Source organism: Vipera ursinii (assembly GCF_947247035.1).
Source record: "Vipera ursinii genome assembly, chromosome: 2".
Classification (NCBI taxonomy): domain Eukaryota; kingdom Metazoa; phylum Chordata; class Lepidosauria; order Squamata; family Viperidae; genus Vipera; species Vipera ursinii.
In genome coordinates, this window is record NC_139513.1 from 193,165,738 (window position 1) to 193,237,826 (window position 72,089).

The window sequence follows — 72,089 nt, forward strand, 5'->3', positions numbered from 1 at the left end:
GAAAAATGGTCAAAATTCATTTTATTCTGTGATGCTGTAACTTTGAATGGTAACTAAATGAATTGTTGTGAGTCAAGGACTACCTGCATGATATTTCTGTGCTTATTAATTAAAATCAAGGAAGACAAAGATCCTAAGAAAGAACTAATGAAGAATTTCAGAGAAGAAACAGAGAAGAACAAGAGGCAGTATTATGAGACTGGAAATGAGAATAGCAATGGGGGGAAAAAAGAAAGGTTTCAAAAAAAACAAATCTGGGAAGAGGATTTTTAACTTTGAATCGATGTGCTATTTAATTAGCACTCGTCATTATTACATGGTGCAGGAATTAATGGAGTATCTATAGAAACATGGCTAGCAAAAGAAGAATCAGAGAGACTTTAATCAAAGTATGCCAGAAAGTGTGGGAAACGAAACAGTGGCTGTCAAAATCTAATATATCAACCAAAGAAAGAAGACTTAAGAGCATTCAAAATATTGCACAATGGCCTTAATATTACATGCTGGCAAAATATTGATTAGAATCATCCAATGGAGGTTAGAATCTTCAAAGAAAGTGGGGATGTGAGATGTTTAAGGTAATTTTTTTTTTAAAAAAAAGCAGAGGAACAAGATATATTAGTGCTGATGGACACTAGATAATTGAGAAACCAAAGAAGTCATTACGTGCTTCATTGACTGTAGAAAGGGCTTTGAATGTGCTTAGGAAAATGGAACCTCCTGAACATCTCATTGATCACTTGTGAAGCCGATACACAGGACAGGATACCACAGGCTGGGTGGAACATGGCCATGGAGTGAGACAAGGTTGTCTGCTCTCTCATTCATTCAACTGTATGTTGAATTATTCTTATATTGAAGGAAACTGATTGGAAGAAGATAGATGTATTTTAAAATGGAGGAAGAAGCATAAAAACCCATGCTATGCCGTTGACATTGTTTTGATATCTGTAAACAATTTGTAAAGTCTAGTAATCAACGTCAATGAACAACTACAAGTAAATATAAAGGACCAAACTAATGACAGTGAATCTAATAACCAGCCTTTGAATTGACAATAAGGTAGTGGATAACTTTTGCTTTTATGATTATCAGTACTAACTGAGAGTCAGTTTGGTGTAGTAGTTAAGGCATCAGGCTAGAAACTGGGATACCTGTGGTTTCTAGTCCTGTCTTAGACACAAAGCCAACTAGGTGATCTTGGGCCAGACCCACTCTCTCACCCCTAGGAAGGAGGGAATGGCAAATCAGTTCTGAAAAACCTTGCACAGAAAGCTGCAGGTTCTTATCTGTTGCTCTGAGAATCATACAGGATTGAACGGAGGAAAAGAAAAGGGCTAGGAACTGGCAGTTAAGAAATACACTGCAGACTAGCATCTGAAAAAGTAGTAATAAAAGCCTTTGGAAAATACATTCATAAATGATTATATGTCTATACCTGCAAAATCAGAATTATATAGGTAATTATTTTCCTGACATACTGTGGATGCAGAAGCTGAACTTTGAAAAAGCAGGATAGGAAGAATATTAGTATCTTCAAACTATAGTGTTGGAGAAGATTCTTCTGTATATTATGTATAGCTATCAAAACAAGTAAATGGATCAAAAAACAAAATAATCTTGTGTTCTTACTTGAGGCATGCATGACTAAGCCCAAAGTATCATATTTTGGAGACATGTTATGTGAAGATCCAGCTTTCTTGAGGCCAGTAATGCTGAGAAAGGTGGAAAGAAAGAGAAGAAGAGGATCCACGATGTGATAGATGGACTTGGTTACAGTGTTCATGAGAAGAACTAAATGGCCAGGTTGATGTCAGATCATCTTACAGAAAGTCTATCTATGTGGCTGGAATCAACATATCCCTCCATCCTATTATTGTATAATCAAGGTCTGAGTCAACATAGCCCAATCTGTTCGCTTCATCCCTTACTACTGTGAGATGATTGTTCCAGTGTGGATTGGAGATCATAAAAATGTAGTCCATGATATCAGCATCAAACTATGGGAGTTTATTGTATAATGCCCAAATTGAAACTGGAAGTTTTTATTTATTTATTTTATTTATTTTAGAAAATTTATATAGCCATCTACTCATTCACAGCAACTCTAGGCAGCTTACAAACAGTAAAAATAGAAAATAAATAAAAATAAAAAAATAAAAAACAATCCCCCCCCCATTTTTAAAAAGAGATTGGGCAGCCATTTGTCCAGAATAGTATAGGGTCTTCCTGCTTGTGCAGGGGGTTGTATTAGACTCCCAGTGTTCTTGTTCTGAAGTTTAGTGAACAAATTATACTCTGGTAGTTGTGCGTTGTTGTTTTTCAAAAGCATGAAGAAATTCACTTATAAATCAGCCTCCCTCAAGCTGGTGTCCTTCAGCTATTGGGAGGTGCCCTCCAGATGTCCCAATTTGATAGCCATCTGGTGAGGAACATAGTTCTAACATTTTTGGAAGGCAACAAAAAACTACTTCCTTCGCAAAGTCATTTTAAATTTAAACAGCTGACACAATGTGTTCCTTGATTCCATCTCCTCTTTCAGAGGTAGTTGAGTTTTTGCTGGTGGACAAATAACCCCAGTGGACCCATCTAGTGCACCAATTGGTCTTTTCAAGATAACACATTTTTGAAGGGAAGACAGATAATAGCATGTTGTGTGACATTCCTGGGATGTCAGTTCAGTATATTTGGATGCCCCAGGCTCTGGCTTCAATTTTGCATGCTCCATTTCTATAACTATTATGGTCTTTGCAGGAAATTACTTCTTTGGTGCTTTATAACCTAAACCTCATGCTGTTATTTTTGCATTTTGAAATGGACATATCAATTACTTTAAATTATCTACTGCTGGAATAATTTTGTTGTTTATAGGAATTTTGGGAAAATGTAGGATAGGTATTTGTACATTGCTAAAAAAAATAGGATGAGGATATAATGCAATTAAATGTGTACAAATATAATCAGCAGAAAGATGAACTGGAAATAGAGTATCTCAACATTGTAATTATGTCAGTCTGTCTTTTAGAAGTAATTCTAAAGAATGTCAGACATTTGCTGAAATAATTTTTTGGACAATGGAAATATAGATTATTCCTTACCTGTAAATATCTAGAGATAGTTTTCATTTGCTATCAAAAACCACACCATAAGCTATTTAAGAAAGTGATGCATAAGAATACTCATATATTTTTTTTATATATATTTATTATGGTTAAGGTGTGTTTTATCCTATATAAGCTAGAGAGTGATGGATTTTAGAATCTATAGTCTTTAGTATATGGTTGTTCATGATTGCTTTTTTATACACATATACCTTGTATTTAGCTCTGGGAAGTTGGGGGGGGGAGGGGGGGTGGAGGGAGGAGGGGAGGGAGGGAGGTTGGGGGGAGGTAGGGGGGGTAGAGGGAGGGGGAAGGGGGTTTTTTTTAATGGAAAACTGTACTTTAAAACTTTTCAATAAAAAAAAAAAGAATACTCATATATTTCACTAATCTCCTACTATAGATCTATTTCATACAAAATGCCATAAGAAATTTACTCATTCATGTATCTTCCATTCAACAGCTTAAAAACCTGTTACTTTAAATTTCTCATTAATGTTTTGCTTTGCTCTTTGGAAAGTAATTTTGAATTCTCCCTGCATGCATTTGTTCCTATATGAGCTCAGTGAAATTATTAGACTCAGGAGAACAAAGAAAGACTGGAAGGAGTGAATGCTAAGCCTTGGTATCATATCTGAGCATAATATCAAAACATTTAAGAGAAAAGGACCTTGTTCGCTGGCTTTACACCTAGCATTCCTAATTTTCTCAGTTTAAATTATCAGATTATACTTTTGTTTTCTTAAATGACATAGAATCCTGTACATGACCAGGAACACTGATGGACTGAATGTAATAATATGTAGTAAAAAAGCTGTACTGTATATAGCTTACTTACCCTGTCAACATTCAGTCTTGCTTTGCTGACTTAATGGATGGTTCTTGGTGTTATCATTTTCTTTTATAATCTCTTGATTCTAGAGATCTCTTAATAAATGAACAATGGGTAGTAGGGTCTACTTGCCTTTGTGGAAAGTTCATAAATGGTCCTAAATGGGTGTTAGAGGGCAAGGTTTGGCTGCAGGAAGCCCTAGTTTGAATTTCTAGCATCTCTAATACAATTATGTGCTCTCTGAATTGTAGATTTGCTGCCAACATATATTGACTTGGCATACTGTTGTTAGATGGACTTATCCAAGTATTTTCTAGGCGAGGGAAGAACTGAATATAAAGTTTGTTTAAAGCACGAATCTAAGAGACACATGGTTTGTTAGCTTATCCATGTTTTGTTAGCTGATCCATCCCCTGCCTTATACCATCCCAGACAAATGATTGTCTAAGCTTGAAAACCTCCAACAATTGAGCAACCACAACTCTGAAAGTTTCCACTGATTAATTATTCTTACTGTCAGGAAATTCCTCCTTAGTTCCTCTAACAAGCTTCCACCCATTGCTTCTTGTCCTCTTCCCTCTGATTGCCCTTCAAGTACTGGAAGACTGTTACCATGTCTCCCCTGAGCCTTCTCTTCATTAGGCTAAACATACCTAGTCCAGCCTAATAAAGAGAAGGCTCAGGGGAGACACGATAGCAGTCTTCCAGTACTTCTTGTGATTTGCCTTCATAGCTATACTGCACAAATACAGACAGTCCTTGACTTACGGCCATAATTGAGCCCAAAAAATCAGTTACTATGCTAGACAGTTGTTAAGTGACTTTTGCCCCATTCGTGCCACAAGTGTGAAGTGAATCACTGCAGTTAACTTAGTAACACAGTTATTAAGTGAATCTGGCTTCCCCATTGACTTTGCTTGTCAGAAGGTTGCAAAAGGTGATCATATGAACCCAGAACGCTGCAACTGTAATAAATTTGACTCAATTGCCAAGCATCCAAATTTAGATCACATGACCATGGGCGTGCTGCAATGGTCATAAGTGTGAAATATAGTCGTCAGTCACTTTTTCAGTGCCATTGTAACTTCAAATGGTCACGAAATGAACTGTTGTAATTCGAGGACTGCCTGTATCACCTTAGAATACATAGCATCTGTCAGAGATTTTTGATAGAAAAATGTAATAGCACTGCAAATTTTAGACTTGAATGCAGCTGTTTTTGCTTTGCAATAATACTGAGATTATTTAATGCATTATTTAATTTTAAATAGGTTTTGTTAAATATAGCTTAACCCTCAGGTTTTGAGATTCACTGTTTTTCAACTATTTTTCCTTACTGAACTGTTTATAAATAGTGCAAGAATTGATAGATGCAATCATTTTAATTTCAAGGTTAAATATTGTAATCATTTCTAAAAGAATATTTTTGGTACAAGCACATCATCAAAGGAGACAGAGGAGATGGAAAATGCACCACCGTCTCTTGACAGCCTTTGTAATAAAGGACTATCCTTTGTTATGTAACGTATCTGGCCACGTTAAAAATTATCTCATCTGTCTTCATTCTTCTGGAATGATAAAGTAGTCATCTTTTTAAAAAAGGGGCCCATTCTTAGTTATAGAATATGTCTTTTACTGTCTGAGATTTTAAAACCTAACTCTAAAAATTGCTGGGAAAGATGCAAGGAAGGATAGGTAGATGACCCAGAACAAAGTGGATAGGCTCAATTGTAGTGGTGATGGGTGCATTGGAAGGACCCTTGAAAATTGGGAAGGATCCTTCTGGAGAAAATGTATCCAGGTGGTCACTACAAATAAACGCTATCTTGATGTCACATAAGGAGCCCTGGTGGTGCAGTGGTTAGAATCAGTATTACAGGCAAATTTTGCCCATAGCCTGGACTTCAATCCTGCCGGGGCTCAAGGTTGACTCAGCCTTATATCTTTCTGAAATTGGCAAAATAAGGACCCAAATTGTTGGAAGCAATAAGCAAATAATGCTGATCTTATAAACCATCCAGAGAGTGCTGTACTAAGGGACAGATATGAGTCTAAATGCTATTGCTATAATTTATCAACCCTATAAAATTTTTTTCATCAAAACTCAATTACAAGGATTGATGGAAGGATCAAAGATAAAAATATTTAGCAGCACTGATTCTCCTCTGTAGTTTCTTACCACAAAATGCTTATGGAATACAGTATTTGTCTTCATTTTGAAGAAATACGAAATCGTCCCTAAGGCCAATTTTGGACCAAAAGTGTGATCTAATAAGTCTTTTCTTTCTATCTGCCCTTCTCAGACAAATGACTTAACAGAATTACAGAATACCAAAGATCAGATAAACAGGAGAAATGTCAGAACAAATAATAATTAAAGAATATGACAAATGGATTGTCAATTTTGATCATTGAAATGGCTAATGCAGTTTCTCATAATATTTCCCCAAAATAAAACAAAACCAAAACATATTTCAGAAACACAGCAAAAACTTCGTTAAACTGAATTCATAGTTTATAAAGGGCATAGTATTTATTAATCCATCCAAAATAGGAAACACGAAAGACTTCTGTGAAACATATACTTATGGCTCTTGCTATCCATTAGAGCAGGGGTGTCAAACTGCCAGCCCGCCAGCCAGATGCGTCATGCCAAAACCATGTCCACCTCATTGCTGGCAATGGAGAAAAAGTTGCAATACATCGCAACACATCACGAGATGTTGCGAGTTTGACACCCCTGCATCAGAGGAATTCATGATGTTTGAAGTACAAATGACAAAAGAATTCTAAAATCTACCTTAGAATGGATGAAGACAGGATGAGACAGTATAAACAAAGTTTATACAAAGTTTAAACAAAGTCTCATAATAATGCAGAGTCACATACTGGCAATGATTAAATTACACATAACATATAATAATGTTAATAGCTGCATATTAGGAATGGCTGAACCATCTCTGCTGTACTATTATAGCAAGAAAGTGCAATAGAGCAAGGCTTACCCATAATCTATAAGTCCTCAGGCAAAGAATTTTCAGCATAATATTGTACTTCAAATGTACATGACCTATCATTATATAGGAATTTTCCTTCAGTCTCCCCTAAATGAAACACATGTACTTGAAGCATATGCTTATAGTTCAATTTTTGCTGAGTGGGTCTTTAACAGAATAACAGAGTTGAAAGGGACCTTGGAGGATTTCTAGTCCAACCCCCTACTTGATTCTGATTGTCTTATCATCTCCTTGCAATTTAAAACTATTAAAAGAAGGCCTGCAAGGCATCTTACATTCTCTTATTTATTTCAAAAAAAAGTGTAATCTCAAATTTAACCAATCTACAATAAAAAGAAGAAGAAAATTAGGGAAAATCACAAAATACAAAACATGCAAATAGAAATAGAACAACTGTGACAAAAGAAAGCAAATATAGTGCCAAATATAGCAACAGGTGCCTTGGGTGCAATCACTTGAACACCACTGGCATTGAGAAAATCATCATCAGTCAATTGCAAAAGGCAACAGTGCTTGGAACAGTTTACACCCTGCGACAAGACCTTTAACACTATCAAATAACATGTGCCTATCCTAGGTCCTTGGAAAGGACTTGATAGGTGGATAAAAATGCCAAATCCAGTCTAAACATCTGGCTGACTGTGCAACAAATCATAATAATAGTAAGCATTACATGATCAATTTCTACAAAAGATCCAGGGGAAAATGGAAATTATAGATCTTATACTCAGTTTATACAAGAAGATTGCACAAACTGATTATAAACAACAGTATAACATATTGACCAAAATGATTCACTGGAACATCCATAAAAACGATGTGTCAGTAGTAAAAAATCGGTAGGAACATACAGTATAGTTGAAAAAGTATATGAGAATAAGCATGTTAAAATATTGTGGGATTTCTAAATACAAACTGCTAAAATCCTGGCTTGTAATACATCAAATTTAACCATGGTTGAAAAGAAGAAAGTGTGTATAATTGATGTGGCAGGAGATAGTAGACTAGATGACATAGAATTGGTGAAGATCACAAAGCATCAAGATCTGAACACGGAAGCTATAAGGTTATGGCATGAACCAGCTGTAGGTGGTTCCATCAGCACACTGGATGCCACACCAAAAAATGTCACTTAGAAAATCTGTGCACTGACAAACTTTATATCTGTCAGTTACAAAAGGCCACCGGGCTAGGATCTGCACATATACTGTGCTGATATATTATGGCATCCTAGGTTCTTGAGAATAACACAATGGAAATGAAGCCAACATCAATTAAAGAACTGGTGTTTTCACATCATTGTGTATAGAATAATAATTTTGTACATAGGCAAAGATTTTCTGCACTTTGACTACCCAGAATTTCCAGTTTTAGGTGAAACCACTCTAACTGGCTGTAAAATAAGGTTCAGTCAATAATTATTTGATCCTCCAGCCACATAATACTAACGATTCTTATTCTTATACAGAAGTACAGTAAGGTACTCTTGTACATTTTTGTCCTCTGTTCCAACAAAAGCAGCAGAAAAGAAAACGCTGAAGATGAGACAGGGAAATGGAATGTTGACTGGAAAAGAAAAAAATAAAGGGAAAAAATGAGGCACGAGCAGACCTAAGTAGAAAGCAAAGAAAAGGAGAGAGAGAGAGAGAGAGAGAGAGAGAGAGAGAGAGAGAGAGAGAGAGAGAGAGAGAGAGAGAGAGAGAGAGAGAGAGAGAGAGAATACTTAGGTCCTTCAAAACGGGTTAAATTCACCTGGCAAGTTGACCATTATTAGCAACAACTTAGCTCAGGGGTCTTCAAACTCGGCCCTTTTATGACTCATGGACTTCAACTCCCAGAATTCCTCAGCCAGCATGCCTGGCTGAGAAATTCTGGGAGTTGAAGTCCATGAGTCATAAAAGGGCTGAGTTTGAAGACCCATGACTTAGCTTCTAATTTTCCAAGTGACCCAAACTTTGCAGCTGCCAAACCAAGAACTATTTCTATCTCTTGCTCATTCTTTATTTATCAACAGCATCTTCTGCTCTTATCAGGGAATATAAAATGATCCTCTTGATTCATAGGAAATTATGTGAGAAAAACAAAATCTGTTCTCCGGTAAATGCAATAAACACTGTTCTGCATTGGCCTGTTCCCTCAAGTTGCTTAACTGAGTACTTGAGTGGAGGATATGAAAATACTGGTTTATATCAATGGAAGGCAATTGATCCAGTGAATTAATCTCCAGAGGGCTGAGTAGAATCCCAAAGTAATCCCATCACATACTTGATTAAACTAACCCCACCAACAGCAACATTATTGTAGAGTAGAGCAAATTCACTCTAGTGGTTAAGGCACCAGGCTAGAAAGTTGGAGATTGTGAATTCAAGTCCCAACTTAACCATGAAAGCCAGTTGGGATACGTTTACCATCTTGGGTTATTTCTAAAAATAGTAAAGGTGGAATATAAATAAATAGTTAGAAAAACAATGAATACCCACAGTAGAAGATTGGGTTAAAAAATTAACTGAACATGCAGAAATCCAGTCTAGTCAGGGAGAGAGGAAGAGGTTGGCAATGCCAAGAACCTTTGTCAATGGACTTCTGTATAAAAGGTTATGAGATATGAAGCATTTCCTAAAGAAAGAGGGTGGGGAATCTGTGTTCAAAATAAGATTATTTTCTGAAATGCCTGAATCTCCTAGTTAGTACAATCTTAGTGGAAATTCCCTCTCTACATGGCATCTCTTTCTTCCATATTCCTCAAAATATTTTGACCAGCATTCATTGTTTTAAATCAATTAATGGTCAATAAAGGTCTCTCACCCTATAGTTTCACTATTTAAATTGTAGGTGTAGCATTTACACATTGGATAACTTGTGATTGTTCAGATCAAAGATCTGACAATGCCCCCCAAAGACAGCAAGAATATACAGCTTATGTTCTTGGAGCCAGAAAGCCCAACTGGGAGGGTGAGGACTGCAAGCTTACAGTGCAGGAATTTATCTACTCACCTATCTGCCTCAGGTATTTATAAGGCAGATTTAACAATGAATGTTTCATGAACTTATCTACCTGTAAACCAGTGTTGTCTTAAGATTCTTTCTCTCCTCTATGATCAATAGGTACAGGGATTTTTTTTGTCAGAATCAGCACCCACATTCTTCTTTGCTGGCCCTACAGCACAGCTATATCAATGATGTTTAATGCTGTGCTTGGAATCAAAAAGTTAAAAAGACCACTAACATTAAAATATAATGTCTGTCTGTCTGTCTGTATGCATATATGTATTTAATATCCAGCCTTTATTATTTTTACAAATAACTCAAGCCAGTGAACATATCCAACACACCCTCTTTCATGGCTAAGATGGGATTTGAACTTATGTTTTCCCACTTTCTAGTCTGAACCAGTAGACCAAACTAGACCAAACTGGCTCTTTTAATTTATATTTATATTTCATTTGGTATTTTGCTCTAGTGATTCTTCTGAAACCAAAATCTTTTCATAGCCTATCTTTCCATCTTGTAGAAAGACCACCACCCTGTCACTTTTTGTGTCCACTTATTGACAGGTAAACATAACGCGCCCTGGCAATTTATATTTCTGTTTTAACCCTATTTTTATGACATCTTTGAAGTTAGACTGTTGTTAAATTTCTGGTTTGATAGCTGAGCGAGATCTTTAGTGTTCGTTTTCCCACTGCATGCTGCATGACACAAAGATTTTCTGCACCGATTTCTGTAAGTGACATGCTTCACATCCATAGATCACAGCTGGAATGACCATGGTGTTCTCTGCAGAAATTCAGGTCAAAACATCCCAACACACAACTGTCTAATGTTTGCTTCTACATATCCAATAAATGGAGCCTCTCTAAGTCTTGTGGTAATCACACTTTCTCTTACTTTGAGGATGTTTGATCATAATATTCATTCAGAATTTGGCTTCATATAACTTTATTATTTTGTGTTCTGCCATCTGAGAAAGAAGTCTTTTCCATCTGTGTGAATTCTTCTAAATATGTAACATCCAGTCTTCTCATCTCAAGACCAAATGTATTCAGATCCTTCAATATACTTTGTCTCCTTGAAGTCCCCTTCATGGCTTCTCCCAGACAAAATAGAATAGAATAGAATAGAATAGAATAGAATAGAATAGAATAGAATAGAATAGAATAGAATAGAATAGAATAGAATAGAATAGAATACTTTATTGTCTCTTTGAATGTACACTAATTGGCATACATTAAAATGGAATTTTGTTGCATTCAACTCTCAAAGGGTCATCACCTCCGATATATACTACATAAATATGAGAAAAACAAACAAACAAATAAATACAGAATACTGTATATGTTGCCTGAATACAGCTAAAGTGGGGTGCCTAAAACTGGAAGTGATATTGGGTGCAAAAATTGGTTGATGCAACCCAAAACTAAATTTGCCTTTTTTTTGTAGTGGTCTCATACAGGGAACTCACATTTAGTTTATAATGAACTATAATTCCAAGGTCTGTCTCACAAGAACTGTTGTTAAGTCAGATATTCCTCAGTTTACACCAGCACGTTGGCATTTCCTAAGTGAAAAACTCAGCCTTTTTATACATTCATTGTATTACCTTCAGCCCTTTTGTAATATAGAAATCTATTTCCAACCTACCTAAATCAGTTTGGGAATGAATAGAGGTGCCTTTCAAAGCAATCGTTCCAAGAATGATAACCTACAATTCCCAGTATTGCCAGTTTCTGGCTGATTGGATGAAGGGGATGATAGTTTAACTTTTTAGAATATACCAGGCAAATGAGAGTTCCTCTCAGTTTTATACAAATGCCTTTAGAATGTTTTTCCATATATCCATAGCCTTGTCTTATAGCATAGGAATAACTCTCAAAAGCCATCACTTGTGGAGGTGGTATAGGTTAAGAATGAGTGCATGAACGAACAAATGAAATCCCCATTCCTGTGATCAAAGATGTTTTGTGTTCTGCCAACAGCTTAATCCAGCACCTTAAATATCCTACCTCTGAATAGGTATACACGTGAATTGAGCTGTAAGATAATGAATGTGTTTAGACAGATCATAAGAGGATTTACAAAACAGAGTAGGTCCCAACTATGAGGATAAAAGGTAAAGGTTCCCCCGCACATGCGTGCTAGTCGTTTCCGACACTAGGGGCCAGTGCTCATCTCCGTTTCAAAGCCAAAGAGCCAGCGCTTGTCCGAGGACGTCTCCGTGGTCATGTGGCCGGCATGACTAGATGCCAAAGGCGCACGGAACGCTGTTACCTTCCCACCGTAGTGGTCCCTATTTTTCTACTTGCATTTTTTATGTGCTTTCGAACTGCTAGGTTGGCAGAAGCTGGGACGAGTAACAGGCGCTCAACTCTGTTACGTGGCACTCGGGATTCAAACCGCCAAACTGCCGACCTTCTGATCGACAAGCTCAGCGTCCTAACCCACTGAGCCACCACGTCCCTTTACTATGAGGATATTCCACTCTAAATTTCAGGAGCAAAACTGAGCGATTGGAGAAAATACAGGTGTAATAGCCTCAGAAAAAGCTGTTCTGCATACCTGGGCTGGGTTGCAAGAGTACATGAGATGACAGACAATCAGGCAAATTCATAGCATAGTTTAGGTATATTTATTCAGAAGCAAATTCAATAGTCCCAGTGTCATTTTAATTCCATTGAACCATGGCTGTAGCATCCATATAATAAAGCTGCCTATTATAAAGAATTGTTCTATCAGGCTGGAAGGAGATCAGGAGTCCAGCCACACATGCAGTTCTAAGAAATGGCAGGTCTTAGAAGTGTTAGACAAGCCTAGGCTGTATGACTTCAAACTTTGCAGTTGGGAAATAGCAATCTTGAATTCTTTTCAACATGTAAAATAAAACAAAAACGAACTATTTCTAAAAGCAAAACCCCTAACAATTCAGAGAGAAAAAATGTTGCAGCCTAACCCACTAATTTCTGCATTTCTTTTTCTAAGAGATTTTCAATATAGGGTAGCATTCAACATGTGGATAGTGCTGTATGATGCCAAAAGTCTTCATTCCAAGAATTTTTGCAGGCAAGGACTTACTACATCAGAAATAAATAATATTTCCTATGATTCAGGTGTTGTTTAATATGATTTTAGATAGAATGTGAAAACAAGTACAAACCAAAGAAAATGATTCAGCCTTGGAGTAAAGTAAGTAATAAAAAGTTATACTAAACATCTGTGTGTGCATGTGTGCATGTATCCATCATGCTATTCCCCTTTTGGCATATTGTATGAACATTGTGCAAAACAGAGAAAAGAAATAAGAAAGACTAAAGTTGTTTATGTGTGAAAGAGAGAAAGAGAGAGAGAGAGAGAGAGAGAGAGAGAGAGAGAGAGAGAGAGAGAGAGAGAGAGAGAGAGAGAGAGAGAGAGATACAGACCTAGTTTATATCAGCCATATTCACCAAATTGATACTCAACAGAGTATCTGCCCATAATACTTGAAGTATTATTGTAACACTGATAAAATGACTCTCACCTGTAAAAATATGAGCCATTAAATTTTACACTATCTGAACTTCCTGAATAGTTTTCAGGAACAGCCCAAAGAACTGTGCCTCGAATAGTTCAGTTTTAAAGGCCCTTCCATTATGGAATGTCTCTCCTGTAAATCAGATTTGCCCCAACCTTGTTAGCATTCCAGATTAAGATAAAATTTTCTTGGGGGCTTAACGTTGAAAAATCCCATTATTGTTTTGTATTAACTTCTTTTAAATGTTTTGCTGATTTTTAATTGATTATATTACTGATTATTCTTTCATTATATTGTCAACAATCATATGATGGTAGTGATGTAAAAATCTAATTAAAAAATTCCATTTTATGCATCCAGACCAATTTTCTTCCATTCTTTTACATTCTTCCCTTTCCTCTTCAACCTATCTCTTTTCCCTTTTTTTTCTTCAGTTTAATTTAATTTGTGCTTGTCATCATTTATGCTTCTTATACTTCAGGTCACAGTCTTCACTATACTATGGTCATCATCAGATAGACCCATATACCAACTTCTGCTACTCATTGGGGCTTTGATTATCAAATCTTGCACGTTTTCTAAAGTGACAGGGACAGTGTAGCCTATATTAAAAGGTAAAGGTTCCCTTGCACATGCGTGCTAGTCGTTTCCGACTCTAGGGGCTGGTGCTCATCTCCGTTTCAAAGCCGAAGAGCCAGCGCTTGTCCAAGGACGTCTCCGTGGTCATGTGGCTGACATGACTAGATGCCAAAGGCGCATGGAACGCTGTTACCTTCCCACCGTAGTGGTCCCTATTTTTCTACTTGCATTTTTACATTCTTTCGAACTGCTAGGTTGGCAGAAGCTGGGACGAGTAACAGGAGCTCACTCTGCTACGTGCCACTCGGGATTCGACCCGCCAAACTGCCGACCTTCTGATCGACAAGCTCAGTGTCCTAACCCACTGAGCCTATATTACCACTCTTGATAATACAGGTCAAATCCTGACTATTACGCCACAAACTCAAAGTTCTTGTTTATCCCAAGCAGTATTCTATGCAAGCTAAGATTACCAATCTAGAGCTCACCTTTCAAGCCATTATAAATTGCACACAACTTACCAACTAAGAGTGTACACAGGAGATGGGCATAGCCTGAAGACACACAAGCATGTACAATGTACTTTATTTATTTACAAGTTTCTAAATTTCTAACCATAGACATTATAAATTAAAATTTCTAAGGAAGCCTAGAGCCAGCCAGGTTCAACAAGTTAACTGCAAGAAAGCAAACAGTTTATTACTATTCATAGATTACAGAGATAGGAAACTGTGTTATGATGGAGGCTCAGAGCTGTTCTTTGTTGCTTCAGCTACCTGGAGAAAATAAGATTGTACAATGCAAACTTGAAAAAGAGGAATAGTTAGTGAAGAAGCAATTAATTAGGCAAAAGCGGGAAAACTACAAAGAACAGCCAGTGTTGCCTCCGACTCCTTCACCTTTGAGAAGGGATTGAAGGATGTTATGTAATTCAGGAGGGCAGAAACAGTATTAATTGTGTTAACTGCTGCAAAGAAGATTGGAACTTACTTCTTTAAGTATTTCTTTTTCTGAATCTATGTTGTTCATTTGTGCTTTCCTATTTTATTTTTTGCTGAAACTTCCAACTTTGTAAAAACGTGTAAATTCAGTCCATACAGCGGATGATATTTTTTTTGGGGGGGGGTCTAATGGTCTGGAGAAGGGTGTAAGCATATTATTGGCCCAAAGTAGTAGTTGCTCTTAGAAGGAGCCATGGGGATTGCTGTTGCATATGAAATTTGGCTCCCGTTTCTCAAGATAGATTCTTCCTGCAAGTTGTCTTTCTCTTTCCTGCAAGAAGTTGTCCTTCTCTCTTCCTTGCTACCCTTGTTCCCCTATTTCTCTTCCAGAAAGATTTGGACCCATGGAGGAGTCAGATGCCATAGCTGAAAATCACCCAAGCAGGGATCTATAGCTGGACTGCAAAAACCTCGACAGCCCAAAGATATGCAGACAATTTTGATAATCCTTGGGGTTTTAACAGCTCAGTTCAGCCTAATCTCTCCCCCCCCCCAAAAATCTGGAACCCAGCTGGAGAAAGTCCACCAGGCTGACCTGGACTGACAGGCATTTTAATTAATTATATTTAGAATTTTTAATTTATTTTTTAGTTTTTAATTTTAATTTATTGCACAGATGTTTTTAATTTTATTTTTATCTTGATTTCTGTACTTATTATATGTTTTGTTGTTAGCCGCCCTGAGTCCTGCGGGAGATAGGGCGGGATATAAATCCCATAAATAAATAAATAAATAAATAAATAAATAAATAAATAAATAAATAAATAAATAAATAAATAAATAGATAGATAGATAGATAGATAGATAGATAGATAAATAAATAAATAAATAAGTGAGAAAGTTCTTGAGATAGGGCGGGATATAAATCCCATAAATAAATAAATAAATAAATAAATAAATAAATAAATAAATAAATAAATAAATAAATAAATAAATAAATAAATAAATAAGTGAGAAAATTCTTCATGGCTACGGTTACTAGATGTCCTCCAGGGCCTGCGAGGGGGCAGCCGGGTCACCTCTGCCATCTGCGATCCCCGGGAGCCAACGGGCCAGGGCCACTCTGGGGAAGGAGGAGGAGGGGAACTGGGCGTCACGATTTGCCCCGCCTTCTCCGGCACCTGTCCCTATATTTCCCTCGGCCAGGATCGCTGCTAGGAGCGTGGCTCGGGCCAAGAGGGAAAAAGGAGCGAAGGGCTGGCGAGGGGGACCCGGCGCACGGGAGAAAACCGCTCTTTGGCGCGCACGCCGCTCCTTTCTATTTCTCCCCGGGGAAGTCGCCCTCGCAGCTCGGGACAGCGCCATTCGTCTGAGCGAGTGGGCAAGGCGAGACGCTTTGGCGCCAGCTGGCTGTCTGGGGGGCGGCTTCTTCTTCTGCTGCTGCTGCTGCAGGCGCGCTGCCAACCGGGAGGTCGGGAGGAGAGCCATGGGGGTGCCCGTGCCAGGCGCGAACGGCCGCTTGGGCGCGGTGTGGAAGAGGCTGAGCCGCAGCTTGCGACCCCTTGTGCCAACCAAGGGCGGGCGGCAGTGCTGGGACGAGATACACCTGCTGCATCTGAAAAGGTAAACGCGGGTTTCGGATTGGGCTGTTGCTGGTGGCCCTGTGCGTCTCGGCAAACTAGGGTTTTTATTTTATCTTTTTTACATTTGTTTTAACGTTTGTATTGACTTTCTTTTAAATGCCCGGTAAACCGCCCTGAGTCCTTCGGGAAAGAGCTGTATATAAATCTAAATAAATAAAATAAAATAAAATAAAATAAAATAAAATAAAATAAAATAAATAAATAAATAAATAAATAAATAAATAAATAAATAAATAAATAAATAAATAAATAAATAAATAAATAAATCAGTCCTTTGCCGGCAAATGAACAGCTGGGCGGGATAGCTTACTTCAGGCTGCGGGATCCGATGCCTGCAGGCGCGCACGCGCCTCTTCTACTACTGATGAAGATTCAATCGCGCTATCGTCCTGCAGATGGAAAGCTAGCTTAGGGCAGGAGATAAGCGGTAAAACAAAAACAAACCAAAAAAACCCCCCTCCTTCCCCCCCCCCTTGTAGGCTGGTTTGTTTCTTTGTTGCTCCAGAGTCTAGACAACCAAAGGGGGAGCGCTCAGAAACCGCATCCCTTCTCTTTGCAAACTGTAAGAGCCAGGATTCGATCTGGATAAGTCCTTCTCAGGCCCCGGTTGCTCTAGCACAAGAGGGCATAGTTGCATCCCCGAAGCTAGGTCATTTTTGCACCAGGGAAAACGATGGAGAGTCTTGTTGAATTGTTTGCAACAGCATGGATTTCTGCCACCTGGAAGAAGTTTTCTCCAAGTCTGGATTTTGCAGGATGTCTTCCTTCTCCTTGTGATGTGCTGGGGCTTCATCAGAAATCTTTTCATGGTATAAATACTTTAGGAGCAGTCTGATACACATCTATCTGGGAATAAGCCCCATTGACCTTAATAATGCTTATTTTGGGGTTGCCTTGGATGACAGTCACAGTATCAAAGAATCTGAACTGAATAACTGCTTAATGTTGCCCCGGATCAGTTGCCTTAGATGACTTTCTTACTGTTGCTTATAAAAAATGAGCTCTGGACTGGTTTATCAACATTTTTATAAAACAAGTTTGTAATCACCAGAGTGACCCCTTTCTTCGTGGTCAAAGCTTTATAGTGATGCCAGTGGTTGTCCATACAGAATTGGTAGACGGTTTTGGATTTCAAAGTATTTATTGCATGTAATGTTTTTAAGGGTATCATAGGCACTTCATGAATGTTATTTACACTTTAAAAAGCAGCCCTAACCCAGGTACAGATCTCTTGTAGGGCTTGTCTTGCATAGTTCACAAACTTCAGTAAACTAATTTATGCAAAATAATTTTGCGTGATTATGGTTTTTCACTTCCTTCCCAACTGATTACTGCGAATGCAAGGCAAGACCAGAGGATGGAGGAAACCCTATTTTGAATTAAATATGAATGAAATTGTTTGTACTTGATGGAATCGCCTCAGAAAGTAGATAAAATGCAGGTTTAAACTTCTTGTGAAAGTATCTTTAAAGTCATATCAGAAATTTCAATATGAATAAAACCAATTAAAAATCTACCTCAGCCATTCCAAACTTAGTGGTCCTTCATGGCCAACATCAGTTGAGAATTAGAAAAGAATGTTCTCACACAATTCAAAAACACAGTTTGGGGAATGCTGCTTCAAACGCTTAGAAAAGCAATATATGACACAATGTATCTGTTTAGAGATATGGTGGCCATTGCACCAGAGTGGTCATCTATGAGTACATAGACTGCTGGGCTTTTTCATACAAAGTATTACTGAAGTGTTAGTATTTTACAGAAAGCATCCAAAGTAGGGATCCTCAGGCTTGGCCACTTTAAGACTTGTGGACTTCAACTCCTAGAATTCTGAGAGTTGAGGTCCACAAATCTTAAAGTGGCCAAGCTTGAAGACCCCTGATCTAAAGCATTTATTTCACTGAAAATTTCCATTTATCCTGTAGCTGGGATAGAATGATGTTGATTAGATTTTAAATATTGCCATGCTGAAAAAATTGTCATAAATCCAATATATAGGCAAGGGGACAACTGGTGGGAAAGTCAGGGAAGCTTACAACTATTTGAAATTCTAGAGTTAGCACAGTGTAATGTTTTAGCTACAGTTTGGCTTTTGAAATAATTCCCATGGATTATAAAATCATTATTTTGGAATTGACTATTTTGTAATTAGTGAAAATTTAAATTTGCATTTCTTTTCAGGTGTAAAAATGTCTAGGCATAATAATCAGTTACGTAATAAATAAGGAGTTCATTACTTCATAGGAACTGCAAAGTTTATATTCCTGACTTTAATGCAGTTAGGATTAACTGGCTGCCTAAGGCAGATTCAGAATTTAATTACTGAATTAGGGAAGTGCAAGCAAGGATATTCTTAATACCCTGATTCATAAGTTGCAGTATCAAGGGCCATGAATCCAATGCTGAAGGTCTTCTTTGCTTACAGGTTAATCTCTCTGAAATACTATATCATATTCAAAGACATATTGCATTTATTGTGTGTGTGTCTCAGTGTGTTTCTGCCAAATCCTATTCATATTACTCCTGGCCATTATTTTTGGTTGCTGTTCTACACAAGTATACTTCAAAACAATTTCATGTTTAGAATCTGGATACCATTGTATAATAAAATTCTTGGAGTTCTTTAAAACTGGTCTACTGCATACAAAGTAGAATGGATTTGCAAAATGCTAGACTTTAGACAACTATTAATTTGGCACTTCCACTCCTGCACTCCAAATTGTATTTCTTTATATAGAGAATAATAATAATAATAATAATAATAATAATAATAATAATAATAATAATAATAATAATAATAATAATAATAATAATGATGTTGGAAGGGACCTTGGAGGTCATCTAGTCCAACCCCCTGCTCAGGCAGGAAACCTTATACCATTTCGGGCAAATGGCTGTCCAGTCTCTTCTTAAAAACCTCCAGTGTTAGAGCATTCACCACCTCTGGAGGCAGGTTGTTCCACTGGTTAATTGTTCTAACTGTCAGGAAGTTTCTCCTTAGTTCTAGGTTGCTTCTCTCCTTGACTAGTTTCCATCCATTGCTTCTTGTCCTGCTTTCAGGTGCTTTGGAGAATAGCTTGACTCCCTCTTCTTTGTGGTAGACCCTGAGATATTGGAACACTGCTATCATGTCACCCCTCACCCTTCTCTTCATTAAACTACACATACCCAATTCCAGCAACTGTTCCCTATATGTTTTAGCCTCCAGCCCCCTAATCATCTTTGTTGCTCTTCTCTGTACCCTTTCTAGAGTCTCAACATCTTTTTTACATTGTGGTGACCAAAACTGGATGCAGTATTCCAGGTGTGACCTTACCAAAGCATTGTAAAGTGGTAGGACCACACGCTGAGTACGGCCTGTCAGCCAGCTACGAATCCATCTGGTAGTAATGCTATCTAACCCACATTTTTCTATCTTATCAAATAGTAGGTTGTGATCTACTTTATCAAATGCCTTACTGAAGTCCAAGTAAATTATATCTACAGCATTCCTCTGCTCCACTAGTTTTTTCACTTGGTCAAAGAATGTAATAAGATTTGTCTGGCATGATCTGTTTTTGACAAACCCATGTTGACTTTTAGTGATGACTTTGTTTGCATCAAGGTGTTCGCTGATTTGTTGTTTGATTATCTTTCCCAGAATCTTCCCAGGTATTGAGGTCAGGCTGATAGGTCTGTAGTTTCCTGGATCTGTTTTTTTCCCTTTTTTGAAGATGGGAACACATCAGCTCTCTTCCAGTTCTCTGGTAGTTCCCCAGTGCTCCAGGATCTTTGAAAAATATAGTTCAGTGGTTCTGAGATCACGTCTGCCAGTTCCTTGAGAACCTTGGGCTGTAATCCATCTGGTCCTGGTGATTTGAACTCGTCTAGGCTGGACAGGTGCTCACTTACCATTTTCTTGCCTATCTTAACTTGCGTTTCTATTCTGTTTTTTATGGCACTGGTTCTGGTAGGTTGGACTGTTTTTTCCCTTTGTGTAAAGACAGTTGCAAAAAATGAATTAAATAGTTCTGCTTTCTCCCTATTGCTTGTCACCTTCTTGCCACTTTCCCCCACTAATGGACCAATCATTTCCTTAACTTTTTTCTTGTTTTTTATATGTTGAAAGAAGCATTTTTTGTTATTTTTGACTTTGGTCGCAAGCCTTAGTTCATTTTGAGCCTTAGCTTTCCTCACTTCATCTTTGCAGGCATGGGCTATTTGCTGATATTCTGACTTAGTTATGTGCCCCTCTTTCCAATTTTTATACTTGTCCTTTTTATCTTTCAATTTATCAGAGAGTTCTTTATGCAGCCATGCTGGTTTCTTTTGAGAGCTGTTATTTTTCTTCTTTGTTGGTATTGTACTAGACTGGGCCTTTATTATCTCACTTTTCAAAATTTCCCAAGCTTCTTGAGTTGTTTTCCACTTTAGGATTCTCATCCATGGAATTCTTCCCATGGTCTCTCTAAGTTTATTGAAATTACCGTAGCTCTTTTAAATGAACTAATGCACTTCACCTGACCAAAGATATACAACTTGAATCAGTGTTCAGTATATACAGTACAACTATATATACTGTAGTGTGCTGTGTGAATTGCATTATTTGAGTTTGGGATTAGCTGACTAATACAAGCCAAAGCCAAGAGTTATGCAGTTAACTGCACACTTGGGGCAATAAAATCATTACTTTCCTATAGAGGTAGACTACCTGGCCATACCCTGTATTTGAATTAGTTTACAGGATTTTGATATAGGAGGGTCCTTCATTTTAGATTTGACTGTGCCTTTTGTTTCCATTTGAATTGTTTACAAGGTTAATTGCAAGCATAGTCAACTGCTTTAATCTTTAAAGCTAGATTAGGCTGGAATTTGCTTAGAGAAAAAGAGAGGCTTTTATTTGTAATTCAGTAAATTCAGTCTGGCCTCCAGAGATAATTATTACAAGGAGATAAAAACTGATGGCTCTTGAGGGAATAAGATTTAAACTTGTGAGTCTTAGTATATATTTACATTGTGTTTATATGGTAAAGCTGTTGAAAGTAATTATATTGCCCAATAAAAACATTGTAGATTTGGAAATGATTATAATCCCATGTCTCTTTGAACTACCGTACTAATTCTGCTTTCCTTCTGAAAGATGTGGTGAGATCTGTGTAAAGCATATGGCTGCTGAAGTGCTACTTATGCTGTTATAATTATCATGAACATTTAGCCTAATTGATAAGACAAAGGCACGGGTTGGGATATTCCAAACAGGTGTCAAATATAAAAAGACTATAAGGTAGTACTCTTAGGACATCCCAATTAAATAATTCAATTTGTGGAGTCCTTGGTGAGGATTCTATAGTTCAAGCTTGAGCTACAGATATTCTGTTCTAATATAATGTGTGTTTCTCCCTAGGGCGTCTTTGATCTAGGTCTTCTCAGCTTTTTAATTAGGAATAATTTCAGTCAAAATTATTATTAAATATTAACTATTCTATTTGTGATGAGATTCCAAAATTAGATTATTTTTACTCGAAATCTTATTTAAGGTGCAAATTCAGGCTTAACACCAGTTAGCCATGTCCTGATAATTAAATTAAAGGAGCCTTGGTGGAGCAGTGGGATAATACCTTCTTAAGTAACACCAGCTGCCTGCAATTAGTGCAGGTTCACATCCCACCAGGCTCAAGGTTGACTCAGCCTTCCATCCTTCCGAGGTAGGTAAAGTGAGGACCCAGATTGTTGGGGGCAATAAGCTGACTTTGTAATAATGCCGCTGGGGGGGGGGGGCAAAAGCCCTAATAAGCAGGCATATACATAGAATGAAGGCTACTGCTAAGCACATTGTGCTTTAGATTGTAAGCCGCCCTGAGTCTTCGGAGAAGGGCGGGATATAAATGGGATTAAAAATAAAAAAAATAAAAAATAAAAAAAATGACCTGAGTACATCCTATGCCTTGTAGGATCAGATCAAAGTCCATTTAAACTAATGTTATTTGCAAGCACTATATCAAAATAGCAAAAACTACATGACCTATACACTGTGCTGAGCTATATCTAAAACCAGGTTACATATACTGTATATCCCATTTACTCCCCATTCTGTGTATATCATTTTATGTTTTTCCCCCTCTTTTGATTTGAAGAGTGTGATCAATTATACTTGCTTAGACCTTACTAAGCTGTTGCCTTGTTTAGCAATCATTTCCAATCCTTGCATTTATGACCTTCTCAGGTCTGTAAAGCAAAGGAAAGCTGAAGTAAGATCGTAAGCACAGTTGCAGTTTCATTTAGCAACTGCTTCATTTAACAACCAAGTTGCCGGTCCCAACTGTGATTGCTAAGCAAGCACTACCTGTACAGAATAATTCTCTCAAATGTGACACTTCCAAATGTGTAGAGATAATAAACATTGGGAAATGCATCTCCAAATCATGAAAGGTGCCGGGTCAGGGAATTCAGATATAAAGTTCTAAAAAGTTCTTCTCGTGACTATGTCTGTGTCCAGAATGGAAGCAACTATAAGTTACTCAATTTTATATGCTGACATCCAAAATTATTTCTTTTCCTTTTCCCATCAACTAAGGCTATAAAAAAGAACATATATAATGATGTCATATTACTTAGGAGATGCTGCTACTGCAAGTTCATAGGAATTAACAGTGTTCTGTATAGGCCAGGGGTGTCAAACTGCCGGCCCGCAGGCCAGATGCATCACGCCAAAACCGCGCAAACCCCATTACCAGCAATGGGAAAAAAGTCATGATATGTTGCGACATGTCATGTGACATCATGAGTTTGACACCCGTGGTATAGGCATTTCAGTACAAGCCATATCACCACTAATGAATGCATAGTTTCAAATACTTGCATTTATATGATGTTGATATGATGATATTGGATTTCAGTTATCTCATTTTTAAACAGATGTTTGTTACTTTAATACACAAAAATAGAAAAAAACCAAACTGGTATAAAAATAAAAAAACAAGCCGAAAACAACAAATGCATGATATAATACATATAAAACAGCTCAAATTTTAAACATAGCAATAAACCACATAGAATAATGTTGATCAGTCTTTCCATTATGTCAGTACAGAGATCATTTATAATTGAAGAGCAATCGCATATCTGTCCAAAAGAATAAATCTGGAACTGCACTACCTATCCATAATAACAAAACAAACCCCCAATTTTCAGATTATAATTTAATAATACCTTGACCTCTTTCCAAAATAAATTAAGTTTGAACTTGTATTTCAAACCTTTTTTCCTCTAAGGATTGAAGAAAATTCATGAGGTGTTTTTAGACTTGTCGATTGAAAGGCTCATAATAGCTAAAAAACAGTTAACACCCAATTTCCGAAAGTGATTAGAAAAGGAAGTATGTGAACCCAGTGTCCTTTCAAAGGGCACTAACCATAGTTTGAGCAAGATGGCTATTCTTTTGACTCCTGGAGTTCTAGACCCTGTGGACAGAGGGCAACAGTCTCTTCACAAGGGGCAACTCTCTGGAGCTCTTGTGGGTGATCTCAAGTCCTCTCCTTGCCCAGAGAGGAATTACAAAGAGCTGGTTTACTTGCTGGTTGTTCATTCTATCTTGGTTGTCAAGTCCACTCTATGTGGAAGTATCTTCAGTTCACTATTTCTTTCCTGGAAGTCTACCTTTCTAAGCTTTATCTGATGTACTCTGTAAACATGGAGGCAGGGGGGGAGGGGATTTTTTCCCCCTAAATTAATTCTATTTTGAGAGCTTAAAACATACTTAAGATTCTTTTAGATTCTTAGCCTTTGAATATGAGTATACACTATTCCAATTATTTATTTGAAAGATCTTGCAAATGACCAATCTTATTTTTTCCCCAGACAAGGTAATTAAAGTAGTAGAAGAGTTTCAGATGCAATCACATGTCTGGTTATGGATTGTCTCTGGGGAAGGGAAGAAGAATTCCAGCATCAAACAAGAACTATCCATAGTTTCTGTAATTAGTAACTCATCAGTGCAATTACTTTTATTTATTTGAGGTTTTATGGCTATTCTAACTAGCTACCAATTCACTTTCACAGATGCTTTTGAAATACTACAAGATAAGAATCTGTGGGGCCACCTTAGATATTTAGGGTTATTTCTAAGTGGCAAATTATGGCTAATAGGAATCTTGATAGTTTAATTTAAGAAGTCCTGTGACCTACCAAATTGCTAGCAGGAGTAGACAATGTGATACAAGGAGCTTGATGTTCCTTCCTGGCTTGCAATTTACATGTACTGAAAAGACATAATTGTTGACGAGTTCCTTAATTTTAGAACTATACAGCATAGTTTAGTATAGAATTCCAAATTGTACTATTTTTACATTCTGATCATCTCTGCATATGTTGTTAGAAAGACAGTTCTCAGAACTCCCAACTAGCATAATGACCTTGACAACTAGGGAATCACGGTTGTTGTATCTAGGCAACGTGTCTGGAAAGTACCTAGTTGGAAACATTTCAAAATTGGGTTTTGTTTTTTTTAATGATAGGTTGGCAAAGAAATATTCAAATATCCTCTTAAGTTGTACAATCTAGGAATAGCTGCTCCCAGAATATAATATTCCCAATTACGTAGTTCTGCTCTTAATAATATCTGGGAAGAAGACTTGTGGTGTACTATGACCATGTGGCGAATAATGCACTCCACTTGACTGGCATCACTGGATGCTGTTCAGCAGGATGCTGTTCAGCAGGGTGCATACAAAATTTCCCTTCAAGTTACTGCTGAAAGCATGGTCTGCAAATCAAGGAATGTAGACGCCTTTCCCAGTGCGGTGTTGGTAATATTAACCAGGTACTAGAAGTAGCTTCTTTTTTTCATAATGACAAAATTTTGATGACTGTACTGCAGTAACATCTTTACTGGCTTCAAAAAGCTGGTCTCTAACATTTCCCCCTGTTCTAAGAGCTACGTACGTTCCCTCAAAGGGGGTAGGAAATTTATATGTAGGGCAATTTGGTCCATTGTAACTAGGTGTGCAATGGAAAAAATAAAGTTTGGCAAGGTGTGATTTTTAAAGGCTTTCTAGTCTTTTAATTGCCCCACCAATGCAAACAGTGATGATAACAAAACAAGTAGTTGATGTGTTTTAAGATCAAGTCCTTTTTTTCCACCTTCTCAATTCAGTTACCTCCTTCCCAGAGCTGAGAAGTCAACTAGCTGGCCTCTTGCCTAAGGCAGAACTAAAACACAGCTCCCAGTTTCTAGCCAGTGTCTTAACCCCTAAATTAAAATGATTGTACTTGCATACTACTGTTTTATAAATCCATTTCTGATCTGTAAGCTTTTGAAATTTTCCCTCAAATTTTACAAGGTATTACTTGTTAAGAGTTTGAATATGTTATTGTTTCCATTTTTAATGAAAAAGAACAGAAAAACAGAAAAAGGGAATCTCACTCTTTCTCTGTTACCTCTTTATATACATATAAAGCTACACTGGTTGTTCATAAATCTTTTGTAACATTCATTCTTCATTAATTGGGACTACGGTATCAATTTATCTTTTCAGTGTTAGAGTCAAGTCTCTTAGTGACAGGTAGAGGAAGGTGAAAGTTTTTATTTCTACTATTTTATTCAATTCAGATTTCTCCACTTTTCATAACTATTCCAGCAACCTAGAGATTATTATTGCCTTGAATACAAATTGTAAACTTTGATAGGATGTCTAGAAATGAACACCAGAGTGGGATCTATAGCCAAATCTGCCACAAAGGATAACGGGTCTAATATCTCTTTCAGTCCTCAAAAAGTTGATTGTTTGTCAGAGAGCCTCTATCCTATTCTAATACTTAAATTACTTTTCCCCAACATACTCTCTATCCATCAATATTTTAGGAAATGAGATTTTACAGAGGAAAAAGTTTATGGAGTCCTATATAAAGCATTCCTCTGAATGCATCTTTAGTGGGTCAATGACTGTCAATTCTTGTGAGTGCAGTTGATGTTTCTTTTGTTTTCTTAAACTTGTTCACTTGACTTCTGACATGTGGAAATGTGTTTTTAATTGCTCCAGGAAGAATGTCACATTATATACTAAACACCTGATTTATATGTGATGCTATACAGTTTGTCTGGCCATATGCCAGAAAGTTAAACAGGAGAAGGCTCTTACTTGGGAGTGTGCAGAATAAATCTTTCTCTAAGAACATACTAAGGTGGAATATTCCAGCAATTAATGCCAAGTATATTGTATATACTCTTTACTCTTCTTTTAATTTGCCCAGCTCTAGATAGCAATTCTAGTTTATTGTGGCTGAACTCAAAAAGCGAAACAAGTTTGGATTTTGACAGATGGGAAAGCAGGAAATGCCACTTCTGTAGGCCAGTTTGTACTAGATGGTTGTAGTGTTTAAGATGTTGGACCAGATTCAGTTCTATTCTGAACATCTCTAAACAATTTTATGTCAATCACTCTCTTGTATTCTAACCTACCTCAAAACGTGCAGTTGTAGGAATAAAATGAAAGGATATTCTTTATAAACTGCCTCCTGGGGAAAGGGCAGGATATGAATGTAGCAAATAAATGCATAAATTAAAAAGAAAGCATTCCAGAAGAAGACAGTGGCAAAATACTTCTGCACTGGTTGTATTCAAGAAATCACCAGGAGTAAAAAAAGAAGTTACATGTTTTGATTCAGAGCCCCAGTTTCAAAAATGCTACTGTTGAAAGAAAAATCTTTATCAGGGTCCAGTCCAAGCTGGGAATAAACAAAATGGAGACTGCTTTAGAAAGAAGGTTATAGTTTATTGAAGAGCAGAGCCAGACAGAAATATGGCTCTGGGAAAGCTGACCACATGTTGCTGGGAGTGTTGGGTTTTTTATATCTTCTTGGGCTTTTGTGTTTGGAGTTGTTCTTCCTGTTCCTGTGGCATGAACTTTGACCTGAGGTTCCGTGTGCCTTTCTGGTATTCTAATGGTGGTGGGTTAATCCTGTTATGTCCCAAAGGTCATATCTTGCTTCTGTGGGGCTGTGGCTGATGACTATGTCCTGTGTTGGATTTTTTGGGTGAGCGGTTGTTGGTTCTAGGGATCTTTTGTCTTTCTAATCCTATCAGCTCTCAGCTTCCTGGCTCCAATCTTTCTGAAAGGATTATCACATCTGCATTTTTACAGACCTGGCCTCTGCTTGGGGCAGAGAGACTTGGGGTGGTGGTGGTTTCTGCCTAAGATTTTCCATTATTCCTTTGGAGAAATATATTATGCCTTTTTAATATCCCCCAAAATATTTCTTTCTCGGGGGGGGGGGAGGAGACTGACTTCCCACACTAACTTTCCTAAACAGTCTTTTAAACTTTTAAATGCAAGTATAAACTGCTTTTCAAATAAACAAATCCATTATTTAAATAATGTTCATCTCTTACCATTAAAATACAGTAGCAAACATGTTTCATTGTACCTCTGCAGTATTCATTCCTTTGAGGGTCTTAGCATAATGTTCAGGATGCAAATGGTCCTTGACCATTGCCAAGGTAAAGTAGGAGGTTTGTTTATTTGTTTATTTACTTTCCTTCTTAACCAACCATTCTTAGAGGCTCTATGTGGCTAACTAAACAATTTAATAACACACCCTTCCAAATGCATGCAAAAGCAATCTATATAAATAAGTCATGAATGATGCATACTGTAAAGCAGCTTTCTACTGGGCCAACTAAAAGAGAATTTTTTTCTCAATTTTCTGGAAAAACAGGAGAAATGAAATAGGCCAGAGTTCAGCAATGGATAAAGCTTGCCTCTGAGGCCCCGTCAGCTGATAATCTTGCCCAGATGGTACTTGTATTTGACTCTGTAAGATCTAGTTGGATTGGAGAGGAATGCCAGAAGAAGCAACTTCTCAAATAACCAGAAGCCATGATGACCAGCACCCTGAATCTCACTGGGAAGTCCATTGGTAACCAGTGGAGCTCCAAAAATATTGGATTCATCTAATTATATTGGTGCATACCCATCACTGTCTGGGCCACCACATTTTCTACCAGCTGCATACAGGAGAGAAATAAAAATGGAAGGAGCATAGGTAGCAAGCAAGAAGAAAGACAAAAAGGAGACCACTGAATAGGCAATGAGACAGAGAAGAGAGATGGTCAATATGTATTGGGTATTGAGGCTGTGGCAGGTCTAACCCAAGCCCTGGCCCAGAAAATACTAGATGCAAAACCTGGAGAAGGTTCAGATCGTTTAATATTGCCCCCTTTGGTTACTTATGGCTAACTTTAGGAGGTAGTCCGAAGGATACATGTGAATGAAATAATAACATTGCTCTGCCCAAGTGCCATTTCCCTTATGAGATCAGTGCCTTGTCACTGATTTTCTTGGCAGTCTGTTCCCCATTTAACTTTGTTCTAAATAAAACATTTCCTATTTGTGTACTTAATGTCATGGTTCCGACAGATGAAACTCTTCAAAGAACTTTGAGGCTTTGTTTACCTTAAAAAATCTTTTATTTGAGTAGCACAGCATCGGCACTAATATAGTCGAAGCCAAAAACTAAGTTCTCCTCCCTTGAGCACATAGTTTCAAAGCCCAATTCCCTCCTCCAATTAACAGTTATAAATCACATTCCCCAATTAGTTTGAAATGCAGGCTTCCCCTCCAGTTCTCCAGCCCACCAATTCTTATCATCTCTTATTTCAATAACCTTGGTTCTCACACTAGGTACAGTATTGTTATGTCTAGCTAATCTCTCATGCACATTCCTCCCCTAACCCTAATAATACAATTGTTGAGGACCTGCCATTGTTGGCACTGAGTTTGTTAAAATTGATAACTAATAATTTGTATTAGTTTTGTCCATGGATTACCTGTACAAAAAAAGCTTATCAGAGGAGGCATGTAAAAAGCCGAACAGTTTAATTCATATTAGAGTACTACTAACACATAATACTATGGAGAGTACAGGAGATGGCAGGTGATAGAGGGAGGGAAGATCCATTACCAAGGGAACAAATAGATGAACGTGGCTTAAGCCCAAACAAAGATAGAGATTTATATAAATGCCTAAGGCAGTTGCCCCCTAATTTACAGGAAGAGAAAGGGGAAAAGAAGGAAATCTCATTGAGATTATATAACCAAGATTATATAACCATAGCCACTCTAAATAAAAATAGTTTTAGTCCACATTTTTAAGAGTAACCCATTATTCTGTTTCCTTTCTTTTTCTCACTTTGAGTTTTTATTATTTTCTTATTTCTCTTTTCTTTTTCTGGACGTTGTTCTAGTTTCTGATGAATTTCTTCTGATAAATTTCTTTGACTCTCAGGATGGCTAACTTAGAAAGCCACTCGAATCTTTTCCTCCTTGAAGCATTGAGAATATTTTTTGTTCCCATTTCAGTTTTCACTATGTTTCCTACCACTACTTATTGTTCCTTAGGTTCTCTTTTGTATAGGGCAGAGGTCCCCAACCTTTTGGCACCAGGGACTGGTTCCGTGGTGAGAGGTTTTTCCGTGGACCGTAGGGTGTGTGATTTTGTGCTGCCTGCATCCCGGGGGTGGGACTTTGCTTGTTTGTGTGGCCTGGTTGCTGGCATGCTGCGGCCTGGTACTGGTCCTCAGACCGGGGGTTGGGGATCCCTGGTATAGGCTTTTGTTTTTCATGTCTTAAAGACTGTTTTTGATTCCTGGTGACTAGTCCCTGCCATTTTCTTGACAAGATTTTAGAAGTGCTTTGGCATTGCCTCCTATTTACGACTGAGAGAGAGGGATTGGCCCAATCCTGTATCTAACCTGATGCCTTAATGACTACACCAAACTGGCTCTTTTTATAGCTTATCTCTTTTAAATTGTATATATTATAATTTATAGCTGTTTTTTTCTATTGTATTAGAATTATAACTTTTAAATTTCTTCTCTGGCCCTGGGCCAGATAAAAATGTGAAATTGAGTAAACACAGAAATCTGACAGAATTTTGATAGTTTGATTATTAATTTTGCTTTTTTTTGTCAGATTCCTCAAACATACAATACTTCCTGGTCATGCCTTTCCTATCTTTTCATTAAACTTCTGTTTGCTGTTGACACAGATTATTTTGATCCACAAGAGTAATTTTCTCATTGGACTTTTTTTTCTGCAGAATCTGGGAATCTCCTCTTCTCTTGGCTGCCAAGGACAACAACGTTCAGGGTCTCAGGAAATTAATCCAAGATGGTTCTTGTGACATTTATCAAAGAGGTAATTAAACCTATTCTGAAGAGAGAATTTTCTTGGACCATCAAGTGCTGCATTACTATTATATGCATTAATCTCTCCATTCTTTGATCCTCTGCAGTACATATGTGCAGATGTGTATACAGATGTGACTCTTCTTTCACATGTTGTTGTTACATGCTGGCTGGGGAATTCTGGGAATTGAAGACTACAGGTCCTAAAGTTGCTTAGCTTGAGAAACACTGCACTGGGGGTGCCCAAAACAGCCATCAAGAAATGTTCTGGTACAACATTTTTTGAAGCAGAACATTTCCAGATTACTTGAAACAGTCCATTCCAGGGTTGGAATGTTCTGTGACTTAACATTTTGCAATCCTTTAGTACACACCCAAGACTAGTGAACACCTAGGCACATGCCCTACTTCTGTTTTAGGCCTCTTTGCTAAGCTCTAAATTTTATATTAAAAGATATCCGTCAGTGAGGCAAGCCAAACTTTCTCTCCTTCCCTTTCATTTTAGAAAGGCAGACAATAGATAGATGTTTCTTAACTTACATATCTGTCAACCTGCAATGGGTCAAAATGATAGATTATAGTCCATAACACTCAATAAAGAAGCTTTTGTTCTGTAGCTGATCAATTCAGGTGTTGCAGTTGATAACAATATGTTTTTGTGTATCTTTCATGTGTATTGGACAGATATCTGAAACAACAAGCAAGGCTTGTTTGTTAACTCATTCTTAAGTGATGATTGTGTTTTTATTATTCTGTGCAGGAGCGATTGGGGAGACGGCTCTCCATGTGGCTACCCTCTACGATTGCACAGAAGCTGCTGACTTTCTTCTGGAAGTGGCTCCAGAACTCATCAATGAGAAAATGACATCAGCACTTTATGAAGGTTATCATTATTAAGGAGTTGAGCTAGGATTTTTTTTTTAAAAAACATATAAAATATATAAATTTATATCAATAGCAAATACTTATAGTTATTGAGATCTTATATTTATTGAGATCTAAGCACGATGCCCAAATGACATATGATGCAATAGCACTTAGATTTATATACCGCTTCATAGTGTGGTATATAACGGGTTTTTATGTTGTGGATTGTTAATATTGTAAACCACCTGGAATCAGCTATGTGTCAGTTAGATGTGAGTTTATTAAACAAATTTTAAAAATTGTTTAATAAACACATAAATAAAGATTGTAATACATGTAACACTTGATTTAACCCTTGCTGTTGTTGTAAATATTCATGATCTCAACTCAGAAAACAGAATGAATGATAATAGGAACAAAATGTTTGAATAGCTATTATGTATAGTAAGAATGGGAATTTTTATCTTTTTTTTCCTGAACTATTTATTGCCTGAGAAGCTAAAGCATCAAAGCTAAAATTTGCTGCTAAATCTTATGTTTTGTAGCAAAGCGTGACTGTATTAGGAAGTGGATTTTCTGTGGGAAGATGGTAAAGAAGGGAATGCTTAAAAAACCCTTAAATCTATCTGCAATCTCAGATGCAGTGAATTTAAAAGGGAGGGAATCCTAATAATAGGATTCACAGATGTCATTAATGACATATCTAGTTTAACTGGAGCTTTGGCTTTCATTTCAATCTGAATATTTGTTTGAACTCTGTCAGTTAGGAAAGTTTTGCAGAATATGAAAGATGTTCTTTTTAAATTCCCTGTTGAAAAACAAATCTAAAATAGTGGGTGGGGGTGGTTGCTTAACATTCCATAATTGAAAACAAGCCAATATTGGGTACAAAGAATGTCCTAATTTGGATTTTTTAAAAAAAATATTAATTGCAGGACAAACAGCACTCCACATTGCAGCAGTTAATCAAAATGTACATTTAGTGAAATGTCTGCTGAAGAAGAGGGCTCACATTTCTACGCCCCGAGCTACAGGACACTTCTTCAGGCGTAACTCCTCACATCGTTCTTATTTTGGTATGATTCCGTCTGTTGCTCCAGAGGACAGAGATAGATTGATTAGTAGAAGAAAGTTAGTGCTCCACAGAGTTAACTCTACTCTTCAAAAGTTTTTTTCTATCCCTCCTGTTACTGCTGGGTCTGTCAGTTTAGTAAAGAAATCTTAGTAGACTGGTTTTACCTGTCTACAACTCCTCAAAGTTATGACAGCCTTGGAAGGAAAAAAAACCTGACCCCCGTAGTCACGTAGTTGTATTTCAGGGATTTGGCAACCAGGTTTCATTTATGATGAGTTGTAATATCGTGCAGTCACACAATCACTTTCTGTGACTTTTCCATTATCTAATGTCCATTGGATAAGCTAAATTTGGATTTACAACCACATGATTTTAATGACCATAGTGATTTGCTTTACGACCATCATAAACATGGTTGTAAAATTGAGCCTGGTCACATGGTGACTTGACTTACAACCAGAATATCTTACAACCAAAATTCCAACTCAAATTTGATAATTAGTTGAGGACAGCCTGTAATTAAAGAAGAGTCCTTGAAATAATATCTTAAATCCCATTACCATGCACACTAAAGTTAGTCTGGATCCAACCCATTATTTTATTTTTTAAGAAATAACAGTATATGTTGGTTTTGGATCATGTATGCAGGGGAATGGCTTTCCTAAAAACACAGCTGCTGTCATAAGAAAAGTAAAGGATGAAAACTATTTAATGGAAACTGATTAATCAAGAGCAACTTATTCATTGATCCTCCAATATAAATGAAATCAGCTAAATAGGTAAAGGTAAAGGTTCCCCCACACATGTGTGCTAGTCGTTTCCAACTCTAGGGGCCGGTGCTCATCTCTGTTTCAAAGCCGAAGAGCCAGCGCTTGTCCGAGGACGTCTCCGTGGTCATGTGGCCGGCATGACTAGACACCAAAGGTGCACGGAACGCTGTTACCTTCCCACCGTAGTGGTCCCTATTTTTCTACTTGCATTTTTACGTGCTTTCGAACTGCTAGGTTGGCAGAAGCTGGGACGAGTAACAGGTGCTCACTCTGTTACGCGGCACTCGGGATTCAACCCGACAAACTGCCGACCTTCTGATCGACAAGCTCAGCATCCTAACCCACTGAACCCCAATTATGAGTCTCAGAAAAGTTTTTTTATTTATTTGTTTATTACTGAAGCTTTGTTTGAATTTTGTTTTCCCTCTCAAATTCTTCCATAGGGGAGCATGTTTTATCTTTTGCTGCCTGTGTGGGCAATGAGGAAATTGTTCGTCTATTAATTGAAAATGGAGCTGATATCAGGGCACAAGATTGTCTAGGTAAGATGGCCACAGTCAACTTCTAAAAACATGGATTGTTTTTGGTAGAAACAATAAGGAATTATACCTGGTTTGAATTTGGTAGACTACTGATTAATCAAACATTTACACTTATGTACAAGTATATGATACCGTAGCATTTAATTCATTTTTAATAGTTAGCTTTTAAATTCTTAGGATTTTTTTAGTGTTTTATTTTTTTCTTTCTGTAATACACCTCATTCAAAATGCTATATAACAAAGTATGTCTCAGTTCTCAGCCTCGCCAATAAATTATCTCACTGATTCAAAATGAATATATAAAGATGAAGAGCTAATAACATTTGAATAATGCTTGTGAAACATTACTAAGTTGGATTAATTCAGTATTAACCAACTGTGCAATTGTTTACAGTAAATGTAGTTCTCACATTGTTTCATCTCCAGGAAACACAGTTCTTCACATTCTAGTTCTTCAGCCGAACAAAACATTTGCATGTCAGATGTATAATCTCATCCTATCCTATGATAAAAAGGAAGGGAACTTGGAACCACTCGACTTGATTCCCAACAATGAAGGTCTTACTCCATTCAAACTGGCTGGAGTTGAGGGTAACACTGTGGTGAGCACATGGCCCAGTTGATCTCTATGGCAATATTTTTGGGGAAAAAGAATTTTAAGAATATAATTTGTTTATATATCTTGTTTTGTTCTCAGAAAAGTCCTAGACATTTACATTAGGCTCACTGACAATTTCCCATTCAATTAGACCAATTAGACCAAAAGCCAAATTCAGAAGTTAAGTCTTGGATTATTATAGATTATTGTTTTGTGCTGTAGCAGGCTCATGCCTTAGGTCCTCCTTTTCTTCATATACAAAGCAACAACATTTAAAGTTCCATTTATGTTCTTCATGTTTTACCTAGGAATGGAAAAAGAATATACAAACCCAAGTCTCATATATATAATATCACAGTTGGTACTTGTTTAATAATAGTATTAGCAAATCCTATTCCTTCAGATCATTTTCTGGTGTAATTGTACTTCAAATTTATTTTTACTATGAACACCTCTTTCTTTTTATTAGAAATGTGATTTTTTTTGGGGGGGCAGAGGTTCTTTGGGGTGTTTTGTTTCAAATCAGTCTTGACTCCTGGCAACAATGTGGACTAGGTCCATTCAGTTTTCTTGGCATATTTTTTCAGAAATGATTTTGCTATTGCTTTATTCTTGGGGATTAAAAAGAGACAGAATGACTGGCTCAAGGTTATACAGTTGGCTTCATACCTAAAGCAATACTGAGTTTTTGTAGATCTAGAAATCAGACTCTTGGTTCTAGATCAGTGCCTTTAACTACTGGATAAAGTTTTGGATCCTTAAAGATAGTAGACTTTTAAACCATTCTGACTGTATTTCAGAATCTCTGCACTTTCATCCAATTCGAACATCCAGAGTTGAATTATTTTGAAACTCAATGCCATCTTTAATACATTCTAGTACTGAATCTTATCAGCAATCTGAGGTAAACAATCTTGTGCTCTTTTTCTTTTTCAGATGTTCCAGCATCTTATGCAAAAGCGTAAACATATAATGTGGTCTTTGGGGCCCATTACCTCCATTCTCTATGACCTTACAGAAATTGATTCCTGGGGTGAAAACCAATCTTTTCTAGAACTTGTTGTATCAACAAAGAAAAGAGAGGTACTATGGAGCTCAGATACTTTTAATCTTGGTAGAATGATGACTGTTGCTATTTATTGAAAAAGGAATTTGAATGTTCTGTTAGGATGTTCATATAAATTGCATTATCTATGAACTTTTTAGGGACACGGTGGCTCAGTGGGTTAAGATGCTGAGCTTGTCGATCAGAAGGTTGGCAGTTTGGTGGGTCGAATCCCGAGTGCCGCGTAACAGAGCGAGCGCCTGTTACTCATCCCAGCTTCTGCCAACCTAGCAGTTCGAAAGCACATAAAAATGCAAGTAGAAAAATAGGGACCACTACGGTGGGAAGGTAACAGCGTTCCGTGAGCCTTTGGCGTCTAGTCATGCCGGCCACATGACCACGGAGACGTCCTTGGACAAGCGCTGGCTCTTCGGCTTTGAAACGGAGATGAGCACTGGCCCCTAGAGTCGGAAACGACTAGCACGCATGTGCGGGGGAACCTTTACCTTTACCTTTATGAACTTTTTATTCAGCTGATGAAGAAGCAAAGATTGCTGAGATTCTGGTAATAGAAATCACATCACAGACTTCAGGGATCAGATTAAGAGAACAGTCTTTCAATGCAAATTGTATACAACAGGTGGACAATTTGACTGAATAAGCTGAATCTCCTGTACTCCTGTTACATTTTTTCATTCAAATAAAGAATTAGAGTCTAGTCAAAATATTCATAGCATAAATCACCCATTTGAAAATTTGCTTCTTCTCTATTTACAGAATGTCATCTGATTTAACAATTTAGAAAATCCAACTATATCATTCTTTGATTTATAGAAAATAATTTGTTCCATGGGCTTCTATTTGTTTTCTAATGTTATTTTTCATTCATCTCTGAAAATGATTCCAGAAAGTTCAAAATTTCCTTCAAATTTGAATTGAATTTGAATTTATTAAATTTATATGCCGCCCTTCTCCCTAAGGACTCAGGGCGGCTCACAACAATAAAAGTTTTTTTTAAAAAAGCCATATAGTTAATTGTTTATACAGCAGCTTTCTTCCTGGAGCTGAAGTTGATATACACAGTGCTTCCTCTTCCAGTTTTTTTTTCTTTCCAAAACAACCCTTTGACATAAGCTGGGCTGAAAAAGCCTCTTTCTAAATTTGGAAGCAGATTGCAGTAGTATTTAATGGATTTTGAGAAAGCTGTTTTCAAAGTCTCTGAAATGTTATTCCAAAAATAGAAAAATCTTCACAAGTCTTTATGGAAATTTAAATGGTGATGATATTTATATCCTGCCATTATTTTATAGTTTAGTTTGGTAATGTCTTTTGTTTGAATGTAAGGGCTGTAGCTCAGAGATAGATAATTTACTTTGAATTCAAAAGTTCCTGGTTTTAATTCCTGGTATGATGGAGATACCAATGAGAATCACTCCTGCCTCAAATCCGAGTAAGCCATTGTTGGCCAACTTTGTCACCTTGTAATTTTCATTCTACCTCTGGTTGTAAGTGATGAAAACAGATCAATTGTCCTGGAAAGATAAATTGTTTGCCTACTAAGACCTTGTTAACCTTATTGGATTTTGCATGTGCTATCTGGCTGTCATCATGTTAAATTTAATAACTTGTGTGCTTTATGGGAAGTTTTTTTTTACACAACTTACAGTCATCATTGACTTTATAACACCAATTTTCAACTTTACTTTTATGAAGATTATATATGACATTTGACAGTTTTTGACTTCTTTGAATCATAAACATAATCAGAAAAAAGTGGCTGCATTTAGTTGAAATCATATTCACAGATGGCAGCACTCTAATGAGAAAATGCACTTCAAATTTCCTTCCTTCTTATATACTTTTTTATGCACTGAGGATCATTCCACATCTTAAAGAAATTTTAGTCTTTCTACTCTTCTGGCAATTTCAGTTTTAGGACTGATCATTGAGTGTCATTACAGGCCCCAGATACTATCCATTGATGAGTATAGCTCTACACTGGTTAGATTCATAGATTGCCATAAGCCTTGGTTTATTTCAACTACAGCTTACTGGAAAAAATCATTTCTTAGCTTATGTGTGAAGTTATCAACATATATTTTTTATATTTTGAAGAAAGCAGGCAAATTTATTAATTTGTGTGGTTTAACCAGAATCAGTTCACCCCTTCTTCTTATATGAGGTAAATGATATACATTTTACAAGTGTAACTGAATTCAGTGAATAATATTTGTTTTATTGATCCATAGTTTAAAATACAGTAAGTTAATCCTAACAAATTTTTATATATAATTTTTAAAGAAGTTTTTTGACAGAGTAAAAACAATGCACATTTAAAGTTCAACACGAGAGAAGTAAAAATAATCAAAAAGGAAAAAAAGCAAAAAGAGATAGAAAAGAAGAAAAATAGAATAATAAAGAAGTGGATCCCAATCTTCTTAGCAGCAGTTAAAAGTACATTTGCTTTTTATCATCTCTCTCTAAAGATACATCAAAGTTAATTCTAAAATTCTAATTCAGAAAAAGGTGAATGATCCAATTAGTTTAATATTAGTATCAAACCAAATTATATGATTGACATATAATTCTAAGTCATAAGATGGCTTTCATTATCCATCCACTTAGCATTCTGATTATAATGGTGCATCGTACCTATAATTTGTGATTTCAAACTGTGATTAGAAAATATACCTTCAATTGGGCTTTCTGATCCTGTTTATTGGCCAGGAGCAAAACATGGCTTTGCAATTCAGGTTTCATTTCAAACTGTCATCAAATTTCATAGCCATGGTTAGGCATGATTCATAAAGTAAACAATTCCATATAAACAAATGATCTACCAGTTTTCCTTCCATGAATTCAGGAGATCTGGGTAATAAAAATAAGGGATCATAATAAGTAATCAATGATTGCAATATAGCAATGTCAGACTCTGGGCCCTACAATATTATCCATCTTGAATATCATATGAATTGAAATACAAATAGATAGACATTGCAAAACAAAAATAACAATAAATTCTGATTGGGAGGCAGGGACAGAGTGAGACTCGGTAAATAAATTATCTCCAAGCTTTTAAAATAAATGTGAGAGCTTGGAGGAATTTAACCATCTGGCCCCGCCCCGGGCTGCCGAGATCACAATGTGGTTCATAAAAAATCAACTACTGATTTAAAATTTCAGCTACATAAAAAAAAGAGTTTTAAGTGTTGAGAATAACCAAATAAGGTAAATCCACCATCAATTAAATTCATGTCACACACACACACCTCCGCCATTCAAACCGTCCATGGTTAAAGGTCAGCAAACCAAGAAAGTCCAAGCACTGTAGATGCTTCACAGGCCATAAACCCATTAATTGGTATAAGCTTCCTACTGCCGTCCATAATTCAATTTAGCTCTTGTATTCACACCTTTGGAAGCCAAGCATTTTAGAAAGATCTTATTTTGTTTAAAGCATGAAAAGAAGTTTTATTAGAAGTCTAATTTGTGCATTTGTCCAGTGATTACATCATTCTATTTTAAAAGATGCCCATTGATTGCCAGTGGCTTGAGGACATGATTCAAAATATCTTTAAAACTTCATGACTTATTATGAACCTGCTGATCTCTTAAGATCTGCAGTATAGATGTATAGTTTTCTCAGGAGCACATGAAAAGCTGTTTTCCCCACCCCACAACTGCTTTCCAATTAGGGAATACACTTTCTTTTGAAAGTTCAAATATCTTTATCCCATTTTTTATGTTATCTTCTTCTTTTTTTCTTGTAATATTGCGTTGCAGTTCTTTGTGAAAGACAGTATATAAGTGCCCCCAATATATAAAATTAAGCTAATTCATTAAGAATGTATTTTTAAGACATCACCAGTGGCAGATTTTTGAAAGATGGATCTTTAAGAGTTAATCCTCAGTTTTTCTTTCCGCTTCTTCCTTGCAGGCTCGTCGTATCCTAGACATTACTCCTGTGAAGGAACTAGTCAACCTGAAGTGGAACACATATGGGCGTCCTTATTTCTGTTTCCTGGCTCTGTTTTATGTCCTCTATATGATTTGCTTCACCATGTGCTGTGTTTATAGACCACTGAAAAATCGCTCAGATAATCAGACGGACAAGCGGGATAACACCATCAGTGTGCAGAAAACACTGCAGGTATATTGGTGTATAACTACAGGTTTCTTTGTGAATCTAGGCAAATTGAATAACAACTGTCTTCAAAATGCAGCACAGAACAATCAACAAAGTTAAATAAAATTTTAAACTTTGCAAAAACACTTTCTGAAAATGCTCCAAGAGGCTGTGAAGAAAAAGGCTGCCACAAGCCTGAGAACAGCTTAAAGATGAGGGGGAAAAAAATTCACTGAATTTGCCAGCAAAGCTCTCGCTTTCACTAGCCTTTCTGGGACGAGTCATTCTCACCTGATTCAGAGACAAATAATTCAAATTTCTTAGATGGAAGATTGGAAAATAAAATATCTTTCTTGGTACTCAACTGTACCTCTTTAAGTCTGTAAATGGAAATTAGCATTTTATTTTATAACACTCTGCTAAAAACAATAGCTAAGGAAAGATTCTACTCATGAATGAAGGCGAATATACGTGTCTCAGGATAATATTGCAGGATCCAATCTGGATTGGTCACTGTGACCAGCTTCCAAGCTTTTGGACTGACCCAGATTGGATCCTGCAAAGGTTCTATTCTTGTTCTTTTACTGGAATACAGTATTTGGTTTCTATGTTCAGGAAAAAAAATTGGGGGGGGGAAATGCATGTTACTTGTGCAAGGCCATCTTTTGTTCATGTTTCCAATACAAAGATGATTGGGGGACTGGAGGCTAAAACATATAGGGAACGGTTGCTGGAATTGGGTATGTGTAGTTTAACGAAGAGAAGGGTGAAGGGTGACATGATAGCAGTGTTCCAATATCTCAGGGGCTGCCACAAAGAAGAGGGAGTCAAGCTATTCTCCAAAGCACCTGAAAGCAGGACAAGAAGCAACAGATGGAAACTAGTCAAGGAGAGAAGCAACCTAGAACTAAGGAGAAACTTCCTGACAGTTAGAACAATTAACCAGTGGAACAACCTGCCTCCAGAAGTGGTGAATGCTCCAACACTGGAAGATTTTAAGAGGAGACTGGACAGCCATTTGCCTGAAATGGTATAGGGTTTCCTGCCTGAGCAGGGGGTTGGACTAGATGACCTCCAAGGTCCCTTCCAAATTATTATTATTATTATTATTATTATTATTATTATTATTATTATTATTATTATTATTATTATTACAGTTTCACTGTCAAGTCAATGCTGCCAAAAGCGAAATAATTACGGTACATTAAATTAAACTAAATAAATTAAACATTTTGATGACACCAGTTCCTTAATTAGGATACTTTCCTGTTTTTAGGAATCATATCTGACATATGAGGATCATCTCAGGCTTGTGGGGGAGTTAATTACAGTGATAGGAGCCATGGCAATTTTACTCCTTGAGGTAAGGACAAAAGAAAAAAGTTCTAATAAACCGATCTTCATTAAAGTATACCAGTACAAGATATCCGCCATTTGAGAGACATTGTGTTTTGACAAAATCTACCTAAGCAATCATATGTTATCTGAAATAAATACAATTGTCTTGAAAAACATAATGCTACATATGCTATCTGTATTTCTGGCTTTCCTGTTGGGGGATCCAGAGTTAAATTTTGTTTTGGAAATAGTTAAAATAAGTAATTACAAATGAGCTGATTGTGGATGAATATAGCCAGTAATTGTTTGCAGGATCTGTATAAAAATAATTGATCAATATTATGTTTTGAATTCATTTCTTAAAATCACTGTCTTACTAAATTTTACAGGCTTAAGCCATTTTATATTTTAAATTGTACCCTTTTTGGAGCATTTTAACATCTTTTCAGCTTTTGCTTGTCTAATCACCAATATTGAAATATTTTTTGAATGTCTTTATTCTGCAAAATTACTGCTCTAGCACGAAGTGGTTTAGATCACTGACTTATCAAGGTGTTGCTGCCTAGTGAAAAGCAAGTGACATTTTTGGTTGCTGATAATGTATAGGTTTCCCCTTATAAAACTGTATCAGGTATTAACAGCATTGTTCTCATAATGGCTTGTTTCTCTCTATTTTTTCCTTCACTTGGGCACAAAATATGTTTGAAATTCTCTGTACTGTTGAGTCAATTTCTAGAGGTAGACTCAGCACATTGGTGATTTCAGTCCTCACTGAAGTGGTTGTTGGTTACAAACTTTTGATATATATATCATTTTTATAGATTCCAGATATTCTAAGAGTTGGAGCCACGAAATACTTTGGCCAAACTATCCTGGGAGGACCTTTTCACATAATAATGTGAGACTCTACAGTTCCAAAACTCACAATACTCTTTTTTTCTTATATATACTTCGCCATTGTAACTTTCCTTTCACCATTTTTCTCTTCCATTTCTATCTGCTTCAAATCTAGATTTCTTTCTTTGTAAATTTGTGTCTCTTAACATCTGTTTAAGTTCTGTCTGGAAAAGTTGTCTGCTGAATCTCCTGAGAAATTTGAAAACCCTCAGATGTTTCAACCTGAGAAATAAATATTACATGCATTAAAATTGACAGCAAACAATTTTTCGGAAGAAATGCCTTGTTCCAGCACAAGGGAATAAAGAGATTCTCCATTCTGTGAATGTGCACGAGCATATATTTACATGTATTGTCTGCTCATGTATGTTTAGGGCTCAATTCTGTCTTAATTAATTTTAGGTTAATTAATTACTCATTCTCACTTAAATATATTTTTCATTTCCAGTATTACATACGCCTGTATGATCCTGATAATCATGGTAATGCGCCTGACCAGCACAGAAGGAGAAGTGGTCCCCATGTCCTTTGCCCTGGTATTGGGCTGGTGCAACATCATGTACTTTGCACGAGGATTTCAAATGCTTGGGCCTTTCACCATCATGATACAAAAGGTAAGGAAAACAAAGCTAAAAACTGAAGTCAAACTGACAAAGAATTCCACAGGTATTCCTCAACTGAAAACCATAATTGGGCCTACAGTTATGGTTGTAAGTTGATGCAGTCATAAATCAAGGCATTGCACGACTGAATCCAATTTTCCAATAGTTTGTGTGGTAGTTGTTAAGCAAATGTCACACTGATTAAACCAATTAGTTTTCCCCAGTGATATTTTTTTTTGGTCAGAAACTGGAAGTCAACAAACTGGCAAGAAATGTCACAAATTGCAGGCATGTAACTACGGAAGGCTGTAAGGCTGAGCTGGTTGCTAAGCACCCAAATGCAATCACATGACTGCAAGGATGTGTGTGTGACTGTTGTAATTTCAAAAACGGTTTGTAAGTAGCTTTTGGGTGGGTCCAATTTTGAATAGTTCTTAAGTGACTGGTTGTGAGTTGAGAAGTACTTGAATTTCTCTCAGAAGTACATCTTTTCCAGTAACTGGAACTGAGAATTTAAAGGTCAGATAATAGTGGTTTGGGAAAAGTAGAAGTTGGGGAAAAGTTAGACATAATAATATTATTGTTTTATCTTTTCTACAGATGATATTTGGTGACCTTATACGTTTTTGTGGGCTAATGGCTGTTGTCATATTGGGCTTTGCCTCAGGTGAGCTCTAAAGCAAGATGTGAACTTCCAATATCATTCCAGTATTCTTTGACTATGCAGTCTGAGAATCTGTTTATAATGCCCTTATTATGGTATTCATCATTTCTCCAGTGGGGAAAAAAAACTTTTTTCTCTATATTCCAAGGGTTTGCTTTTTTTAAAAAAAATTGCACCCAATTGTAATAGCAGTGGCTTTCATAAGAATCCTGGAATTTTATGGAATTTTAAAGCAAGAAATCAATATTAGCAAATAATGCAATCTAAAACATAAATTATTTGGTATTCATTGCTGAGTTTGTACTGCCATACAAATGGAGATGCTGGGCATATATTCAGTGAATGTGATCAGTACACTGGCTTAACAATAGTGAATAGTGTCTTCTTTGAACAAAATGCATTATAATTTGGAGGAAGGAGGCAATATGCTCCTAAATATTAGTGGAAGACATGGAGGAATAAACAGCAGGAAAGATTGTTATCAGTCTTTTGGTAGCCATTGTTAAAAGGAAGTTCATCCAAAATGTATTATAATTTGGGGGCAATCTGCTCCTAAATATTAGTGGAAGCAATGGAGGAATAAATAGCAGAATAAATTGTTGTCAACTTTTAGAGGCCATTGTTAAAACTGAGAAGAACAGATCATTTGCTCTAATTTAGCATGATTCCTATGTTTGGGAATTCTATAGGAAATGTACTGAGGTTTCTTGTATAACCTTTTACGAACAGAGTGTTCTGAAGATACAAAGTTTAAAAGCCATTTTAGATGATGGTTTACCCTGAGCCTTCTGTTATTCTGGCTTCTCCATATTTTTTTTAGAAAATATATTATTGTACATTGTTGCCTACTGAACACAGTTGATGATAGGTTTTGTTCCTTTTCATCCATATCTGTATTTGTATATCACATGTTTAAAATTGCCTGCTTTTGTGGAACTTCCGCAGCATTGAATATCAGTATCCAGTTATTCAGGTTATGGAAGAGAAGAAAAGAATTTACATGCCGGGCTAAGATTTTTCATGAGAATTAAGAGAGGCTATTAGTAAATAACTCATAGAGAGAATATCAGCAGAAAGTTAGATAAGGAATTAAGATTCTTGTGGCAAAGTGGTTGAAAGGAATAGTGTAAATTAAGGATGTCGTTATCTGGTTGTGTGTGTGTGTGTGTGTGTGTGTGTGTACATGTATATGTAGCTGACTGTTCATTTTTGTTTCATGAACAGCTTTCTACATCATCTTTCAAACAGAAAATCCAAGCAATCTGGGACAATTCTATAATTATCCCATGTCTCTCTACAGTACATTTGAGCTCTTCCTTACCATCATAGATGGACCGGCCAACTATGATGTGGATCTGCCCTTTGTGTTCTGTATGGTGTATGCTGCTTTTGCCATTATTGCTGCTTTGCTCATGCTCAACCTGCTCATTGCCATGATGGGTGACACTCACTGGCGAGTAGCCAGTGAACGGGATGAGCTTTGGAGAGCACAGGTGAGATTATAGTCATGTTCTTGCTGCTTTGGATGTGTCTGCGCTGGAAATCTAGACCACTTTACAACTGATTTCATTGCCATGGCTTCCAATGAAGTATTTCTGGGGTTTGTGACTCTAAAGGGGACTGGAGTTTCCCAGAATTATCTTTATAATTCTCCAATATTATATATTTTGAAGAAATCATAATAATTAAGTAAACTAGTCTATGTTAAATAAAATTATAATACTGATATGCCCTTATGCTGTAAATTTTCTTCTGAATGCCACTACTATTAGCTGGGAGCTAATTTAATGTTAACTCTTCCTAAAGTAATTATATTCTCCACTATTGACAATAGACTCTACCATTATCACACTTAGTTAGAAGCAGCTGCTAAATTAATCTGTGATTCTAATTCATTCCAGTTCTCTTAATGAATTTTTTCAACATACAGACTTACAGATATGAATGAAAAATTTCAGGATTCAGATCTGCTGTGCATGGCCACACAAGAGGGAAGAAGAGACACTGTACTCATGTTTAAAGAACTGAGTCCAGAGACAATCTGAAGACCTCACAATTAGATTCTAGAATCAAGGCTGCATCCTATTTAAAACATTGAACTCATGACAAACATGGTAGAACTCATTTCTATGTAAACATGTTATATCACATTCAAATCCATTTCCCTTTTGCTTATATGTAATGTGCACTTTTAATAGCTGAAAATGCTTTTCAAATTGATCATAACAACACTATGTGAGATTATCTGTTGAATAGTTAAAGCTAAAACTAAGGTGCAACATTTTGAAAGATACTTAGAATAAGGAAACAACTGTGATTACTCCCCCATATCCTTTTTCTCATTCCAGCTGATGTAGTAATGTTGTGTTCATTTTGTACTCTACAAACTGCAAATGCCACTTCATGAGGTAGCATGCTGTGTTAGCCAAATTCTTTTGTTACAGATTAATTAACTATCCAGAAAATAATGTCTAATCTATCTCCCCCCCCCATTAGTTTCTTTCTTCTAAATATAGAGAATTATTTTACGTTAGAAAATCATTTGATTTCTTGGTCCGTGCATGAAAGGGGAAAAATTGTTTTGAGCTTGAGAAGATGAAACATTTTTTATAAGAATGTTCTATCTGTATGTTTGAGAGGGCTGTGTTAAAAAATCAGTAATCAGTTTGGGTGTTCCACACCATAGGGAACCAAGGAACTCAAAGCAAGCTCTTCTACTCTGTATTTTTCATCCTTGGAACACATTTTAGATAGCATAGTAATTCATGCTGAATGTCTGTCATCACGGCTACAGAAAAATTGGCCTCTTAATGCTAAAAAACAACACACCTCTCATAGCTCATAACAGAATCACCTGTTAAGCATGATTGTGCAGGCTGTGACCTTGCACAAACAGCCACAGAAATGATTTAAGAAAGGAAGCAAGAGCAATAGATTAATGTCAACACAGCCTATGAACAACATTAACAAAGGAAAAACATATTTCAGTGGGTAATGTACACACACATACACACACACATAGAGTACCTACCCAATGCACGTGAGCAATGTATATATTTTGCCCTTGGTAACCCATTGTAACTCTCAACAATCAAGGCAACCTAATTTTTCAATTTGGCAACCTGAAAACTCAATAGTACAGTAACACAGAGCACATGCTAAGACATCCCAGTGCAATAACATTCTATTACCAACAATCACCCTTAGTTGCCCTATAGGATAACATGTACTGTAACTTAATCTCAGAACATTGCCTAACTAATTCTCCCTCACCCCTCCCTTTTCCTCCTTAACCAATTCTAGATAAAGACAACAGGGATACACCCTTTACTGCAGGGTCTTCAAACTTGGCCCTTTTATGACTTGTGGACTTCAACTCCCAGAAGTCATAAAAGGGTCAGGTTTGAAGACCCCTGCTTTACTTGTATTAGCTTACCAGACTTCTTGGTTTGGAGAATTTTTAAAAAGAAATTAACCAATCACAGAACACTCTGTCACTCAAGATGAAACTTCAAAACACGCAGTATTTTGTTAGTTTGGAACACACAAAAGGATTAGGTTATGTTCAGGATGTTCTGTTGAGCTGAAATCTTCAGTTTGAAATCACATGCTTACAATCTGATTATGTCAGTGAGAATTCTTATATATGAAACTTTATTTTATTTACATTACTTGCTAGCTTGTGGTTTTAACTGAATACCATTATTTATTCAGTGTATGCAAATTAAACAAATCTGAAGAACTGTTGATTTATATGAAATATATAAAGATAGAGCTACTGCAGTCTTTAAAACACAGCGAAAATAGAAAACTAATTCAAGCATAACCACATTTGCCACTGATTGTGAAGTGGAAGGAACCCCATTAGCCAAGTGCACCTGGCTCTACCTGCTGAGAAATGTATTGTGAGACAGAAGGAAGATTGTATTATGGGTATTTTCCCCTCAAAACTCAGCTTTCCTTTACAAAAGCTGAACTGTTTATATTCACATGAAGCCTCCACCACAGTCGAAAATTTGTTAATTTAAAACAGTTTTATTCCCTATCAAATCAAAAGACTCTCAACACCATTAGCATTTAGTACAATTGAAGGATTAGTAAAATGCATTGTCTATTCATCTTAAAAATCCCATATGGGAGAGAGCTTTATAAACTTCTGGGGATATTATAACCATCTTCTTGTCCATGTCCCCTAACTCCAGCCCTCCCTAAAATATTCCCACAAAATAGGTGGATTTAATTCAGACAAAGCAGTGCCTGATAAGACAGAGCTACATAGACAAAGCTCTGTAGGTCATTATCAACATTTTGAACTGAGCACAGAGGCCACTTTAGGAGAGATATTATTATGCAAGGATGGACTGCCCACCAAAAATCTTATTGCCACATTCTGGACCAGTTGTTGCCTCAGATTGACCCAGAGGTCAATCACCTAGCCAGGTGATGATCAAGACTCCCAAATAACACTTGAACCATCTGGAGTACTAGTTTATTTCTAACTCTGGCAGAACATTGCACTGTAAAATAGATAGTTGCTTTTGATTTTGTGTCTGGTCTCATTTGTATGATTTTTTTCCATTTTAGTTCCATTTACAGAATTCTAATAAATTAAAACCTAATGTTATATTCGAACCATTTTCTATTTTATTTTTGAATACAACAGTTTACCTGGTTTTGTGACAGGATTGAACTAATCTGTTTGCTTTCATGCAGGTTGTTGCTACTACAGTCATGCTTGAACGGAAACTCCCACAATGTCTTTGGCCTCGGTCTGGTATTTGTGGCCAGGAATATGGGTTAGGAGACAAGTGGTTTCTCAGGTGAACTACTTTTACCTAGTTGTATATTGCCTACCGGAATATTCTCCAGTATAGTTAATAAAATTAGTTAAAATCTGTCTAGTAGAGGACCATAAAAAGCTGTTTATACCAAGCAGATATAGAACACTAGCTTATTTAATTCAGGCTAGATTGATATCCAGCTTTTCAAACACAGGCTATTTGTGTTCTTATTTGAAAATATCAGTGACTGAATCTCAATCTGAAAATTATATTTTGTAACTAAGGACAGAATCTGAGGCTGGCACTCAAAAGTGAAATCAGAGAATAATAATACAAGCCAGGTCCAGTAATTCTATTATTGCTTTCTACTTTGCAGGATTCAAGTTGCCTAACTATTACAAAGCCCAGATTTACATGTCCTACAGCCAAGCGTACACCCATTCCCATGCTAGGAAAACTGGGTCCTAGGTTCAAACAAGCATTTTTGTGGCTCAAAACCTGAAGAGCTGTATAATAAGAGAGCTAGTATTGATAGCATAGTATTGATAGCAGCAGAATCTGGAATCTGGCTCCAGAGTCTAATGCAGGAGTCTTCAAACTTGGACCTTTTATGACTTCTGGACTTCAACTCCCAGAAACTGTGGGAAGAAAGGTGGTAAAATGGAGCAAAACTCACTTAACAGACATTTTAGGCTCAATTATGGTTGTAAGCTGAGGACTACCTGTAGCAGGTCATAATGGGATGCCGTGGCTCAGTGGGTTAGGACTCTGAGCTTGTTGATCAGATGGTCGGCAGTTTGGTGGGTCGAATCCCGAGTGCCGCGTAACAGAGTGACCACCTGTTACTCGTCCCAGCTTCTGCCAACCTAGCAGTTCAAAAGCACGTAAAAATGCAAGTAGAAAAATAGGGACCACTACGGTGGGAAGGTAACAGCGTTCCGTGCGCCTTTGGCATCTAGTCATGCCAGCTACATGACCACGGAGACATCCTCGGACAAGCGCTGGCTCTTCAGCTTTGAAACAGAGATGAGCACTGGCCCCTAGAGTTGGAAACGACTAGCACGCATGTGCGGAGGAACCTTTACCTTTACCTTTTACCTTATGGTTGTAAGCTGAGGACTACCTGTAGCAGGTCATAATGGTATAATTTTCCCATATAGTATACTTTTGTCTGTGGTTGTTGTACTTCCAGTACATCTGCAGCCACAGCTCCTGAGTCCAATTGCCCACTTGTCAACATCTTGTCAATTCTAACACTTGTCAATTCTAACATCTGATGCGGTCCTTGTTCGATAACAGAAAGCTAGGTTAGGTATTTCTTTAATGCAGGGGTCTTCAAACTTGGCCCTTTTATGACTTGTGGACTTTAACTCACAGAATTCCTCAGCCAGCTTGCCTGGCTGAGGAATCCTGGGAGTTGAAGTTCACAAATCATAAAAGGGCCAAGTTTGAAGACCCCTAGTCTAATGCTTGTTGGAGAGTTAGATTGATTAGTTCTGGCCTTGAATCTGTTGTTTTCATAACGAGGGATCTTGGCTAAACCTGACATGTTAGCTTTCTGATTTTTTTAGTAGGGGGTGGGAAGTGTGATGTTTGTCCTTTTAGGTTTTTCCCCCCATTACTTTCTGTTTTTATTTTATAACACAAGCCACCCAGAGTCATCTGGAATTGGATGGTCTCTAAAACAAATAAGTCTTTAAACTTATTTGCTCTCCTTTTCACAGGGTGGAAGAGCGTCTGGATGTCAGCAAGCACAAGATGTTACGCTATGCAGAGGCATTTAGAAACCAAGACAAGGAGGATTTTGATAAGTTTTCTGGGAAACGATACCAACCTCAGCATTTCCAATTCAAGAAAGAAACATCACCATCAGTCTCACGAAGCACCACTCTAAGTAGCTTCCACCGTGGTTGGCAAATCCTGCGGAACAACACCTTCAGCCACCTTCGTGGGGAAGTAAATCATGCTTTGGAAGAAGAGATTTATCACATCTGATACGCCTCTTGAGTGACTGGTCACATTACTGGTGCTTTATGCTGCTTCACAAATTCTTCCAGTAGCTGGTGGGATCTGGGGGCAGTGATGTCAGGATTCAGGATGACTTCAGTCTTTTTAAGTTCCTCTTTTCCCTTGTTCTCTGAAGGACAAAACTGCAGAAAATGTAGATTAGAACAAGAAAAAAGATAAACTCCACAAGTCAGCTAACTTCGAGCATTCCAGAAGCTCTTTAAGAGGTTGAGCCTCAGTTTATTGCTTTTCCGTTGTTCCACCAAAAGGAAGAAAGTTACTGTTTTTTGATACAGGACTCCAATGCACTTTAAGTGAAATAGGCGAGATGGAATTTTATCCCAGGTATAATTTTTGCAGTCAATATGATAGGATTTCTTTTCTTGGCTGAATTGAATTCTCCTCATGTTTCCCCTGGGGAGAGAGAGGAATAGGGAAAAGGTTTACAAACTTAGTTGTATATAATATACAGCTGCCTCTGTTTATTCTTGCTGGCTTGGAATCAAGCCTGTTACTTCTCTTGGACCTGTTTGACTGCTATTATACAGCACCAGAATTTTGCTTAGAGCAAATCTAAAGATAAAACCCTAATTAGCTAAAACCTAACTTTAAGTCTAACTTAGTAGGTGAACTTCCCAAAAGTATTGCATTTCCCTAAGAATGCATCAAGATTTACTTAAAGTAAAATATGAAAGTAATACTGAAAGTTTTTGCTCAGCTAAAAAATAACTGCAGCTAAGTTGAGTGAAATGTTTCAGAGGGCTTTTTGCAGTCTCTACTTCCAAAGTGATGGTTCAGAGATGGCCTTCCCTACAGATCCCTCTTGAAAAGAAGATCTTTCCAGATAAAAGTGAAGCAAAGCAGGTGCTTCTTTAATTTATCTCTAGCTTTCTTAGCACTTCAAGCTTTACTCCAGAAGGAAAAAGCCAAGATTTCATCACTTAAAGCCAATTAATAACTTACTGCCTTCCCAGCAGCTGAGTGGAAAGTTACTCCAATTCCTTTGTAGCAGGAGCAAGAGGGAAGGTTGTAGCTGCTCATATTTGCCTTTGGATTGCCCTCCTATATTGACCTGAACCATGTAGCATTAAAGACTGATGCAGATAGTTTTGGGGCATTGGCAGACTGATTCCTTCTTGATCTATCATTACACAAATTTGGCTGTGGCCTTCAAGGATGAGTTGGCTTGATTCTCATTCCATAACAAAAATGCATTTTCTATGCACACGGTGGCTCAGTGGTTTAGGACGCTGAGCTTGTCGATCAGACGGTCGGCAGCTTGGCGGGTCGAATCCCAAGTGCCGTGTAACAGAGTGAGCGCCTGTTACTCGTCCCAGCTTCTGCCAACCTAGCAGTTCGAAAGCATGTAAAAATGCAAGTAGAAAAATAGGGACCACTACAGTGGGAAGGTAACAGCGTTCCATGCATCTTTGGCATCTAGTCATGCCTGCCACATGACCACGGAGACATCCTCGGACAAGCGCTGGCTCTTCGGCTTTGAAACGGAGATGAGCACCGGCCCCTAGAGTTGTAAACAACTAGTATGCATATGCAGGGGAACCTGTACCTTTACCTTATGCACAGATATATCTGGCAACTCATGAGTTTCCAGCTGTATTTTTAAGATTTGTCAAAGTGATGATCTTGCCCTTGGTTGAGCATGAGAAAAGAAAGTTATGGGTGCGTTCTCAGATATTCCTTTGGGGCAATAAAGAGACCAATTAAATGTTGGGTTGGGCGGGTGCCACTTAAATTGTTTTCAAACCCAGAAGATGCCACTCTGCCCCTTCTGAACCCCTTTGAACTCTGAACTGACAGACTTGGGGTAAGAGAAGGATTTCTAAAAGAGAAAAGGGGAGGAACATTTTATCCAAGGATGAAGTTCAGAAGATACCTCTTCAAGTTGAAGTTGGAGATTTGTCAAATCACTGTGATGAACTGAACTAGTCTTTATTAGTTATGGTTATATGTATTTCCTTGATAGATTTTTTGCACTATATGTCTGTGAAAATACAATTTGCACATGTATAAAACTGATCTATAATGCTTTATGGAGTTTAAAAAGTAATTTCATTTCATGTCTTAATATTCTGATTTCATATTCTGTCAAATGAAGTATTTATTGGTTAAAGAAATTCCTTAGGGGTTAGTAGATATTAATTTCTCTAGCTGGCATAGATCTTAAAGTTTCTCCAAATTTGGACAAGGACTTGAATTAGATTGGACATTGATTTGGACAAGAAAAAATTGGATAAGCTGAAGATGTTATCAAGGCTGCTAATAAAATGACTATAAAACAATAAAATAAAGCAAACAAACAACCAAGCTCAGAGACCACCAACGACTGCATGATTGGACAAGGACCTGACCATGGCTCGCTTCATCTATGATGTAATTAATAGGATACCAAGATATTTGGGGCAGTGGCATTGGTCTTTTTTCCTGGACTCTGCCAGGAAATTGTGTTTTAGAGTATTCATTCATTAAAATATAATCTTGCTGCCTAACAGGAATAGGATACATAGTTTCAGCTTGGTCTTCTCTCTAACATGCAGTCTTTGGGGAATACAAGATTTTATCAGTGGTGATTTTTTTTTTTACTAAGGCAGCAATCAAGTCAAAAGTAACATAATCCAGAAAAAAACAGCACATTGAGCTGAGATCTTAATACAGAATCCTATTGATGTCCAATGTACTGCAAATTTGGGTCAGCTTTGAGTTAAATTTCCGGCTTCCATTTTTAATATGGAAATATGATTTATTAATGAAGCATGCAGAAAGATATGTATATTATATAAATCACATTCTAAATCTCTTGAAGCTTATCAATATTTGCCTTAGAGGAACTGAATGTTGTTTCAACCAGCCCTAGCACTTAAGGGAGATGAAGCGGCTCCCAACCTTTTCTATACCCCACACCCTAGAACACTTCTGATATATTCTCGCACCCCTTGCAAAAGTTCAAAATAACGGCAACGAATTATCCACATACACTATAATTTTGAAAACCCAAATTTTTGCACCACCTGGAATCTCATCTCGCACCCCTGGTGGGCAACTCCTAATCTAAAGGGATCCCATTGTTAATCCCTTTTGCTCACAGCGGTTTAATCATACATCTATAGAAAAGGTTGGGAACCACTGCTATAGATACAATGACCACATATCCTTTGTTATAAAGGACAGCCATTTATTTTAGAAAGCTGTCCTTTAGATTTATTTATTTTTCAATAACTCACTTTTATCCTTTATTTTGGTCATTTAACTTATGTGGCACAAATGGTACCACAATGCAGTTTTTCATATTCATGTGAAAAATATGGACATTGAATTTACTTTTAAAAAATAAATTTGTATATATTGTTTCTTATTTAGGCATCTTTATTAAAATATGCATTTTTGTAAAGGTTTTACTCTTGAATTAAAGCAAAATTATAAACCTAAAAAATTGTAATTTATGAATTTCTTTATTTGTCTCTTTTTCAAGTTTGTCCTTTATTTTTTTCAAGAAAATATGGTCACTGTACATACAGAACATTAGATTGAGCAGTTTTTCTCACTTTGGATTAACTAATTTATATAAATACTCTTTCTTCCCTCCTCGCTGTCTAAATAGGTTGTAAGGGCCTGCCATTTCTATTTTATCAGAAATATATCCCCTTTTTGCTTAAAGGTTTATTTTAAGAATAACATGCATTTATCCAAGACAGGGGGTCTTCAAACTCAGCCCTTTTATGACTTGTGGGTTTCAACTACAAGAATTTCTCAGCCAGGCATTCTGGGAGTCATAAAAGGGCCAAGTTTTAAGACCCCTGATCCAAGACAACAAATATAGTAATACAGGAAATAGGTAGATATGTTCAAGAAGGTTCAATAGATTTATTCTGAATATTTGCATTTTGTGAAACATGGACAACAAACACCAAAGATAATTTGATTTTTTTAAAAAAAATCCTTTTAATCAAATATTGTTGTTTTCTGGATATTGTTTATGCACATACTTTAGGATTACCCCACTAAGATGGATTTGAAAACTTTCCAGTTAAGACTCCTGAGTACTACTGAATGAAATGACAATGTGCCAAAGTTTAATTTTTATTTTTATTATTTTTTTTAAAAAATGTGTGTCCTCTATGCAGGTTACACATACTGTAACGTAAATGCAGATTTTCTTAAAGTCTACTGTTAATAGCTTTTACACATTATAGATAGAATCATAGAGCTGGAAGGTTACTCAGAGGTCTTATAGGCCAACCCCTTGCTCAGGGCGGGAGCTTTATACATTCTAATCAAATGGTTGTCCAGTCTATTTTTGAAAACCTCCAGTGGTGGAGCACCCACAACCCAGGAGGCATTGATTGATTGTTCTCGCTGTCAGAAGTTCTCCTTTAGGCTGGATTTCTCTTTAACCAGATTCCACCGATTACTTCTGGTCTTGCCTTCAGGTGCCTTTGAGAATAAATCAATCCCCTCTTCTTTGTGACAGCCCTTCAAGACAATTACCATGCCCCCCCCACCAATCCTTCTCTTTGATAGGCTAAGCATACCTAGGTTCCTCAACTGTTTGTCATATGATTTGGCTTCCAAACCCTTTATCAACTTTGTTGCTCTTTGCACACTTTCCAGAGGCCCAACATCTTTTTTGAATCATAGAAACCAGAACTGTATGCAGTATTCTAAGTGTGGTCTTACCACCATAGTGTAACACTTCTCATTGTCTTGACTCTGTCCTTCGGTTGATGCAGCCTAGGACTGCATTGGCTTTTTGAAGCTTGCAGCACACTGCTGGCTCACTAGGTGATCCACTAAGAAACCTAGATCCCTCTAACAATGCCATGCCGCATTGAGGCAGTAATTGCTGCAAAAGGGGCCCAAACCAAGTACTGAGTACATATGCATGCTTATACTTTTCAGAGGTCCAATATTGTTCTATGTACACTCCTTGTTTTATTGATTGCATGTAATATTCTAATTTTCTGAGATTGTGGATTTGGGGTTTTCATGAGCTGTACGCCATAATCATCACAATTATGACAAATCACGGCTTGAACTATCTTGCTTTGCATGTAATGAGTCTATCTCATATATTAGTTTCCCCTTTTAACTTGCATTACTGAAATAAATGAACTTTTGCATGATATTCTAATTTTTTGAGTTTCACCTGTATATATATATATATATATATATTCTGTAAAAGACTGACTGTTCATCGGTCTTCAGAAGAGTTATGTTTGGCTATTAAAATTCTCCAGATGGCATGTGAGACTGTGAGAAAGCTGGTTCTTCAAGTCACACCATTAAAGTTATATATACTCAGCAGAAAAACAATTGCATCACAAAGAAAACATTGGATGAAGAGCTGAGATTTAATGTGAGGTTTGTATTAAAAATGTATGTATTGTTAAAAAAAATGATGTAACATATATACAAATAGATAGCTATTTCTAAAGAGCTTAAATCCACTGGGAGTTTTCATTTGTTATTAGTGGCACTCAGAATACGCCCTAGCTTAGTTATAAAGTTCAATTTATTGAAGATTTTGAAATGCCCTGTGGCAACATAGTTGCTAACTCATTAGGAATTATATTTTTGAAACTATATTACATGTGAAATTTTAACATGATTGTTGTAACTTTGTAATTTAGACAGCAACATTTTGTAGTATAAAATTGTAAATTTATTTTTATTGAATCTCAAATTTTATTAAATGCTTTTAGTAAAGTGTAAAAAATTCTACATTAATATGATACAAGAGCAAGAAAGTGCAACCTTAAACAAAATGAACTCATAAAAAACCATCGACAAATTAAAACAATTGTTTGTACGTTTATTAGCTTAATTCACCCTGTACCTCTAGAACGCTTCTGATATATTCTCGCACCCCTTACAAAAGTTCGAAATAACAGCAACAAATTATGCATAGACACTATAATTTTGTAAACCAAAGTTTTGGCACCCACTGGAATATCATATCACATCCCTGGTTGGGAACCCCTGATCTATAGGCGTCATGCCAGAAAAAAATGAAGTGAGGTAGGAGCGTCTTATCCACAATTATTGAAAATGCAGATTCCAGCCAATCTGGGTCCTGGGAAGTTCTGCTGAAGTTCTTTTCTCTTCATTGTTCCGTATTTGTTACTTTGCATGAACATTAAGGAAGGCTTTAGTTTTGATGGTTCCTAGAATGGTAGCCAAAAAAAGAGCAATTCTTTAATTTGGCCCAAGAACTCCAATCCCACAGTATTCTAACCATCCTTAATTGCTAAATATTTTCCTTTTGACTGAAAGACTGCTTTCCTTTCATTGCATACAATGAATGCAAATAAGTTTGACAGTTTAAATAAGCCACATTACATTGTATCTGGAGGCACGGAAGACAGTTCCAGAGATATAGGCTCCAGCAGTCCCTCATTCCTGCCTAACTTCCTTGCAGCCATGCAGCCGTGCTATGATTTGTCCCCCCCCCCCGAGACTGGTGAAAAGATGGGAATGAAAATTAAATGTTGTATTTCTCCTTCCAATATTGGCCTCTCGAATTTGGGAGAAGACCTGGTCTTTTAGTCCTTTTGGCTCCAGAGAAAGATCTAGTCTTTCTGTAGAGCCATTAATCTATTTGCAACAAAGCTTTATGAAACTTTAAAAATTTAAAGTTTAAAAAATTAAAGTATTATTTCTTATACCTTATTATTTGTTATACCTTTCTTGGCCTTGCACGGCCCATGAAAACTGAAGTCATAATAAACTGATAATTTGTTAAGATGCCAGAAGATTCTCTCAATCGGTTTTACATTACAGTTTCTCAACATTTGTTTGAGGTGAAGAAGAAAATTATGTGAAAGAGGAGAAGGAAGTTTTCCCACTAGACTACCTGGGCTTGCATGTTTATTGCTGCAACAAAATCATAGCAGAATCATATTAAATCACACCTAATTGAGGTGGCAGCAACTTAACCTTCTCCTAGGATTCTCCCAGCTGACGTCTGTTCCATCTTTATTGTATGAGATGGATAGGTTGTTTACTTTTTGTGTTAAGACATATTATCATCTTGTGAATGATAGCAATTACTGAATTAACTTGCCTTTGTGGGTAATTTAGAGCCATTTATGTTGTAGGTAATTTAGCATCACTGTCATTAACTCTGCTGCTCACATACAAATATCTACATGCTTTGGTTGATTCTACATTTTGTCATCATTTAGACCTGATGACTTTGGGATCCATTTCAGCTTCACAGAATCAGTCAGAATAATGCTCAGATTCTAATAGGTCAAGTCAAAATGCACGTGCATTTTGCAAATTCCTACCTCTTCACCCCTTGGGATCTGTTCACAGATTAATGCTTATTATTTGATGTCTACATGGACTATTATTCACATATTGGTTTATGAGTTGAATGTTGAGAATGTTGAGAATTTTATTTAGCTAGATATATTTTTACTTGCCTTCCTCATAAGAGCTCATGCAGCATTATGCTTTCCTTCATTGCATCTTTACTACTGTATATCCCATTGAGGTAAATCAGTTTGTCCAAGGTAAACTTTATGACTAAGAAAGAATTTGAATCTTGGTCTCACAGGAGTAGCAGCAAGGTCCAGGTAATAAAAGGAAGTTATTCTCTGTAGATTTATTTATGTAAAGTAGTTGTATAAATCCTTGGAAACAGGGAATAATAAATCTCAACAGCTTGCAAAGCAACATGGTGTTATATAATAGTAAATGCTATGTAGTGAATGTCATGGATAAATATGAATCAAATATGAAATCTGTTGCCCCACCATAACCATAAAGACAGTTTCCAGCTCTCCTTAGCACTCATTTCTCACTGCTGCTGTGCCCTTGTGTGCTACTGGTTTTGACAATGCAGCCCAGCTTCTGGCACTTTCCTCCAGTCACATGAGATGGTATCCATCATCACACTATTGCTGGTTATTTTTTATTGCTGCCTTTCCCTAAAGCTACTGTGAGTTTGTTGAGCCATAACCGGTGGTGGGATTCAGCCGGTTCGCACCACTTTGGCAAAACCAGTAGCTAATTTTTTATTGCCCAGAATGGACTTCTGGAAGCGGCATCCACACAGAGAACCGGTTCACATATTTGAATCCCATCACTGGCTATAACACTAAGTGGCTTGGTGGTCCCCTCTCCCTTTCTAGTTTCTACCAAGCCAGTCTGAAAGTAAGAGAGGCTTACTTTTTCCCATCTTGCTGTGGGAGTTCAGTCTTAATTAAATTCTTCCTTTATCAGTTTGTATCTTCATAAGGGTGATGGCCAAATCTGGCTCTAGGCTCGTGCCTTGGCATGCAGAATGCAATGAAACAGACTGAGACAGGAAGATCATTTTATTAAAATTTATTCAGAACATTCCGATAAAAAGCATAAAATAATAAAATAGCTAAGACATCAAAGAAAATTACAAAAGAAAAGTTGATTGGACAGGATAAAAACATCCCCCCCCTTTGCAAAGGAAATCAGTTACACGAAGTTAAACATGTTACATATAATAACAAAATAGCACAGATGAATAATTTATTCATTTATTTGTTTATAAAATGTATATAGCTGCCTACTTGCCCACAGTGACTCTAAGCAGCTTATAAACAATAAAAACCCATTATACAAAAAAAAAAATCTCCCTTCCCCGAAGGGTCCCTGCTCTAAATATTTCTCCTTCCATGCTGGAAGGTGAATCCAGCTTGCATGCTGGATTAACTGCTTTCAATAATGTACTCATTGCTATATATACTTCCCCCATCTACTCTCTCTTCTGGACATCTCCTGAGCATTCAGAAGCTTAACTTTGGGGGGCTGTTTCAGAGCCTCTCCTCTCCTCTCCTCTCCTCTCCTCTCCCCTCCCCTCTCCTCTCCTCTCCTCTCCTCTCCTCTCCTCTCCTCTCCTCTCCTCTCCTCTCCTCTCTCCCTGCTCTTTCCCCCTCTCTCCTCTCCTCTCCTCTCCTCTCCTCTCCTCTCCTCTCCTCTCCTCTCCTCTCTCCCTGCTCTTCCCCCCCCTCTCCTCTCCTCTCCTCTCCTCTCCTCTCCTCTCCTCTCCTCTCCTCTCCTCTCCTCTCAGCTTTCTTCCAGCTCCTTTTCCTCAGTGGCCACCTCCATTGTACCATGTGTGGGCTTCTGAGGTCACAACCAACCTCTCCCCCCGAAAAAAATCCTAGCAATCCCATGTCCTTATTTGAAACCTACTGGCTTCACTTCTTAACTTCTAGAAAAGTAAATATACGTGTGACATAAATACACATTTATGAGAGAGATGGAAACAGATGGATTAAACAACCATTACTATCCTTTCAGGGAACGCAGTGGCTCAGTGGGTTAGGATGCTGAGCTTGTCGATCAGAAGGTCAGCAGTTTGGCAGGTCGAATCCCGAATGCCGCGTAACAGAGTGAGCACCTGTTACTCATCCCAGCTTCTGCCAACCTAGCAGTTCGAAAGCACGTAAAAATGCAAGTAGAAAAATAGCGACCACTACAGTGGGAAGGTAACAGCGTTCCATGCGCCTTTGGTGTCTAGTCATGCCGGCCACATGACCACGGAGATGTCCTCAGACAAGCACTGGCTCTTCGGCTTTGAAACGGAGATGAGCACCAGCCCCTAGAGTCAGAAACGACTAGCACGCATGTGCAGGGGAACCTTTACCTTTACCTTTTGCTATCCTTTCACACCAACATTCTCATCATTCAGTTTCAAGAACTTCCCCAGAGTTCAGTCAGGAATGTTTTTAGCTGGCGCTGAAATGCAGATAACACAGCATTACAGCTGAAGTGTAAGCTCAAATTTCAGTAGAAAATAAAAATGTGAAGCCTTGACTTTTAACAACATGAAGCCCTTAGTTTCACTAGATCTTGCATAAATATTGGGCTGATAGCCCTGCTTGCTCAACATGGCAAGCCCTCCTCTGTGTTGCATTTCAATCTCCCTAACACCAATTTTCCTTCATGCATGCAAATAATAACAACAACAGCAACATTAGAACTTTTATTTATCCAGCTGACATTCAAAGGAAGGCCACTGTCCATGAAGAGGAAAAAGAAATGTGCTGGTCTCTTTTCAGAGTCTGCATTTGGGAATCCCCATAGAATTTGTGTGTCATTCAGAAATCTCCTGTTTTATGGGGAACTCATTTCCCAATAACGGAAGGAGTGCCATTTTGTTGTGACACTGTTTATTCTATGACTCTCCCCATGGAATCTGGGGAAACTAGACCAATTCTTATTGTTTATATTAAGGTCTGAAATGCCTAAAATGCAGTAAGGATTAAGTGGCTTTTTAACAAAAGTTCCTTGTTCAATGGTTTATAATTTACCAAGGAAACAATGCAAAGGGAGAACAGAAATGCAAGGTAATTTAGGTAACAAAACACAAACTTTTGCTCACTTGCTTTTAGGATATACCAAGATTCAGAGTCCTTGTATGATGGAAAAGGAGAACATGATAGAGAACTAGTAGAGTGTAATGATAAAAGAGCTCAATAATGTTTGGGAAGATTCATGTTCTAACTGGATGACTTTGAATGACTCCCTTTCTCTCAGTCTAACATTCCCCAAAGAATTAGCATGATTATACCATTGACAAGAAGTATTATGCCTGCATATAAAAAGGCAACCAGTCAACCAAGATCAATCAAACCAATCAACCAAAATCATTTGAAGTTCATCAAAGTGTGGAATCCTTTGCTCTAGGAGACATACTCTACCTTATATTTTACATCAGTGGCAGATTTAATATCACAGTTTTAAAATAGCTGTAGATACCAGCTATTTTTAATACATTCTATCCTGTGGCTCAGTGGGTTAGGACGCTGAGCTTGTCAATCAGAAGGTCGGCAGTTTGGCGGGTCGAATCCCGAGTGCCGCATAGCAGAGTGAGCACCTGCTACTCGTCCCAGCTTCTGCCCACCTAGCAGTTCGAAAGCACGTAAAAATGCAAGTAGAAAAATAGGGACTACTATGGTGGGAAGGTAACAGCATTCCGTGCGCCTTTGGCATCTAGTCATGCCGGCCACATGACCACGGAGACGTCCTCGGACAAGCGCTGGCTCTTCGGCTTTGAAACGGAGATGAGCACCGGCCCCTAGAGTCGGAAACGACTAGCACGCATGTGCGGGGGAACCTTTACCTTTACCTATCCTGTATTGAGGGCATGCTAATCATTGTGCAGAAAACACAGATTATGTCCAGAAATGGAGCACCTAAATGATAAGACTGACCTGGTTATAGTATAATGGATAGAAAAATAAAGTCAGATCACATTTTAAGATGACAGTATGATTTATGATCTTTCCCAAAGAACTTAGAAGCAAACTGCATTTTTATTCTCTTCTTTCCTAATCTAAATGGTCTCGTTTTCCTTGACTTCTGAATCCTTTACAAGAGACTTGGCAAACATTGTAAATGCAAATAAATTAACAAAAAAAGCCACCCAAGCCAGCTGAGTCTGTTATTAAATAGTCCTTTCTGTTTAAGGTAATGGAGTGCAAACCTATCTTCTAGGCATCCTGGATCTTAAGGGCAACAGGGGTAAGGTGTAACTTACTTGCCTCTCCCCAACTGCAGGCGATCCACCCCCAATAAACCCTGGAAAGTTCCCATCTCTGCACCCAATGCCCTTTGGGCTGTTCTGTTTACAGTTCTGGCCTCAGGCATTCGGGACAACTAGCCTCCCAAGATTCACGTTTTAAAGACTAGAACGGTTTCCATGTGTAACAGTACACTAAAATATTAATGCAGTCTGAAAGGAAAATTACAATAATTTTATGTCATTATATCCAACAAAAAGCTGCAAAATTGCAGCCCGGGGACTCCTGATTTCCAGTTAGCCAATATTCTGTTGATCTCAGTAGCAAACATTGTTTTGCCAGATGTTATTGGTTCTGAAATAGCAAATTATTTACCAAATAACCAATAAACAAATTCCATGTTATGGCAGGCTTTTCCTATAATCTACCAGGCCTATCCAGCAGTGTTCCCAGGCTCAACCTAGCAATTGAGTATTTCTGAATTCCTAACCTGGTAGGACTTATTGTAATAGTCAAACTCCAGGACTGCTAGAAGGAGACACATACATGAATAGGGCTGAATTCTTCCTCACTTTATGACAACTGTTGCTGTTTTAGTTGGAGTTTCTTCTGGTCATAAAGCCAGAGAACAACTTGTATTCAATTTGAGGGTGGGGGAAATATGGTCCAGAAAAGATTTAAACATCTCCAAATCATGACAATATGTTGTTGTTTTCATTGTTGCTGTTGTTGTTGATGCTGCAGATTTAAAGCATTTGGGGTTTAGCAAGAGGGATTCTATACCAATTCAATTTATTCCGCATGAAGTATAGTTCCTTGACAAACAAACTCTACTGAAGAGGAAGAACCAAGTGGTTTATCTTTAACATTAATTAAAAGAGTGTGAGTCCCACGTCATCTTGTATTTGTTCACTTTTAAACCACTTGCTTCAAGTTGCATAGAGTTTATTGAACAATAATCCCTGCAATGACAACCAGTTTGTTCACTGCACATCATGACCCTGTCTTCATAACTAGTAAAGTATTTACAGACTATTTCTGTCTCAGTGTGGCATGAATCCAATTTTGGTCAATGTGATTAGCTTGAATGAGAAAAGGTTAAGAACAATTCTTCTAAAAAACATACTCACTGTGGTTTTGATCTGATAGTAGTAGATCACACTGGCTGAGGAATTCTGGGAGTTGAAGTCCACAAGTCATAAAAGGGCAAAGTTTGAAGACCCCTGTAGTAGACACTGGGCTTTTAGATATGTGCAAATATACTTGCTAATACGAATAACTGAAAAGTCAGTGATGTATATGTGAGTGACACTAATAGGGCTTTTTTTCTCATAGAACGCTCAGAACGGAGTTCCGGCACCTTTTTTGGATGGAACCTTGTAGGGTAGGAAGTTGGCCCGATCAAGTTGAATTAAGTCTCAGGAAGTCATGGTGCTCTTGCGCATTTGCATAATATTAGAGTTGGGCCTTTGTTTTACTAAAAAGTCAGATAGAGTAAGGAAGGCTAAAAGGACACAGCTTTTTTTTCCAATCAAAATAACGAGTGGTATTTGCTTCTCAAATAAATTGTGTATTTTTTCTGGCAGATTCATTTGGCAAGTTTGTATATGACACAAAAAAATCCTTAAAATGATTTGATCATGCTCAGGAACACCTCAATGAAGTTATGTCATTAAATGGTTGTTACAGACTTATACAGATAGTTTCCAGATACCAACTGGATTTTTTTGTTCCTAAATGAGTGAGCATCCTTGAATTGTCCCTCTTTCCTTCAAACTGTACTGCTGGTCCTGAAAATGCAGGTAATTGGACCAGGGTCCATTGCCAGAGGCAATGCCCAATTAAGTCCACTGCACTCAAGAAACTCGTTGAGCAAATCTCCTTAATTGATGCACAACTTTTTTGTAGTTTTTCACAGTAAACAAACAAAGTGCTGCAATTGGTTACTTGTTAATGTGCAGGTGTACTTAACTAGCACGCACGTGCGGGGGAACCTTTACCTTTACTTAATTAATGCCATCCCCAATGTCTGAGGTAATTTCCTTACCCTCCCAGTTCCCCGCCTTAAGCCATGGAAATACCTCACAAGGATGTGTATTTTAGGGTGCTAATGAGCTTTTTTGGGCAAGGGGGACTGACCTAGATCACAGGGGAATGGTCTTGAGGCTTTTCCCTGAATGTGGCAGAATGTGACATCTTGTGCTGCTTTTGATATATATTTTTTTAAATTCCATTTATATCCCGCCCTTCTCCGAAGACTCAGGGCGGCTTACAAGCTTAGCAGTAGCCTTCATTCTATGTATATGCCTGAGCTTAACCCCTGCTGATGTTTCCCCATTTTGGGGACCACTCATGACACTGTGACAGAGTTGCCAGGACCTCATCTTCCTAGTTTTTTTTTTCTCCTTCAGTACTTTGAAGGAATCTCATTTCTAGTGAGAAACAAAAGCATACTGAAAATTTCTATGAAAATTTCAAAGTTGGGAAAGAGAGCAGTAGATTCAAAAACGCATTCCAAAAATAATTAATGGTCAGTACAGAATACAGTAACTAGAATTTTAACAAGAATGTTCTGTTCCAATCCTATCAACACAAGTCAGTCTACAAAAATGTCAGTCGGTGTCTTTTTGTTGCTGGGCTCAATTCAAAGTCCTTCTTTTGGCTTTCAGATTTCTAATTCTGGGACATATTTAATTCAAAAGCTTCTTTTTCTGCTGTATTATCTTAGCTGGTCTGCTAAGATCCTTCCTTATTGAGGTCTCCTTGTGAAGGGAAAGCTAATTTCTTGGTCTCAAGAAGAAACTACCAATTTATAAAAATGTATTTTCATGCATGCCTTAAGGTATTTTTAACTGCTGACTTGCTGCTTGTTTGCATTTTCATACATATAGTGTTTGTTTTGGAATCTATTTTGCCTCTGCAGGAAGGGATAAGAAAGTAGAAACTGTGCAGCTTACAATGTTTAAAATAGAAATTAAAACTGGACTAGTGCTTCAGTGTTGCTGCCAGCAGGCAAACATTTCTTCTTTCATGAAGGATTACTCCATTTACGTATTTACTTATTCATTCATTAATTCATTTGACTTATACAGCCACCTTTCTCACATGACACTACAATTATTTTGTTGGTGGTTTAGACCTTAAGAGATGTTCCTCCTAGGGTTGTTGACACTCCCCTTTTAAAGATGTTTGAGTGTGAATGTGTGTATACGTGAAAAAACCACAATTATCTCTTTTGGACTTAGATTAATTTCTCAGTTGAAAGTGACCAAGGTCCTTGTAAAGACTGGATTTTTCCAGAAATACTGAAAATAAATCCTGGTTGGTGGGCCTCTCTGTTAGCCTCCCTATTTACTGCCATTAATAACTCATTATTGCAATCAAAGAGTACCTTAATTCTATCACTTTCCCAATATACAAAAAAAGTGATGGACCAAATTCAGCTATCCCCCAGTTAATTGTGTGTCGATAATTAGCAAACTGCATGATAAATTTTTATATCATAAACATTTAGACTTTGATGTTTCCAAAGTATACCTGAAAAAACAAGCAGGTTTTAGATCAGGATACTCCACCGTAGTTCAATGTGTAATTGAACATTTAGACAAAATATGTTCTAGCCCTATCAAAGGGATCCTTTATGACATTTGCATTGATTTAAGGACAGTCTTCGACACAATTCTTTAGGAGAGACTATGGAGGAAATTAGCTGTATCCATTGATACAGCTTGGATTGAACAAAAATCATCAAAATGCAATAATGCAGATTAAAGGCAATTGAAGTGGTGATTTAACCACACACATCCCTATCCTTAGAGAAATTAAACATTCTAGTTTGAGCATTCTTGTTCCCTTGCTATTAAACTTTTGTACAAATAACTTCACTATGGAGCTTTTTAAACAAGAATTATATCCTCCATACTTGCCTGCCAGCCTATTTCAATCCTCTAGTGCACAATATCACCATATTATCTATAATCCAAGTGGCCTTATCCTGCTTCCTCAAAATTCAACTTTTCCTTCTACAGGCAAAGATATAAGCCTCCCATGCAGCAATTGTATATGTGTCTGTTCAGATGCAGAGATTAAGTCTGCAATCCAACTACTGTTACATTGCCCATTGGATCACACATAACAGCCAGCACTTATAAATCTGAATATCAGAAATTTTAGTTGTCCTAACCATAATTATGAAATTACACTCTTCCTTCTGCAAAATCTAACATGGACAACTACTCTAAACATAGTCAAATTTCTAGCAATAGCTATGACTTACAGAAGTTGATTAATTTCCTTCTTATTTTAAATTTTGTACTTATGTTTTATTGTCTAAATCAGGGGTGTCAAACTGCTGGCCCACGGGCCAGGTGCGTCATGCGGAAGCCATGCCCACCCCATTGCAGGCAATGGCAAAACTGTCCCGATACGTTGCGTGATGTCACGTGACGTTGCAAGTTTGACATATCTGGTCTAAATAATTAGATGCAGTTTTGGAAGAAGCCAATATTCATTCCAACATTTGTTTAAGTGGGTTAAATGTGTCTAGTGAGCAGGATAGTCCCTTGTTCTCCTGCCCTGGATACACCATAGTACATTCACATATTCACAACTTGTTACACATTTGTAACAAGCTAAAACCAATGCACTTTGATTCCCTTTTCACACTTTTGCATCATAAATGAAAAACTTTGGAGAAAAGCTTTGGGCAATATTTACCTAATTTTAGCTCCAAGTCTAGAGAAAAACAGAGGAACAGAAATTTTAACAGCATCAGCTCCTCATTAGAAAATCTGCTAAACATACAGGAACCAATTCCGTTGGATACTTGGGAGGTAATCTGGGTCAGAAATGTTAAATTTACTCAGGCTCAAAATTTAAGAGAAATTTTTTATAAAATGTTTTATAGATGGCATTTGGATCCCAAAAAGTTGTCTAATATGTATCCTAAACTACAGTCTAAATGCTGGAGATGTGTTAGTTTAGATGCTACTTATTTTCATATATGGTGGACTTGCAGAAATATAAAAGCTTTTTGGATTAAAATTTGGTGGAACATTCAAAAGATTTTTAAGAGAAAGATAAAGTTTTCTCCACAATTGTTTTTATTGGGTATTGTTGTAGATTGTGATACCAAAGAAATCAATTTGATGTTGAACTTGATAACAGCAGCACGGTTACTGGTGGGACAATATTGGAAGAAGGATAGTTTGCCTACTCTAGAAGAATGGGTACTTAAGGTATCGAATCTTGCAGAAATGTCTAAGATTTCTGCTTATTTGAAGGATTATTCGCAAGAAAGATATGTTTCAGTTTGGAGGAGATGGATAGATTACGTATATTCAGAATAAATATGGGACTAAAAAGTTCCATTTAGCTTATGAGTAGATTTTAGATTTTTATTAACTTTAGTATTAGTATTGATTATATTTTTGTTTAAGTTATTATTATGTTTTTATGTATCAATGTTAATGGGGAGTTAAAGCACATTATGAATTTGGTTAATTTTATAATGGATAATTTTAGTTAGAATATGATTATTATATTTATGACCCTGTATTCAGCTCTGGGAAGTGTGGGGGAAGGGGGGTGGTTTGGGGCGAGTGGGTTTTGGGGATGTTTTGTAAAAAATTTTTTTGTAAAACTCTTTAATAAAAAAAAAGAAAATCTGTTAATGTACAGTTTATGGTGCCCTTTTAGGAGAGGTCCCCAACCTTTTGGGCACCAGGGACTGGTTCCGTGGAGAGAGGCTTTTCTGTGGACCAGAGGGGGCATGGTTTTGCATGCTGCCTGTATCCCATGGATGTGGCTTTGCTTGTTCATGCAAACCAGTTACTGGCATGGCGTGGCTCGATACTGGTCCATGGACCAGTGGGGACCCCTGCCTTATATGAATGTTTCTTTGCTTTCACTTGACTTTGCTTGGACCTTTCCAAATAGCCAAATGTTTTAAAGGCATAAAAAAGGAAGCAATGATGATGATGACAATGACAACAATGATTGGAAAAAGTGATGATCCTAAATATTGTGAATGTGTACTAATGAAGACCATACATTGCAACTTGGATCCTGAGATTAGGTGAGATAAGAATCTTACATTTGGTTTTAAAAGCTAGAGGCAGGTTAAAGAGAGCAATGCTCAATTGTATGTTTCACCCATAACATCTCTTTAATGGTGTTATTCTCTAGAATAAACCTGGAAAAAGTTGCTGGCCAGTTAACAAGGTGTTTCATATTATAAATCAATTCCATGAATGTTAAAGATTAAAGAGAGAAGTTAACTCTTCAGAAGCATTCTATTTGTGTTAAAGATCAAAACTATATTTTGTCTAACATTGCACTTTATTCTATGGGAAAAAAGGTGTCCTTGTTCTTTCCAAAAGTGAAAGAACAAGAATTCACTATAACAATAAAGAGAAATGTAAACATATGTGATTTTCTTTAAAAAAAAGAAGAAGCAAGTAGCAAAAGTGGTACTACATTGATAATTTAGCTTATAAAAATATAGTACAGTATTGGTATTTCATGTACTACTTCAAAGCAAAAATAAATAAATGCAAATTAAAAGAATATTATTTGCTTTAAAGAGGAAAAAGAATTTGCTCCTGCTAGAGTTTTCCCAGTTCATTTTCAGAGAGTTTTTCAATCATTTAATTCTGCAGCTCTGTGGATGCTAAAACTTTGCATTGATTTCATGAGACAGTCTTGCCAGGATCTAAATGTGACCTACATATTAGGAACAAAGGCCACTGTACAGGGAACTTTAAAAATATATGATTCCTCCTGGCATCGTTAATTTCTTTTGTCAGTTTCTTGGAAATGGGCAAGAAGGATGCACTATTGAGGTGGACTGGATTGTTTCAAAAATGTTTACTCGTGATTTGAAGACAGATTCTTAGCCCCTTCTAAGCAGACTTAATGGGCACTTTCAGGCAACCAGCTTTGCTGTTCATAAAATCCTATGAAATCTATTCAGAACTGTTCCTTTTGTTCTGCCTATTTCAGTTTCTTTTAGATATTGAGTTGCCCCAAGGTTTGGGCATATGCTGGGATCCATCAGCAAACCAGTGCTTGTCTTTTTTGGTGAACAGCCAAATGCATACAACTCTGGCTGTCTTGATTCACTTAATCGCTAAACTTTAAAATTAAAAGTGGAACCTATTTCTGGCTTCTGGGCTCACCAGCATGGCAGACTCCATTCTATACTTTGAATCCATCATTTGGGTAGCTAAACTTTCACTTCCAGTGTCCTGGTCATGCAAAAGAGAAATATTATCACCTCCACAGCAACAGCCATTTCGGCAAAACCGAGTTTCTACTTTCTGGAGGAAAAGTCAGGATTGTGTTCTGCTTTGTCACAATGGCATGGGAGCATGGTATCATCTGTAAGATGGTGCCATCTGTTTTGTCAGACATTCACACACATGCACACACACCCCATTCTGGAAGAGCCCAGTGAGATTCAAGCAAAATATAAGAAAAAAATAGGTTCAGTTAATTGGAGAAGGAACAAATGCCTACATGTCATGGTTCCAACAGACAGAGATGAATAAAGTAGAACTCAGAGGCTTGCAAATTCCTCAAAGAACATGTTTATTAGTTACAATGTATCAACACATTTAAGAGTGAAACCAAGTCTGGATACACAAGTAACAATTTTTCAATACAAAGTTAAATGTCCCACCCATAAAATTATGCAAGCAACTACATTCCCCAATATGATTATTTGGTGGCCTTTTTATAAAACGCTCAGTCCCTAGTCTCGGGAGCAGCCGATGACCTTGGTTCCCATGGGACAAAAGATTATTTAACTAACAAAGCACCTGGGCAACCCCCCCTCCCTCTGTTCTATGTGGCAACCTAGAATGAGAAGGAAAATGGCTGCAGCCATGCTCATTTGTAGAGTTGACATACGTACACTAACATTTACAATGTGTGATACTGCAAACATAATGGAATTTAGGAGTAAAACAAAGTACCTTATATCTTAATTCTAGGTAATTTTTATACAGTAATAAAACAACTGTTTTAAGAAATGCTTGCAGTTATATTATAATTGAGGAGGATACTTACCCATCTCTAACTGTTGTGCTGAATCACTTCCTAGCAGCCATTGCCCCTCCACAATCTGTATTATGTATGTGTTACTCTCTTCTCTTCTCTTCTCTTCTCTTCTCTTCTCTTCTCTTCTCTTCTCTTCTCTTCTCTTCTCTTCTCTTCTCTTCTCTTCTCTTCTTCCAAACAGAGGATGCTTCCCCCAACAGGTACCCTTATCCCAGATCATCTCCATGCCTGTGGGATCACAATCTATTGGTAGCTAAGCTAATTGTATTTTGGCTTGACTTTAATGTACAAAAAAATTACTATAGTCCACTGGTAATGCTGGAGTTTCACAGATCTTTGGCACAAGCTATTTCCCCACTGGTAGGAAGTCCTATCACCTGGCTTTGGGGTTCACCTCAAGACCTTTGAAAGGATTTCCTGGCCAGTCTCATTTAATGGGGAACGATGTTCCATAGGGCAGGTTCCATGGCAGAAGAGGCCTGTTTCCTGGGAACCACTGAATGTAATTATTTGGCAGAAGGGAAGAAGTATCCAAAGCATATTTCTTCTTCTAGAGCTTAATGGACAGGAAGAGGTAATCAGGAAGAGGCAATGCCTCAAATAATTTGGCTCCATGAAGAGGTTTAAATGTCATGACCAGCACCTTGAATTGTCACCAAAAGTAAACTGGCAACCAATTCAGCTACAGAGCAGAAATGTAACATGTGCTGCTCTAGGGGTACATATATTGCCCATGTCACTGCATTAAGTACCAGCTGGAATATTTTTCAAGAGCAGCCTCATGTAGAACACATTACAGTAGTCCTCCTGGGAGGTGACCAGGAGATGAATAACTGTGTGCAACACAAAGCTGTGCAAAGGGCCTCATAGCCATGACTGCCACCTGCTCTTTGATCAGCAGTCATGAGTCTAGGAGGGCCCCCAAGGATCCTTGAGCAAAGAAGGATATTCCAATGGTATATAAATCTGAATTCTACATTTTCTTACCAAGTTAATAAAGGGACTTCTGGTTCCGGACTTTCGGTGCTCCCAGATGTGTAAGGGAAATGCTCCTCATGTCGCCTGGATTTCTTCATCTTGGGGCCCCTATAAAGGGGTCGAAAGTCACCCTGGAGGGGCGATGAGCAGGGGAGAGGTCTCTCCAGTCAGTGGTAGAAGGGTGGCAGCCCTCCCATTGGCTTGGAGCTACTCTCCGAACCGAAGAAGAAAGGATCGGCCACTCCCATGGCCCATCATTTAGCCGTTTCGTGCTGAAGCCAAAAGCACAACAAAGCGCTTGAAAGCAGTTGAAAACTGGGTGAAAATTGCCTTCTTGTTTTCCTGATTGTCTACTTTCCCTTTCAAAAGCTTCTTGAATTTGCTTCCCCCTGCAAGGAGAGAGGAAAGGGATTTTTTTCCCCACCCTCCTTAAGAGTGGCCTTTGTCTACATTGGGAGAGAAAAGAAACAGCCTTCTACTAAATTATAATGATTTATTGGACTTACTGCCTTTCTACTTTTGGCCCAAAGTTCCTATATTTACATAAATGGACTATTCTACCTATTAGTCTAAAAAAGGGGACAAAAAAAGAAATAAATAAAAAGATACTGTCTGAAAAGGTTGAAGTATTCTAGAGACATCTAGTGAATACTATTGGCAAACAAGCTTGCTTACATTTTGGACTGACCTTGGCATTAAGATAAAAACCTGAAACAGCTGGAGATGAATTTGGCTTAGACTTGTGGAGGTGGACTCTTACTGACTTTTGTTTGAAACATAGCCTCCACCAAGGACTATTTATAATTATTACAAAATGGAGAAGGATCAGCCACAAACCTTGCTTGATTATAACCTCATACTTGAAACAATCTACAGAGTCACTGAGATGTCTATCTCCAGATTTAATAATTTACATGCCAACCTTAAGTCACAAATTGAAACCCAGACTGCAACTAAAGAATTTATACTTCAGAATACAACAAAATCGGAAGATATTACTATTGAGACAGAGGAATATAAGCAACAACTCTCCAAAGAACCAACAACTCTAAAAGTACAAGGAACTATCACTATGGCAAATAACCTTAAGGACCAACAACAAACTATGGGAAAACTTAATACTCAACTTTGGACTCCATCAAAAGAGCCTATAACTTTAGAAGTATACTATGTACAAGATAGTGATGCTAACATAGAGGACGTGGAAGATCAACAAAGACAGTTTTCGGAAAGCCTGGATAGCCAAGCATTAATTACAAAATTGGATAAGACTCTTTACTTAAAGCAGATGAACCCAGACAGAAGAGGAATCCACACCAAACTGAAGATAAAGTTTTTAGAGCAAATACAGAGACTAAAACTAACAGGGCAACAACATAATGATTACAAATGGTTTGGTTTTTGTAGATCACTGATGGCTAGATGGCCTCCTTC

General features: G+C 37.3%; 1 protein-coding gene across 1 annotated transcript; it reads left to right on the forward strand.

Moving 5' to 3' along the window:
- Positions 1-16,220: 16,220 nt before the first annotated feature.
- LOC310635501 (transient receptor potential cation channel subfamily V member 6-like) lies at positions 16,221-53,526 on the forward strand. Its single transcript, XM_083354509.1, has 15 exons — positions 16,221-16,598; positions 30,692-30,789; positions 31,540-31,662; positions 32,582-32,722; positions 33,935-34,033; positions 34,460-34,635; positions 35,568-35,714; positions 39,614-39,826; positions 41,079-41,165; positions 41,962-42,038; positions 42,486-42,651; positions 43,240-43,306; positions 44,528-44,796; positions 48,017-48,123; positions 49,809-53,526. Exons 1-15 carry the CDS (start codon positions 16,462-16,464, stop codon positions 50,077-50,079), a joined length of 2,178 nt encoding a protein of 725 aa, XP_083210635.1. The 5' UTR covers positions 16,221-16,461; the 3' UTR covers positions 50,080-53,526.
- The last annotated feature ends 18,563 nt before the right edge of the window (positions 53,527-72,089 follow it).

What these genes read in the sequence shown, in the direction of transcription:
- LOC310635501 (XM_083354509.1), top strand. Translation starts at nt 16,462, where the DNA reads ATGGGGGTGCCCGTGCCAGGCGCGAACGGCCGCTTGGGCGCGGTGTGG. An exon ending in CATATTGGGCTTTGCCTCAG is followed by an intron (nt 43,307 to 44,527) that starts GTGAGCTCTAAA and finishes TTTCATGAACAG; the next exon opens with CTTTCTACATCATCTTTCAA. An exon ending in ATGAGCTTTGGAGAGCACAG is followed by an intron (nt 44,797 to 48,016) that starts GTGAGATTATAG and finishes GCTTTCATGCAG; the next exon opens with GTTGTTGCTACTACAGTCAT.